Source organism: Grampus griseus (genome assembly GCF_964374135.1).
Source record: "Grampus griseus genome assembly, chromosome: 1".
Lineage (NCBI taxonomy): Eukaryota > Metazoa > Chordata > Mammalia > Artiodactyla > Delphinidae > Grampus > Grampus griseus.
This window is the reverse complement of record NC_139017.1, coordinates 44,708,279-44,780,367: the sequence shown is the minus strand read 5'-3', so window position 1 is coordinate 44,780,367 and position 72,089 is coordinate 44,708,279. Positions and strand designations below refer to the sequence as shown.

At 37.9% G+C, this 72,089-nt stretch overlaps 1 protein-coding gene across 1 annotated transcript; it reads left to right on the top strand.

Annotated features, from left to right (window-relative positions):
• Window positions 1–36,811: 36,811 nt before the first annotated feature.
• LOC309821795 (multifunctional methyltransferase subunit TRM112-like protein) lies at window positions 36,812–37,183 on the top strand (the record flags this gene model as incomplete). Its single annotated transcript, XM_082653288.1, has 1 exon — window positions 36,812–37,183. One exon carries the CDS (start codon window positions 36,812–36,814, stop codon window positions 37,181–37,183), a length of 372 nt encoding a protein of 123 aa, XP_082509414.1.
• Window positions 37,184–72,089: the final 34,906 nt, after the last annotated feature.

The window sequence follows — 72,089 nt, the reverse complement described above, 5'->3', positions numbered from 1 at the left end:
AGCAGACCTACAGGCTCTAACTATACAGAGGGTACACTGGTGACTAAATACAAAATTAACCTCTTTATAAAATGGGTTTACCTTAGAAAACCCTTGGACCCCCAGGGAGATTGTTACATACAGTCTTTAATTCAACCAACATTAATTGGACATCTCCTGGTACCTGACCAGACTGAGCTATGTGTTACAGTAACTTAGTTCAGCAATTAGTGTAAGGTAAACTTGAATCCCGTCATCCAGCTGAGTTTAACCAATCACCCTAAACCCCTTTTTAATTCACTATCTTTATCAAGCACTGGATTCCTTAAACCAGCTCTTCACTGCATGATACGTATCCCTTTGCTCTTCTTACCGAGAGATGAATAAATGTCCCCGAGTTCCTCGAGTACCATATTGTCCTATTTCCATACGGATCCTCTAGAAAAATGAACGTAAACTTCTCCAACATATATAGGACTGAGAGACCCCATCCATTTCCTCAATACCCACATGAGCCATGTTTTTCATGCTTCCACAGTGTCTGGGCCAGAAACTGAGGACATGCTTCCTTACTTCCATTTTTGTAGGACTGAATCGGCTGGGGAGAGAATAAGTGACAGACCTAAGAAGAAACAGAATGAATCCCAACTCTACCCCATCTTCCTTCTGAGAGTGGCATCTGCTGATACATCTTCCACCTTTGCTAGACCTAGCAGAAGGTGATTGGTGAGAGTTCCTACTTACTTTGGAGGGCTGGGAGAGCCAAAATTCCACTGGCTATTTTCTTTCCTCTGTTACACTTTGTTGTGCTGGATCCCAGAGTCAGCACTGATCTAAACCCCTAAGCTTAGCTGTCTGCTGCCTACATTTCTTAGGGAAGTAGCTCTGGGGTACAGGGGAGGAATGAGCATGGAGGGAGGTAACAAAGCTGTTTAAAACTGTGACTTTGAATATAGTAAGCCAATTTGTTCTGCATAGAGGAAATCTGAGAAGGATGGTGATGAGGTTATGGGGTGTGGAGGGGGGCTGAGTGGAGGGTGTTATGGAAGAAACCACACTGGCCGTGCAATCCAGAAGATCTGTACCCTAATTTAGCTAGAAGACTTAATGATTTTAATGATTTGTTATGATCTCAGAACAACAGTTAAGAGAGAAATCCACATCATTAAGACCATTATGGTGTTTTGCTTCATTTAGCAAATGGTGGTGGGTTGAGGGGCTAGGGTTGAATGTTTGAGGTTGTTTTGCTGTGAAGACACCCACATTTAAATAATAAAAATGGGCTCCTGGGGCTGAGGAACAATTGGCTCTGAAATCCTTTGCCGGCAGAAACAGAAAGGTGTCCTTGAAAACTTAACCCGAAAGTTTGCTAAATGTGTTTTCTGTGTATTCTGGGCAGAAAGCAAACAAGCACAGAAAATTGAAAGTTGATTGTTTTTCATCTTGGCTTGTGGGCCCAGTCTAGGGGGAAAGAAACGTGATTCCCAGAGCCTTGATGCTCTAAGGGAAAAGTCTGATCGTGCCTCTGGGTGAAAATTCAAAGACCATTCCCATCGTTATGTACAGAGAGAGGATCTGGTGATTACACTGTTCTTTCTGTGATGAGGACCTAGAACTGTCAAAACAATAAAACAGTAAACTTGGCTATTTGGAGTTCTCTGTTAACTGCCACTCAAGCATATCTACAGTACAAAGATCATCAAATTTAAATAAAGATTCCAAGGCACTAAATATATTCTGAAATGCTCTGGAGTCATCAGCAAAAGCTCCTGCATACTTACGTCTCTTCTTTGAACGTTTTTGCTTTTTACTAACTTTTGCCTCAAGATACTGCCTTCCCTACAGCTTTCTCAAATGGTTTAAGTCAGAAAATTCTAGAAAATTCCAGGCCTTCATATCACAGGTAACACTGCCTATAGGGAGGCTATCTGTCATCCATTCTTCTGCCACTTCCCGACCTTTAGCCCTCTTACCTACCCAACTCCCTCTTACCCCTCTCCAGCTCCAATACTAATGCCATCAAATTATATCATCCTCTACCCCTACTTTTCAACTGTAGATGCCCAGATGGATCAATCTTCCTCATTCCTTGATGACTTTAGCTCCTGGTGTACTGAGACTCTGCCCAATACCACTCCTGTCACAATTCTTCATTATTTCAACATGCCTGAAGATGATCCTTTCAATAACCTGGCCTCTCAGTTCCATGACTTACTTTTCTCCAATGTCTCAGCCATCCAATCCAATGGTATTTTCCTAGACCCATCATTACCCATAACTGTACCTCATTCTTAATATAAATTTTAACCATCCTATTGTCCTATCAGCACTTGTCTTTCCAACTAAGTGTCACAACTCCAATAATTTTTCCTTCCAAACTTGTCAAATTAAACCTAAAAAATCTATTGATCTCACAATCTCTTAAATGTCCTTCACCCTTCTCTTATCATCACTTCCTTCACATGGGCTTACATTGCATGTTGAATTTTTTTTTCAATTTTTATAAAATTTTTAATTTTGTAACTCTTAAATGTCCAATACTCATACCATATTCAATATGTACATTTACTTTTTATTTTTTATATTGAAGTATAGTTGATTTACAATATTATACTAGTTTTTGGTATACAACATTCAATACTTTTATATATTATACTTCATTTAAAGTTATTAAAAATATTGACTATGTTCCCTGTGCTGCATGATGTATCCTTGTAGTTTATTTATTTTATACATAGTCCTTTGTACCCCCTTAAACCCCTACCCCAATCTTTCCCTTCCTCTCCCCTTCCCTCTCCCCACTGGTAACCACTAGTTTGTTCTCTATGAGTCTGTTTCTGTTTTTGTTATATTAATTCATTTGATTACCTTTTGGATTCCACATATAAGTGATAACATATAGTATTTTTTTTCCTCTGTCTGACTTACCAAAGCATAGTACCTTCCAAGTCCATCCATCCATCCATGTTGTTGCAAATAGCAAAATTTCATTCTTTTTTATGGGTGAGTAGTATTCCATTACATATATATATAATTTCATTCTTTTTTATGGGTGAGTAGTATTCCATTACATATACATATATATAATGTTGTTGCACACTTAGGTTGCTTCCATATCTTGGCTATTGTAAATATTGGGGCAATGAACATGGGGTGCACATATATTTCCAAGTTAGTGTTTTCAGATAAATACCCAGCAGTGGAATTGGTAGTTCTATCCTTAGGGTTTTTTTTGAGGAAACTCTGTATTGTTTTTCATAGTGGCTACAACAATTTACATTTCCACCAACAGTGTACAAGTGTTCCCACATCCTTGCCAACATTTGTTACCTTTGGTATTTTTGATAATAGCCATTCTGACAGGTTTGAGGTGATATCTCATTGAGGTTTTGATTTACATTTCTCTGATGATTAGTGATGTTGAGCATCTTTTCATATGCTTGCTGGCCATCTGTGAGTCTTCTTTGGAAAAATGTCTATTCAGGTCTTCTCTCCATTTTAATTTATTTTTTTTCTTTCTTGATATTGAATTGTATGACCTGTTTATATATCTAGGATATTAACCCCTTACTGGTCATATCAGTCATATCATTTGTGAATATTTTCTCCCATTCAGTAGGTTGTCATTTCCTTTTGTCAATGGTTTCCTTTCCTTTAAGTTTAATTAGGTCCCATTTGTTTATTTTTACTTTTGTTTCTTTTGCCGTAAGAGACGGATCCAAAAAAATATTGCTACAGTTTATGTCAAAAGTGTTCTGCCTGTATTTTCTTCTAAGAGTTTTATGGATTCCAGTCATATATTTAGGTCTTTAATCCACTTTAAGTTTATTTTTATATGTGGTGTGAGAAATGTTTTAATTTCATTCTTTTACCTGTAACTGTCCAGTTTTCTCAGCACCACTTATTGAAGAGACTGTCTTTTCTATTGTCTATTCTTGCCTCTTTTGTCATAGACTGCAATTGTGTGGGCTTATTTCTGGGCTCTCTATTCTGTTCCATTGATCTATGTGTTTATGCCAGTACCATACTGCTTTGATTACTGCAGCTTTGTAGTAGAGTCAAAAGTCAAAGAGTGTGATACCTCCAGCTATTTTCTTTTTTCCCAAGATTGTGTTGGCTATTTGAGATCTTTTATAATTCCATATAAATTTTAGGATTATTTTTTCTAGTTCTGTGAAAACTGTCAAGGGCATTTTGATAGGGATTGTATTAAATCTATAGATTGCTTTGGGTAGTAATGGCCATTTTAACTATTAATTTTTTCAATCCATGACATTTCCATTTCTTTCATCATTATTTTATAGTTTTCAGAGTATAGGTCTTTCACCTCCTTGGTTAAATTTATTCCTAGGAATTTTATTCTTTTTGATGTGATTTTAAATGGGATTGTTCATGATGAACTATTACAATCATTCTCTTATCCACAATCTCAGCACACTTGACTTTCTCTTTTTTTCTCTCTTCAACACAATCATCTAGCAAAATTCCCATCTAAGCATTTAAATGTCTAGATAAAAACACGATTTTGCTAAATCAACAACAGCCTCAAGTAAACCCTTGGCTTTGCCAGACAATATTTCCCAAGACCTTTTATTCTTTCAGTTTTTTAGGTGACCACTTCGTACTTTTTCCTCTCTCCTTAAACTTCCATTTTCTGCTTCCTGCTTATTACCTTCAACTGATGGCTTTTCTTCTCATTTAACTAAGATAGTAGAGATAATTTTAAAAGCTTTCCCAATCACTTATCTACATCTGTCCCTAAATAATTGGCCTACATGTGGCTTACTTAGTATAATAAATATAATAAATAATTGGTTTACATTTTTATGGGTGAATTGTCTGTGTGCTTGCTAAGCTTTCACTCAGGCACTAGATCCCATCTCCTCTCACCTACTCAACAATGTGTCTCCAGCAATTTTCTAATCTTCCTCTTACATCACTAAATTTTCTCTCATTACTGAATGGTTCCTATAATTGCACAGTCATCCTACAATGGCCACTCATTTTTGGCTCAAGCCAAAATACTTGGAGTTATCTTTGACTCTACTTTTCTTATATATCCTACCTCTGGTCACTTGACAAATACAGTAACCTTCATTTTCATCATATACTTAAAATCCAATAATTTTTCACCACCTCCACATCTACTACCCTGGTCCAAGCTATTAACCACTTCTTACTGGGATTATTATAATAGCTTATTAACTAATTTCCCTGCCCCTGACCTATGCCTTCTAGTTTATGCTCAACACTGCATTGAGAATGATTCTTTCAAAATATGTTGGTCGAATCACTCTGTTTAAAACTCCCAATGACTTTCCACTTCCCCAAGATTAATATACAAAGTCCCTTCAAGGGTCTCATGTCTGTTCTCTTCAGTACCTCACTGATCTTATCTTCCAATACTCTCCACCTTGCCTCCTCCATTTGCTGGCCATAATGGCTTCTTGAATTTTCCTTGAACTCAAAAAGCATATTCCCTTTAAAAAAACCTGGGCATGTGTCACCCCATCTGCCTGCAATACTCTTTTTCCCAGAAATCCTTATAAACTCCCAGCAGACCGGGAGATATTTGGTGATGCTACATAGGAGAATCTTTTCTGTTACTATTGTTGTAATTTAACAACAAAAGAAAATGACTCTTCTAACTAAAGGGAGTAAAATAAAACTTTCATCTTCTATCTAGAGTACCAGAGAATACAGAAGTTGTGGCAGGAGACCACAGTATGCAGATAAAAATCTACACAGATGACAGAGAGAGAGAGAAAGAGAAAAAGAGAGAAGAGGGATAATACCCAGGGGATCCCACAAAGAAAGCAGCAAGTACTATGCAGAGCTTGCTGGGGAAATAATAAAGCTTCCATAAAAATTTATGTAAACCAACTATGTAAGTCAACACAGACAGGACTTTGTAATAAGTACCCTCAAAGGAAGGAAACAGCCATCACTATCTCAGATGTACCAGGACTATTCTCACTGGGACACATAAAGAGAAAATTTTTTGAAAGTAAAATAAAAACACATGCCCAAGACAGAGCAAGAAGAAGCATCCAATCTTTCCAAATTTGAGACTCTTTTCTTGGCCACAATAGTGAAAGATTCTTAAGTTAATTTTTCTTGATGAGAAGAGACTAGGAATTGCTATCAAAATTATACACTGTAGTTTTTATAGTCTTAAAAAAATGCATGTCTAAGTTAACTATGTAGAAAACTCTATATGATTTCATGCTAGAGGGGAGTATAATACAGGTTCAGCCATTCTCAAATGATGCTCAGTCTTATTCCTTTATTTATTCATTCATTCATTTAAGAACTGTTAATTGAATACCTGTTGTTCCCTAGACACTATTTCTGTCTTTATTCTCATGGAACTTACATTCTCATGGGATCACCCAGCAATGATATTGTATATCAGATAATGTTAAGTGCTATGGAGAAAATTAGGAGAAGTGGAAGTGCTAGGGAAAGCTGAATGGTTATCAGTAGAGATCGCTTGGTTTGGGAAGGTCTCACTGATACCGTGACATTAGAGCAAACTCCAGAGGAGCTGAGGAAGTGGTTATTTGGAAATCTGGTGGGAAACATTCCAAACAAAAGGACCATCAAAGACAAGTTCTCTGAGCTGGTAGCAGGTTTTCTTTATTTGAGACCCAGCAGAAATGGAAACATGGCTAAATCATCGAGCAGTGGGACAGTGGGAAATGACCATGCGTAAAATAGATAGCTAGTGGGAACATGCTATAAAGCACAAGAAGCTCAGCTTGGTACTCTGTGGCGACCTAGATGGGTGGGATGGGGGGTTGCGGGAGTGAAGTCCAAAAGGGAGGGGATACAGGTATACATATAGCTGATACATTTCATTGTACAGCAGAAAGTAACACAACATTGTAAAGCAGTTATACTCCAATAAAAATAAAAGATGAAATGAAATGAAATAAAATAAAATATTTTTATTTTATGTTCATGTTTCCATCTCTGAAGTTAGGCTTGGAATGAACAGATATGTCGGATCATGAAGACACTATGGGGAGAGGTGACATTGGAGATCTCTGCCCCATTCCCTGTTTTCCTTAAACTGCTCCAATAATAATGATCAGGATTACAGCCATTCTGTCATCTGGAAAGTGTGGTCATGGAGCTGCAGGCTGGGAGAGTTAGCTTTCTGAGGCCGCTTTCAATTCAAATGGACTGAATAAAATTATTTTTTCTTTGTATTCTGCCAGGTGGAGGCTTGAGAGAAACACTGCAGGTGTTATAGACAAGATAAAGATTAATTTTTCCAACTTGTCATGAGAGTTGATTTTATGGCTCTATCAACACAACCAAAGAGGGAGGTTTGCTCACATCACTTTCAAAAGTCATAACAAACAATCGCAGAAAGGATGGGGAAGTTATGGATCAGAGAGCATGCCTCTGTAAATGTTGTCCAACTCTTTAGTTCCCTCTGAGAGGGTGGTATCCCTAAAAGACGAGAGGAACACAGTTTGAGTCCTTAGAACTAGCAGCATGTGAAAAAAGAAATGGCACAGAAAGCTGCTCAGGGGCTTCTGGATACTGTAATGAACTAGACCAAGAGGTCATGTGGGACAGAAGAAAAATTACACTGAAAAGAGGAAAAGGGGTGCCCAGATGAGCAGGGGAACAATGATGTGGTTGGATTGGGAAAAGGCTGAAGTGGAGGAGTTGCAGAGATCCTTAAAGTTCAGGGAGAAGAAATTAGACTTGACATAGGAGGAAATAGGGAATGACCTGAATTTTTATATCAGAAGAGATCCAAGATAGAATGAGCATTAAGGAATATTCTGCTACTGTGAATTGGAGAGAAGAAAATGCAGACTGCAGGGTCTGTTACAGAAATACTGGGAAGGCCAATGAGACTTTGTGTAGGGTAGACACTGTGGGGGTGGAAAAGAGGCCACATATACATAGTGCAAGATGCTGGTAGGAGGATTGCTGTCAAGCAAAATGAGTATAAAATGGCTCCCGAGAAGTGCCTTCAACAGACAGGAAGTTGGAGAAGGAACAGATTTTTTTTTCCCATGGGAAAAGAGGCATAGAAAATGACGGTGCTGAGTTTGAAGTGGTGGTCAAACACCAAATTTTATTTGCAATATAAATGTGTATCTTATGCATGGATGGAGCCTAGGGCAGAGTATGGCACACACATGTAGACTACCCTGGTCCAAAGACATGCTGGATTACAGATTCAGGGGCATCATTCTCCCTCCAAGCTCACCAGGCTGCCTGCAGCAAATTTTTTTCTCTTTTCTTCCTTGTGGAATTATTTATGAATAGGAGTCTGGTAGAGTTATTAAAAACCGTTTAAAGACATGAAGACCCAGAGACTCAGAAAACTAGCTATTTGCTCCAAATCACACAGGGAGTCTGTGGGGGAGAAAGATCACAACCTGAGTTTCTCCACCTTTTATTGCACTATTGCCACAAGATTGCTTGATGATCAACAAAATATCTTAATTATCTGCACAGAGAAAGGGACTTGGAAAGTGTTCTTTTGGTTCATATCCATGTGACTGAAGTGCTTCTGACCAGACCTAGAGTCACATCTAAAAAAAGAAGAGGGCTTCCCTGGTGGCGCAGTGGTTGAGAGTCCGCCTGCCAATGCAGGGGACACGGGTTCGTGCCCCGGTCCGGGAAGATCCCACATGACGCGGAGCTGCTAGGCCCGTGAGCCATGGCCGCTGAGCCTGCGCGTCCGGAGCCTGTGGTCTGCAACGGGAGAGGCCACAACAGTGAGAGGCCCCCGTACTGCAAAAAAAACAAAAACAAAAACAAAAACAAAAAAAATAAAAAGAGAAGAAAGAGTCCCAGATGGGGGACAAAGCTAGGTCAATGAGGCCTGGGTTTTATTGTCTGTATTTTGTTAATTGCACATTTTGCCTCTGTAAATGCTGTTGTTTCCCCATTTTCAAAGTGTGAATTGCTCACTGGATTAAGGGATAGAGCCTCTGCATCTCTATTTCCTGGTATGTCAATCATCACCCACTGTTACACAATAGTCCTCAGAGGGTCAGGATTGTCTTCACTTGCCTTTTAGCTGCCAGTTAGCCATGAATAGAGATCCCAATTTTGTCACGAACACAAAGCCATCTGTGTGAGCTGGTCAATTGACTTGGTTGGCCCAGCATCAATGCTACACATGTCCCAGTTAACCTGGATGATGATAGGTGTTCAATAAATGTTTGCTGAACTGGAGGAGAGGGTCCTGTGTGACAGATATTGGATTGAGTGCATTACACACATTATCTCAACGAATCTTCATAAGAATCACATGAGGTAGATATTAATTTCCAAATTTTTTCAGATAAGGAGATCAAGATTCTGAAGGATTGCATAACTTACCCACAGTCTTGTTCCTAAATAAGCTGAAATTTGTCTACTTGTAAAGACGTCATCTTTCTGCCATCCCAAGTTTCTTTTCTTGCTGGTTTAGAAAAGGTGGTGTTCTGTGCTAAAAAGAAATGCCCTTGTGGACAAATGAAAGGAAATGCACTGGGGTTCTGTAGATGATCCAAACCACAGTTGGTTGTGTAATAATTGTCTTTGAAAACCTGATTCTTTATTTGAATAAACAGTTGTTTGGCAGCTGGAGGAGGAACTCCTAACAGTAGTGGGAATAACTAGAAGATGAATTTTGGAGCAAAATCATCCAGACATCCTGATACTGGATCTTTCTGATTTAATCTTGAGGTTTCCAAGTTGAGAAGAGAAAAATAAGACTTTACATCTATTAGCCAAGATTATCTGAAACACATCCTAGGTGGGTGCTATGAAGGAAGAACCTATTAGCCTTATAATTCAATTCTCAGTAGCTTCCTCAGAATGTTTCTTGAAAAGAATTATTTTAAATTCATGCATGTAGCATTATAGCACTAAAGAAGCTCTTCACAAAAGAAAGCTAAAAACACACAAAATCCTACCACTCCAGTAAATAACAGCTATTTTCATTTATTTCTGCTCAGAACTTGTCCATTCAAAAACGTAATTTCATATAATTTAAAATATGGTACAGATACAATTTCATTGTTTAATGTAAAATTATATAATAAATATTTTCTATGTTGAAAAATAAGCCTCATATTTATCATTTTAATCACTGCATAATGCTGTATCATACTACATTGATATTGTTATTATTTAACCATTCCTATACTGTTTAAATTGTTTCCAATTTCTCACTACTGTAAATAGTGCTACAATAGATTATCTTCATGTATGTAACATTTTCATTTTTTAAGATTATTTACATAGGTTATATTCCCAGAAGTAAGATTACAGAGTCAATTTGGAATATATATTTTGAAGTTATTGATTCATATTGAAGTATTACTTTCCAAAAATATCCTACTACAGTAGCATTGCTGTCATTTGAATGTATGCAACAATTTCACAAAAGTCTCATCATTATTGACACTCTGTTTCTTTATTTTGTTTGTTTTTAATTTATATTTTAAATTGAAGTATAGCTGATTTCCAGTATTATATTAGTTCCAGGTATACAATATAGTAATTCAATATTTTCATAGATTATACTCCATTTAAACCTATTGCAAAATAATGGCTATTTCTCTGTGCTGTACAATATATCCTGTTGCTTATTTATTTATACATAGTAGTTTGTAACTCTTAACTCCATACCCCTGCTTTGCCCCTTCCCCTCTCCCTGTGCCCACTGGTAACCACTAGTTTGTTCTCTATACCTGTGAGTCTGTTTCTGTTTTGTCAGATCCCACATATATGTGAAGTATTCATCTTTCTCTGTCTTATTTCACTAAACATGACAGCCTCTGGGTCCATCCCTGTTGTTGCAAATGGCGGAATTTTATTCTTTTTAATGGCTGAGTAATATTCCATGTATAAACATATCACATCTCCTTTATCTGTTCATCTGTTGATGGACACTTTTAGTTTGCTTCTGTATCTTGGCTTTTGTAAATAATGCTGCTCTGAACATTGGGGTGCATGTATATCTTTGAATTAATGTTTTTGTTTTCTTTGGATATGTACCTAGCGTTGGAATTGCTGGATCATATAGTAGTTTTATTTTTAGTTTTTTGAGGAACCTCCATACTGTTTTCTATAGTAGCTGCACCAGTTTACATTCCCACTAACAGTATACAAGGGTTCCCTTTTCTCCACATCTTCGCCAACATTTGTTATATGTGGTCTTTTTGATGATAGCCATTTTGACAGGTGTGAGATAATATCTCGTTGTGGTCTTGATTTGCATTTCTCTGATGATTAGTGATGTTGAGCATTTTTTCATGTGGTTATTGGCCATCTGTGTGTCTTCTTTGGAAAAATGTCTATTCATGTCTTCTGCACATTTTTTAATCTGGTTGTTTGTTTTTTTGGTATTGAGTTGTATGAGCTGTTTACGTATTTTGGATATTAACCACTTAGTCAAATCAATGGTGAATATTTTCTCCCATACAGTAAGCTGTCTTTTCCTTTGGTCAATGTTTTCTTTGCTGTGCAAAAGCTTTTAAATTTAATTAGGTCCCATTTGTTTCTTGTTTATTTGTTTGTTTTAGTTTTTTACTTTGTTTTCTTCCTTTACCTTAGGAGACAGATCCAAAAAATATATTTTTACAGTTTATGTAAAAGAATGTTCTGCCTATGTCCTCCACTGAGAGTTTTATGGTTTACAGTTTTACATTTACAGTTAACCACTGTGCCAGCAGGGAAGTCCTATACCAACTTTGATGAGAGATTTTATCATGAATGAATGTTGAATTTTGTCAAATGCTTTTTGTGTCTATTGAGATGACTGTATGAATTTCATCATTCCTTTTGTTAATGTGGCATATTACTTGATTGATATGTGAATATTGAACCATCCTTCCATCCCTGAAATAAACACCACTTGATCATGGTGTATGATCCTTTTTTATATATCGTTTAATTTGGTGTGTTAATACTTTGTTGAGTATTTTTGCATCTATATTCTTCAGAGATATTGGCTTGTAATTTTCCTCTTTTTATAGTGTCTGTCTGGTTTTGTTGTCAGCATAATGTTGCCCTCATAGAATGAATTTGGGGGTGTTCTATCCTTTTTAACTTTTTGGAAGAGTTTGAGAAAGATAGATATTAGCTCTTCTTTGTATGTTTGGTAGAATTCTCCTGTGATGCCATCTGGTCGTAGGCTTTCGTTTGCTAGGAGTTTTCTTATTAAAAACCCAATTTCACTACTAATGATCAGTTTGTTCAGATTGTCTATTTCTGCCTGATTCAGTCTTGGAAGGTTGTATGTTTCTAAAAATTTGTTCATTTCTTCTAGGTTGTCCATTTTGTTGGCATATAACTGTTCATAGTACTCTTTTATGAATTTTTGTATCTCTGTGATATCGGTTGTTAGTTCTTCTCTTTTATTTCTTATTTTGTTTATTTGTGTCCCTCTATTTTTTTTCTTGATGAGGCTGGCTAAAGGTTTACCATTTTGTTTATCTTTAAAAAAAAAAAAACTTTTGGTTTCATTGATCTTTTCTATTGTTTTTTTGGTCCCTATTTTATTTCCTCTTTGATCTTTATTATTTCCTTCCTTCGGTTAACTTTGGGCTTTGTTTGTTATTCTTTTCTCTAATTCCTTTAAATAGTAGGTTAGGTTGTTTTTTTGAAATTTTTCTCATTTCTAGAGGTAGGCCTGTATCACTATAAACTTCTCTCTTAGAACTGCTTTTGCTGCATCCCATAGATTTTGGAAAGTTATGTTTCCATTTTCATTTGTCTTAAGATATTTTCTGATTTCCTCTTTGATTTCTTCATTGACCCATTGGTTTTTAGTAGCATTTTGTTTAGTCTCCACATGTTTGTGCTTTCTCCATTTTTCTTCCTGTAATTGATTTCTAGTTTCATACCACTGTGGTTGGGAAAATGCTTGGTATATTTTCTATTCTCTTAAATTTGTTGAGACTTGTTTTGTGGCCTAGCATGTGCTCTATCCTGGAGAACATTCAATGTGCACATGAAAAGAATATGTGTTCTGCTGTTTGAGGATGGAATATCCTATAGATATCTATTAAGACCAACTGGTCTAATGTGTCACTTAAGACCACTGCTTCCTTATTGGTTTTCTGTCTGGATTATCTGCCCATTGATGTAAGTGGGGTGTTAAAGTCCCTTACTAGTATTGTATTATTGTCAATTTCTCCCTTTATGTCTGCTAATATTGTTTTGTATATTTAGGTGCTCCTGTATTGGGTGTGTATATGTTAATGAGTGTTATATCCTTTTCTTGTATTGATCCCTTTATAATCATATAACGCCCATCTTTGTCTCTTATTATAGACTTTGAAGTCTATTTTGTCTGATATGAATATCGCTATCCCCACATTTTTGTCATTTCCATTTGCAGGAAATATCTTTCTCCATTCTCATTTTCAGTTAGTGTGTGTTTAGTTCTAAAGAGAGTCTCTTGTAATAGCATATAGATGCATCTTGTCTTTTGGTCCAATCAGCCACTCCTTGCCTTTTGATTGGAACATTTAGTCCATTGACATTTAAAGTGATTATTGACAGGTATGTACTTCTTTCTCTTGTGCTTTGATGATTTTCTTCAGTGGTAGCTTATGTTTCTTTCTCTCTAGTTTTTGATTTGTGGTTATCATGGTGTTCACATATGTTGACCTATAAATATTTCTGCTTGTTTTAAACTCACAGTCATTTAATTTCAAACATATTTAAAAATCTACAGTTTTACTCCCCTCCTCCATGTTTTGTGTTTTCAATGTTATATTTTACATTTTCATGTGTATCCCTTTACTGTTTATTGTAGTTATAGTTGATTTTACAGATTCTTGCCTTTTAATCTTTGTACTAGCTTCTTTAAGTGGTTGATCCTCAGCTTTTACTATATATTTGCCTTTACTATTGGGATTTTTCCATTCCTATATACTTAATTCTTGTTATAGCCTTTTATTTTCCTTTTAGAGAAGATATTTTTAATGTTTCTTTTAAAGCAGGTTTAGCATTGATTAACTTTTTCAATTTTTGCTTGTCAGAAAAGTCTTTTATCTCTCATATTCTTGCTGGGTAGAGTATCCTAGATTGCAGGTTTTTCCCTTTCAGCACTTTGAATATATCATGTCATTCCTTTCTGGCCTACAAATTTTCTGCAGAAAAATCAGCTGACAGCCTTATGGGGGTTCCCTTGTATATGACTCTTTGTTTTTCTCTGGCTGCCTTTAGAATTCTCTCTTTATCTTTAAATTTTGCCATTTTAATTATGATATGTCTTAGTGTGGGTCTGTTTGGGTTCATCTTGTTTAGGACCCTCTGTGCTTTCTGTACCTGGACATCTGTTTCCTTCTTAAGTTTGGGAAGTTTTCAGCCATAGTTTTATTAAATACATTTTTTTTTTTTTTGCGGTACACGGGCCTCTCACCATTGCGGCCCCTCCTGCTGCAGAGCACAGGCTCCAGGCACGCAGGCTCAGTGGTCACGGCTCATGGGCCTAGATGCTCTGCAGCATGTGGGATCTTCCTGGACCGGGGCACGAACCCATGTCCCCTGCATCAGCAGGCAGACTCTCAACCACTGCGCCACCAGGGAAGCCCTATTAAATACATTTTTGAGCCCTTCTCTCCTCCTTCTGGGACTCTTATAATGCAAATGTTGTTACATTTGATGTTGTCCTAGAGGTCCCTTAAACTGCTCTCATTTTTTTATTTGTTTTTCTTTTCGCTGTTCTGATTGGGGGGTTTCTATCATTCTGTCTTCCAGATCACTTATGCATTCTTCTGTATCACCTAGTCTGCTATTAATTCCTTCCAATATGTTTTTTTTTTTTTTCATTTTGGTTATTGTATTCTTCACTTCTGACTGGTTCTTTTTTATATGCTCTAATTCCCTGTTAAAATTCTCACGGTGTTCATCTATTCTTTTCCCTCATTCAGTTAGCATTCTTATTACTAATGCTTTGAACTCTTTATCTGGTAAATTGTTTATCTCTGATTCATTAGTTGTGTTTTCAGGGGTTTTCTCTTGCTCTTTCAATTGAAACAAATTCCTATGTCTTCTCATTTTTCTTATCTTTCTCTGTCTCTATGAAATTATGTGAAACAGTTACATATTGTGGTCTTAAAGGGATGTCCTTATATGGGAGCATCCCAATACAGTCTGCATGTGCCCAGTGGCTTTGGTGAGAGAGCTCTATTTGACATAAACACAGGTCACATCTTTCCTCAGGGAGTGCTGGCAGCTATCACCTTGGTAGGAGGTGGGACTTGAGTTGGATGGGCCAGGGCCAGAGCCAGTGTGAGCTGGGACTTCTCCCCACTCAGTGGCTGTCACTTCCCTATATAGAGTAGGGTGAGGTCCCAAGACGCTGGAGTAGAAACCCTGAAGGTCAAGTTCGAGCTGGCTCTCTTTCCTCTAAGTGTATAATTCTTCCTGCTCCCAGTACCAGCACACTTGCCCCAGAGGTGAGCAGTGCTGCAGCAATGGGGCTGGTGCAGGTGCTCGATATGGGTTGGGGCACAGGCTGTGTCAGCCCCCGTCATAGTCAGCAACCCAGACCACTTCTCATGCATTGCCTGTATCAGCAAAAGTAGTGGCTGCCCTACCACTGCTCAGATGATGCTCCAGGCCTGAGCTGCCTTTGTACCTCACAGCTGAGCTATCCCCTCAGCCATAGAAGCCCTCATTACAGTGTGGTACTGTGTCACATAGCAAGCTGGGCTGGAGCGCTTACTCGGGCTCAGATCAGGGCACACACTAGGGTGGATGGGAGAAGTTGGTCAGTGACCCGTGCAGTTTCAGTCTACCCTCTCCACCTTATTTCAGGAATAAGCAAGTGTGTGTCCTCCTCATGAGCAGAATCCAGACTTCTCACAGCCCACCTATTAATCCTGCTCATCCTCCAACCAGCCAAAGGGACTCACCTTCCAGTGTCAGACACCAGTGTTGAGACACCCTATATGTGCTCCAACCCTCACCCCCAGGGTGGCTCTCTTCCTGTGTAATCTCCCTTTTCCTCTGAGTCCCTTCCCCAGGCACAGGTCCCTAACTGACCACTCCTCTGTCCTTCTATCTGATTCCGTATGGATCTTTCTTACAGCCTTGCTTATAGATGAGTCTTTCTGCCAGTCTCCAGTTAGTCTTTGGTGAGAACTGTTCCATGTGTATATGTATTTTTGATGTGCTCATGGGGGGAGGTAAATTCCGTGTCCTCCTACTCTACCATCTTGATCTCTTCCCTTGACACTCTTTTCTTTTTTTCTAATCTGGTTGATGTAAAATCTCAGGTCATTTTTCATCTTTCCACCCACCCATGTGGACTTTAACTCTGACCACATACTTCTCTGTAACTTCTGGCTTATATCTCTTTACCTTACTAATGTATAATTTTGTTTGAGTTCCTACAATATAGTTGGCATTTTATTACATGTATTGAGATACAACAGCAGAAAATATAGGTTTTCTGCTCTCAAGTACCTTTCAGTCTAGGGTATCAAATAAGGCAAAAAAGGAAAAGAAAATAATGGTACCACATGAGAAAACTTTATTGGAAATAAGTTCAGGGACTAAGGGAGGAGAGTGAGGGAGAGGCCAAACCACATATTGAAAAGGAAGAGAAGGCTTTCTGTAAGGAGTAACATCAAAATTGAAACGTGAAGGACAAGTTGGAGTTAGAAACGTGAAGAACAAGTGTGGAGGGAGATGGAGTATCCCCCATTGGGGCACTGAAGAAAGTGTTTGCAATACAGGCAAATAACATGGACACAGGCTCAGAAGCAAACAAGAGCAAGCCTAAGTGCACAAACACATAGCTTAATATCACTAACCATAACTCCCAGGCATGAGATATTGGTGAGATGAGTCCCAGGTCCATTCCTCATCTCCCACCCCACCCTCATGGATGTCATCTCTCTCTTTCATGGCCATTATGCACAACGGTTCGTTTTCTCCCCTCACAGCAACCTCTGCCAACTTTTAATTGCACTCACAAATGGAGAAATTGAAAACCTGTCTTGTTCCTGGGTTGATATGGAGTGATAAGCTGGGAAGCGTCTGCCTGGGCATGTTTTCCTTTATATGTTGGAACAGAAAAGAATATGCATAGATAAGCAGTGCAAGCAAATTGCAAACCCAGCAGTGACTATAAAAGCATGGTCTGTCTTGTGTCTCCACCCCAGGCAAGTCCTTCAATTCATTCCTTCAGACATCACTCAGAAATTGCCAGTGTGGTTTCCCACTGTCAGACTGTACTGCAGTCCTGTACATCTCTTCACTACAAAGTGGGAGATGAGACAGAGACAAAGAGAGAAATGGTTTTACTGTGCTGGGGAAGTTAAGCACACACTGGGTTAGAATTTCATTTCTACTGAATTAAAAGCTCTGGCTCAGCATGGATGGCACAGTGATGTTCCTTTAATAACACAAAGTAAATAAAACACGAAGGTTTTCCCGTTTGCTTTGGAGGACATTCATGCACACATGCTCTGCCTCTCTCCTGTCTAGGAATATTAGCCCCTCTCTTATTGCCTTTGTACTACCCTAAAGCTGCAAGGGTTGACCTCATCCTCAAATAAAGTCATAAAATGGTTGAATTCCTTGGGGACCAGCCCCTGAAACCTCCACAAATCCACAGTTCCATCAAGTCCCAATACCTGGGGAGAACAGACAACACCCCCAGCTTATGGCAGCTTGGATTCGGTGACCACTGGGGTAACATCTGCTAAGTGGGAATAAAGCTATACCTTAGAATAGTATGATTCCTGGCTGGCTGGCATTCTCCTGTTGGCCCTTCACAACTTCTGGATCTTCTACACAGGTAAAGTTTGTCATGACTGTGTGATAACTTGCCCGGCACATTGAAACTTCTCATCATGCCCAATGTTTGCTGCAGTCCCAGAACAGTTACTATACCCCTTCTCAAGCTCATCCTCTAACTAGCAAAGGGATTTTGAAAGGCACTATAGAGTACAAGGGCTTTCTAGTTTGTTTTTTAACCTAAGCTATGTTTTAAATGTATGTGTTACCAGTATTTTATGTAAGTTATGCCTCAAAAACCCAAAATTCAACAACTTCCACTAAAATGTATTGATATATCACTCTATGTCTAACCTAGCCACCTAAGACTCACCTCCTTTTGGAAACTTTTCCTGCCCTCCACAGTTTCTCCAGATATGCAGGGGTTTTACTGCACTCAAGACAGTCTTCTGTTACAGTGCTATGACCCTTTCTTGCATTGACTTGTTTACATGTCTAACTTTCCTACTGCACTACAAGCTACCTGTGGCAGGTTGCATTTTCTAAGATGGCCTCAGAAAATATCTTCCATCATACATGTTCTTGTACAATGTGATCTCGACACACCTTTCATCAAGAGATGGAATTTATGTTCACTTCCCCAGAATCTATTTGGGCTGTGATTTTCTTGTAACCAATAGAATGCAGTAGGAGTGATACAACCTGACTTCTAAGAAAAGGTCAGAAAAGGCAACACAACTTTTGCTTATAGTTAGGACATTCTCCTTTGGAGTCATATTAGAAACCCAATACATGAAAAGGCCACATGAACACTGGCCAATAGCCCTAGCTGAGGTCTCAGACAACCAACAGAATCTACTGCCAGACATGTGAGGCTAAATACAACTTCAGATGATTTCAGCCCTCAGCCATCTGGTCACCCTCAGCCTGGAGTTTGTCAGCTGAGACCACAGACATTGTGGAGTAGAGTCAAGTCATCCCCACCATGCCCTCTGAATTCCTGATTCATGGAAACTGTGAGAAAAATAGAGAAACTCACAAAGCTTTGGAGTGGCTTATTATGAAGCAATGGTTTACTGGAATACTGCTAAGGATAGGAATAATACCATGCATGATTATATTCTCAAAGTAAGTTTTCAATATATATTGATTGTATCAATGAATGCATATAGGTGTTTTAAAGAGTGTGTTCAGTCATGAACTAAGACGTGAGATGTGCCAAGAGTGCACCCCCCACCGCAGAATATCTCCTAAGACTGAGCCCAGGGAAAATGGGAGTAAAAGCTAAAATATTATCAGAATTTATCAAGTAAATCTACATTTTTCCAGTCACAAATTGGCCTTGCTTTAGGATGATATGGATTTGCAAGCTGGATAAGAATGTTAATTGTTGATATCTAATAATTCATGGAGTCCTTACTTTGCAGCTTATTTTATGATTTCTTTAATTTGGGTTGGAATTGCAAAGGAACAGAGTAAAGATTAGGTATGGTACATTTCCCATCTCTCTTGGATAGTTTCCCAGAGGTTCAGACTGAAATGGCTCGAGGCCTTTTCCTATGAAAAAAATTTGAAACAGATGGTTAAATGTTTGGTATCTCTGATTAAACAACAAAAATATACGTTTTCTTTTTAAAAGAAAGAGAGAGAGAGAGAGAAAAAAGAAGAGATGAAGACAGGTATCAAGGAAGTGAATAAAAAAGAAATCCAGTTAATTATATCAATTTCTGAGTACATCCCTGTGAAGTGATGGAGATTCAGGACAAAGGGGAAAAAAGGAAACGAAAAAAAAAATCAACAACCACAATCATTTTTAGGACTAGAGTTTTGTTTTTGTTTATATTTTTTCCATTATTCCCCCCTGGGCTAATTAGACACTGGAGTATATCTTGTGGCAATACACCAGCAGACACTTTTGTACTTGAGATTCTGATTTGGACCACTGCTTCTACGTAAACCTTTGTAATGGGGCCTGCCAGCTCTGTGATGCTGGGAAATTATCCCTCTAGGTAGAATAAATGTTGTTTAATTTGCTGCATGGAGGTTTCTTTAAATAAATCATACATTCATGGAGGCAGAGGAAATTAACAAGAAACTTTGCCTAGAAGGCTAGACATATTGTACAAGACTTCAAATAGCCTGGAATGCACTTTGCAATTCAGAAGATATATATATTACTGGATGTGCAAAGGCAACACTGTATATATATATATATATATATATATATATATATATATATATACACACACACACACACACACAGTGGTAGCTATTTACAGATATTTGTGTACATATATGTATGAATACAAATTTGATCTTTATGCCTATATACACTTTTTCCTTCTCTAGAATGAAAAACCAAAACAAAAGTCTGTCTTTCAGTGAAATCTCATTACACTCATAACTCTGAATCATGTTTATTCATTTAAACAATCATCTGAGTGACTGATGGGAATTGTGCTTGATGCTAGGAGAGCAAGAAAAATAAAACATGATTCCTGTTCTCAAGCAACTCAATTCAATTTGGAAAATGGAGAAAACTCAAGCTGTCCTCAAGACAAACTTTACCTGTGCAATTCATCCAGTGGTCTCAGAGTTGCACTCAACTCAAAAATTATCTGTTTAGCACTTATTATGTGCCAGTCCCTGTGCTTACTGTTTCAGTTATAAAAAGAAGTAAGGCACTGTCCATCCAAGAGACTGTAATATAAAAGAGGGAGAGAGAAATGCAGACCAATAATTATAATCCAGTGAGAAATGTGCAAGAATAGAAGTGTATATAAAGCGGGGAAACAGCGTGCAAGAGAGAGAGATTAACTTAGACTGGAGTGTGAAAGAGCAAAAGAGAAGGATTAAAGGCATAGAAAAGTCTCACAGGGACAGTAACATTAAAGCTGGGTTTTGAAGAATAAATAGGAGTTCCAAAAAGAAATCATTGATGAAACATTCCTTGTTGAGATAACAAGATATGAATGACGTGGTGATATAAAATAGCATGGTTGATTTAGGGAACTCCAAATAGTTTATTGTTGTTGGAGTGAAGACAATGTGTGACTAGGGCAAAAGGTGAAAAGAAAAGATGAGAAAAAAATGGAGAAAGTGTAGAAAAGTCTGGAGAAGTAAGCAGAAATGAAGTCATGTTACTCTTCTGGTTGTAAATAGCTGGATGGTTTAAACAGTAGATGAAGATTATTGATGGTAATCACCATGAACATTCACTCTTGATTGCCTTCCAGTAGTGGGGAGCTGGACCACATTCAACGTGGCAGCTCCAGAGGCAAACCAAGTTAGCAAAGAATAAGAAAACCAAGCAACTCTAGAAGAGTTGGACAAATCTACAGTGTTTATCCTGAAGAAATGATTTAGTTTAACAGTAAAAGCTGTCTTCAAATATTTCTACAAGAGCAGTTAGATTTATTTCATGAAACTTTGTAGAGGGCTGGGCTAGGGATAATGAGTAGGATGTTACAAGAAGTACATTTTGACCCCAGATAAGGCAGAACTTTCTAACATTCAGAGCTGTTCAGAAATTAGCTGGGCTGTTGAGAGCTGGTAAGCTCCCCGTAGCTAAAGTGTGCAAGCAGAGGTGCAACACACTTGTCAGGGACGCTGTTGAGGGAATTACAATGAGGGCTGGGTGGATACAGGTGACCTTCTCCAAGTCAAAGATTCTATTATGAGGATCAGAAATGCAAATATATTAAAGGGCCAGGTAAGGTAACATCAATAAATAAAGTATCCACATGAGAAAATAGGGATTGGCGGGGTTATGGCTAACTCTACACACAGTTTGTAATAATGTTCACATTTCTTTTTTTTAAAATTAAATGACATATGGGTCAAACAAAACCTGTCTGTGGGCCTAATTTGGCCTGCTGACCTCCTTTCTGTGCCTTCCTTATTTGTCATGAGATCTGGATTCTGCTCTAAACTCTACCACTCAATTGCTACATATAATGTCTGATCTTAGGCCATTTATAGCTCTCAGTTTCTTCATCTGTTCTATGAGAAGCATAGATGACCACTGAGTCCTGCTTCAGGTCTAATTTATCTCCTAACTCAGATAAAAGCAGAAAGTCAGAAGGATGGAACAAAGCTAAGTAGACAGGAAGCATTATTCTTGTTGTGCCTTTATTACTTAAAATAGTAGTGTTTGCTTACAGAACTCTGTACCGGGATGAATAGAGATGAGTTCCTTGAGAGTAAGGACTATGTGTTAATCAACTTTCTCTTGGTTTTTTTTTTTTTTGTGTGTGCGGTACGCGGGCCTCTCGCTGTTGTGGCCTCTCCCGTTGCGGAGCACAGGCTCCGGATGCGCAGGCTCAGCGTCCATGGCTCACGGGCCCAGCCGCTGCGTGGCATGTGGGATCTTCCCGGACCAGGGCACGAACCCGTGTCCCCTGCATCGGCAGGCGGACTCTCAACCACTGCACCACCAGGGAAGCCCTTTTCTCTGTTTTTAATATTAAAAATATACAGAAAAACATGGAGAGAAATCAACCTGTGCACCCAACAAGAGAATTAATACATTTTATATGTGCATTGATATATCATTTTTATAATAAAATATTACAGTTGTGACTAAATCTGCTGTGTATGACTCTGCAGTCTCATTCACTCCCTTTCTCTGCCCTCCGTGTATTTATACTTGGACCATATAAGTAAGGACCATAAACAATTTATAGAATTTTTATGTCCTAAAAGCTAACTTAAATGGTATCGTATTCTACATACCTATATGTACTACATAATGCTTCTTTCACTCAATGGTGCAATCTTAGACTCATCCACATTGATACATATAAATGTAATTCACTAATTTTAATTGCTAAATGGCATTACATCCTATTACAATACCACAATTTTTTCCCTTAAAACTCTTCCAATTATCTGCTTATTTTAAAAAATGCATTAAATATCATTACACACATTTTTCTTTATATGTAAGTTTACCTGGAAGTGAAATTGCTGGGTCACCAGGTACTTATAGGTCTGTTTTACTAAATATTTCCATCTTGCTCCAACGTTTGTGTGCCAGTTTACACTCTATTCTGCAGGATATATGAATTCTTATCTTGTCAAATCTGGTCACCATTTGGTATTCTCAGACATAAATTTTGCCATTCTGATGGGTGAGAAACATCATTAAAATTTTAAATTAACATTTTTCTGATTAATGAAGTTGGGCATATTTTCATCTTTATTGGCAATTCCAGCAACTCTTCTATGCATAACCTGTTCATATCTTTGCTTGCTGTTCAACAGAATTATTTTTCTTTTGCGGGGAGAGGGGCACAATTCTACATAGTGGTTAGCAGCAGACACTCTGAACTGCTTTAGTTTTGATTCCAAATGTGTCATTAACAGTTGCTTGTGCTTGGATATGTTACTTAAATTCTCTATGGCTCAGTTTCTTCATCTGTAAGATAAAGATAAAAATAGTATCTCATAGGATTATTATAGTGGTTAAGGGAGTTAATACATACTAACCACTTAGAACAGATCCTGCCATAGAGTAAATACTTAATAAATGTTAGCTATTATCATTATCTTATTGTTGGTGAAGTGTTCTTTACATATTTTGGAGAGATTCTTTGTTATGTATATTGCAAAAAATCTTTGTGGTTTGTTAACTGTGGTCATGCAGACATTTTAAATTTTAATGTAAATGAATCAATTTTCTTTACAACTTGGGCTTTTTTCCCATGTATCTAAACATATTCTTCTTCACAGGATCATAAAATTGTCCTTTTTTATTTTAAAACTATTTTTTAACAAATCTAAGCCTTTACTCTACCTGGAATTTATTTTTTTTATATAGAGGTAATGATCTAATTCTCTTTCTTGCTATACAGATAGTCAATTATTCCAATAAGTTTCAACTTTTGAGGCCAACTCTCTCATAAACCAAATATACATATAAGCCAGAGTTTACTTCTAAGCTATCGAGTTTGTCTAATTAATCTATTTTAACCCTACAAAATGCCATACTGTTTTAATCACTATAGATTTAAAATAATTCTTGATATCTACAAGAGCAAATTCTCCGAGTTCTTCTCATAGCTGCCCTGCCTATTTCTGAACATCTGCTCATACACAGGGATTTTAAATAAGTTCACCAAATTTCATGAAAAAAATCTATTGCGATTTTTATTAGAATTACAGTAACTTTGTAGGTCAATTTGGGTAATAATTTATAGTACATGTCCCTGATATTGAGCTTGTATATGCATTAACAAAATGTTTTTATCTTGTTTGATTTTATAATTTTCTTCCATAAAAGTATTAAGTACTATTTTCTATATTTTTTCCTTGGGTACCATGTAAATTTGAATGTAATTGTGAATGGAATTTTTAATAACATTTTCTATTTTCCAGTAACTGTTAAATATAATCTTACATTTTAATCATTTTTGTATGTTGATCCTATTTCCAACAAACTTCCTGAACTTTTTTAATCTAAGTGGTTTGTCTGTGGATTCTTTTCTATTTTGTATGCAATCATCTGCAAATAACAATTGTGCCTCTTTCTTTCCAATAATTATAAACTGCAATTCTTTTTGCTGTGTTTTTGAATTGCCTAGAGCTTCCAGTAATTGCTATATAGAAGTGGTTTTAGTGAATAGCTTCTTGTCTTGAATTTAATGTGAATGTTTCTAAAATCTGAAAATCTAAAATACAGCAATTGCTATGGGTTTGGGGTAGATGTGCTTTATCAGGTTAAGGAAGTTTGTTTCTATTGTTAATGTACTATTTTTTTCACCTTAATTTATGGACAGGTACTGATTTTTATAGAATATTTTTCTAGATCCATTGAGATGCCCACCTTTTCTCCCTTTTTTCTGTTACTGTGTTGAATTATATAAATAGATTTTCTATTTATTTACCTGTTTTACTTATTTTTAATGTTGATGCATCTTCTCATTATTGGGATGAACCCTGTTTTATCATGATGTACTCTAAGTACAAGTCTGGATTTGCTAACATGTTATCACAATTTGTTCATCTACATGGTAGTGAAACTGAACAATTAATATCATTTCTTATATTTTCTGTGCCTAATTTTGATATCACATATAGGTAGTTTGCCCTTTTTTTTCATTCACTAAAACAGATTGTGTAAGATAGGGACTATGACTTACAGTTTTTGGTAAAATTTCTCCATAAAATTGTGTGGGCTTGATGTATTTTATAGGAAGAATTTTTTACTGATTCAATTACTTTTTTACCATAGATTATTATTTTTCCAACGAATTTTTGGGAAAGTCCACTTGTATTTATTTTAATATACTAATAAGATAAAATGTCTTCTATGATATCAATTATTAGAAATTTCTGAGAACTTTTGTAATCTCATGTATAATCAACTTTCTAAAATAATACATGTATGCTTAAAAATCATATGTGCTCCCTATGCCTTGGACATAAGAATAAACCTATGTTATGTTGTGTTATGTGTGTTACATTACATTATATTGCATATGTATATGAGAGAGAACAACTTTGTTAAAATCTTCTGCATTGTTACAAATATTGAGTCCTTGATCTATCAGTTTCTAAAATACATGTTAAAATATTTACACAAGTATTATATATTTCTAGATTTCTTCTTGTAATACTATCAACATTTATTTTATAGATTTATATATATGTATAAATCTATGATAGTAGTAGTTTCAGTTATATTATCAGTGTGTTTTATCAGATGCAGCTTGGGTTCTCTGGGAGGCAGACACTCAGCAATTAGCATGCAAGATGTTTATTAGGGAGGACTCTTGCAATCAAAGCCTGTAGAAGGGCAGGGAAGGAAATGGCATTAGACAGAAGGAGATGAGCTGTGATGCAGTCTCAATAAAGATCTAAGATGACCGCATGAAGAGTTACGGAGCTATGGTAGTCTTTTGGAGTTGCCTCCAGTTAAAACAAGGGTGCTGGGTCTTTATTCCTTCTGTCTGACCAGTCATTGGATTCAGGCTTCCCTGGAAAGAAGTGTGCTTTGGGGTGAAGCAGGTTTTTCCATAGATGTAATCCCCCAGTAGAAGTTTAGAGCTGAGGGCCATCTTCCAACAGGACTCCCAGAAGTAAGGAGGAGTAAGTCCTCCATTACTAAGAGAGATCTGGACAGAACATTATATATTCCCCACGGTCCATAACCTTACACTGCTCAGATCCACTTTTTTTTGTATAGATTTTTGGGACTAACTCTTCTACCATTCCAGTGGGCCTCTATCCCTGGGGAAAACTTAGAAAAAAAAATAGTGGAATAAACTACAGTCCCCACCATTGGAGCTGATCCCAGGGCCATAACCAATCCTCATTATCTCCTTTCTCCACCGTCTATTATAAATTCCCCTCATCCTCAGCTAGCACCTCTGGTGGTCTGGAGATTTACCTGGTGTTGTGAACTAGACTTTCATTCCTGTGGGGTAGAATTCCTTTCCTGGTGACCATGACCTTCTCAGGCCAGAATTATTACACTTGTCCATTTGCTGTGAAAATTTGGTATTGGAGGACTAAAAGATATCCAAACCTATCACCTGATCGCTAAATACAGTCCTCCTTCTCCCAAAAGGTAACAGCATCCTTATCTACACTTGCCAAGATGGCAATTCATTTCCTTAAAGGCTGGTACCTTGGCATGAGCTGTCCAAAGTGCATAGGCAGCAGCCAAAGCTAGAGCACTTTCAAAGCTGGCAGGTTTTCATGTCATTTTACCAGACTAGCCTTTCCACCTGTTGTTCCCGGGTGTGGAATATGCTGCCCCTAGCACCCAAAAAATCATGCCAGGAATTTCACTTCCTTCTTCATGCTGAGAAATACAAGTTTCAATAATTTATTCTTTATTGGGGGGTGGGGGGATGATTCTTAGAATGTCATAAACAACAGACACCTAAAATTTTACTGAAGTTGCAGGCCCTGAATGTTCATAGGGGTTATCTCCAACTTTCTGGAACACCTGCTTCTTAACAAAGCCCCCGACTAGTATCTGCTTTGAGCCCATATGTTTCCATTAGCGTGACGTCATCAATATCATGAACAAATGTGATATTCTGTGTGAATAGCCAGATAATCTACATCTCTTCAAACTATATTTTGACAGGGGGCAGAAGTGTTAACACAGCCTTGGAGCAAACCTGTAATGTATTCTGTTTTCATTTTTAAGTAAATGAAATCTCTATCTTTTCTTCTTTTCCTAAGGATAGAAAAGAATGTGTTTGCCAGATCACTGGCTGCATACAATATATCTGATGCCATGTTAGTCTGTTCTAGTAAAGATACTACATCTGCTCTTGGACATAATGCCTGGCTGTGTTTGCAGTAATCCACTATCATGCTTCAGGATACGTCTTGTTTTTGTAGTGTGCGATTGCTGAATAAAATGGTGACTGCCGGGAATCATCCCTGCATTCTTTAATGGATTTTAAAGGTGGTACTAATTTCAGCCATTCGTATTGGACTATGTTTTATTTTCTAATTTACTATCTTTAAATAGGGATGGCAGATGAGGTAGTTTCATTGGCTTCCACTTGGCTTTTTTCACTAGAAATCTCTTATCCTACGGACCAAGGACCCAATGTAGAGTTTGTGCTGACTCCCAAGTGTATCTATTACAACTATAAATTAGGGTTTGGGGAAATGAGCACTAGCTAGGTTCCCAGACACAGCGGACCCACTGTGAGCTTACCTTCGCTATCACATGTTTCCACTATAACAGAGGGGACATAACAACACTTTGGCATCAATATTAACTTGAACCCTGAATCCAACAATCCTCAAAATGCTTGAATATTCTTCTTTCCCTAGTTACCCAATAAATGGCAGCAGATCCCCTTGGGAAAGGTCTGAGAAAGCCATTGTCATGTATATTTGTCATGATATTGCAGGGGCCTTCCTCTGAACCAGTCTCTTCTTTAGTCAGTGGGTCTGTGTCTGAAAACTGGATATTGGAATGAGGATTCTAATTTTTATTAGAATGATTGCTCTCAGTCTTATGATTATCACCCTCAATTTTTTTTTTTACTTTACAGATAGAATCATACTCATGTTGGTGCCCATATATTTTGCCCCTAGGGATGCCACACTCTTTTAACGATGTCTGTAACTTTCTAAACATCAGGATCCCTGGCTGTTCTTCCAACCATGTCACTTATTGTAATAATTGTAGAAAATTATTTCTACAATTAAGTAGAAATAGTAGAGTAGAAAATTTTGCCACCTGGCCTCTATTGTTTGCAGTCAGAGTGTTTGAGGGACCCCCTTTGCTATGTGTTAATGAGCCTACATCTGTAGTGGTTTTTCCTACCATCAGCCCTGAGTTATAGCAGAGAACTATGTCTGAACTTCCTACTGATGCTAGTGCTTTTCTCACTAGTATGTTCCTTATTGCTCTGGTAAATGATGTATCCTCTCAGCCCTCTTATGAGGTATAGTCGTCTAATAGGTTTTCTGGTCTTACATGGTACATCCACTGTAACTCATCCACTTTTCTGAGCCTTTTAATTTCCTTTTTCCACTGCCTTGTGTGACTGTTCTGGCTTTTATTCTTTACTTAATGTAGAACATCATGTTTCCCATGTTCCTAGGTGCTTGTTCACAGTGCTTCCTGAGGTCCTGGCCAGAGTGTTAATGCCTTAATGCTTTCATTTCTATAACATGCTCCCATTTTGATAAAGTCTCTTTCATCCATATTTATGTTCCTTTTTCTCAGTCTAACAGCCTCAGAATGCAGTCCCAAGTATACCTTTCCAGCTCCTACTGGTATTCTAGTAGGTCCTAAAGTTCCATGGGGGGGTTAGTCCCTTTCTCCTCCCTAGTGGACTCAAGTACCCTTAGTATGGCTGGGTTATGTTTTGACTTAATCCTGGTTATTGGCCTACTGACCCGAAGAATGATGGGGACAGAACCTGGGGGCAGAGTAGAGGCTACGTATGTTTTCTCTACATCATCTTTAAGCAAGGGGGAGTGCTAGATCATTATAGGGAAGGGCCACTTCTGAAGGGTCCCCAAGTTCAGATGTATCTGGGAATTCAAGACTTTCAGAGGCATCAACCTGGATGCCCCCATGTCATATGTCCCAACAAGAGCCTTGACCTTGGCATAGCAGACATACCTGGGTTAGAAGTTAAACCTTCTTTAGAGCTTGGCTACACCTACAGTTTAAGTCCTGGGCCTGGTCCTGAAATTTCTCTGCCATCCCTCTGCAGGACAGGACAGTCTCCTTGTATACTAACAAGGAGGTCCGTTAGCTTTCACTCTTTTCACTCTTGCTATTAATTGCTAATTAATCACTCAGCTTTTAGGTATCTTTATCCAGAGCAGTCAATGGAGCATAGCAGTAGCCACTAAATTCTTCTCTCCTCATAGTTATGATTTCCCCCATATTTTTTCCAAACACCATACATCCCACCAACTAATGCATCTAAATTTATTAGTTCTTTTTTAGTATTTGCCTGGTATATCTTTTCCTGACTTTTAAGGTTTCTTATGTATTTTAGGGATTCCTGCATATAGCAAGAATTCTTATTTCCAATTTCCAATCTGTCTTTTAATAGGTGAATATAATTCATTCAGATTTATAATAATTTCTGATCTATGTGTGTATACCTGTGTATATCCTTTTATTTGACATTCTCTATTTACTAGGCTTTTTCTTATTGAATTGGCTGCATTTTCCTTATTTTCTCTGTTTCCTCCTCTACTGATTTCAAGGTTAAACAAACATTCTACTTCCTCTTTTCTTTTTTGAAGGGGGGGGATCTTTACCTTTATAGTTTTAATGCACAAAGTTACCCAAATATAAGACTAATCAATATCTCTATATGCTACTGAACACATGAGGAATGTAGAGTGTTTTAACTCTGAACCACCCCCTCCCAATATCATCCATGACTGTTGTATCACAGTTTGGTTCTACTTGGTTTTGATACCACCCCCCCCATTAGGTGCATATTTGGTTCATTTATCCCCACAGCAAATTTAATTCTACTATTCTGGCTTTGAGTTTCCTTTTCATTTCTAGGACTTGGTGATTTTTTTCCCCTTTGTGCTTTCAATTTCAGCTATGTATTTTTAAGGAAGATTTGTGTTCTATCTTATTCAGCATTTCTATGTGTTTGGGGCCAGATAAGAAGTTTTCCATTTCTGCTTAGCCCACCATATTAACTAGGAGTTTCTTTTTATTAATCTTAACTGCTTTTCAATCCTTGAAAGTTATCTTGCATGTAGCAGATCATCAAAGTTATTCATTCAATAGTTATTTATTGAGCACCTACTGAGAACTGATGTTAAACCGTGGAGTTAAGAAAACTTGCTCCAGTATGTCTGGAAAATGTTTACTCTGTGACTGAAAAGGTGAGGAGAGGGTATGCCTTTCACAGGGGGTTCTTGTAATCCTCTCTTTTAGTTAAACATTCCTGGGGACAAAAGCTCTCCTAAAAAGAGGTAAACTGACAATCTAAGAATTTCCACTCTGTTAGAAATGACGGCAGAGTTTTGATTCTCTGAAGTAACAGGCCTCAGGGAAAGTGTGTGTAACTGAGATTCACCAAGAAATTGAAAACTCATTTCAGCCAAGAAATCCCACCTCACTTTTTATCCACCCTTCCCCCTCCCTCCTCTCTAATGCACCAAGCCTTTCCACAGGGTTCTCTCTCTCTGGGAGAACTCCAGGGAACAGAGCAATGGTTAGAAGTGGCAGTGGTGAGAAGCTCAGGGCTCTGGATGGCCCACGTGAAGCCCAATGAGCAGCACAGTCTTTGAAAAGGCTCATCCTCTATGGCTTTGGTGCAGCCACTGTCCTCCTCAGGGATCTGTACGTGATCTGGTACAAAGTGAGCACAGGCATTGTTTTACTTTCATTGTATTTTTCTCATTGTTCACAGTGTGTGTTTGTCTCTCTCTCCTAGAGGCCTTCGCCCACTGAGTAAGAACATGCAGGAAATCAATGTGTCTTGAGTAGTATACTAAGCCTCTGGGAGGTGCAGGAAAGCAATAGAAAAACAAGAAACGTCAGTCTCCCAAGTTTTCCACACCTTCCTCCAGAAACACCTGACCTTAGACTCCTGGCTCTGGCTCTCTGGTTCTTTGGAGCATCCTGTCAGGCCCCAGGTGGTAAACATCACCCGGTTCTAGAGTCCTGATCCATCTGAGCAGGTTTTTGGAAACAGCCTCTGAGAGCTTGTTTTCCGTCAACCCTCTGACACTTCTGTCTCCTTCCCAGAGATCCAGTAATTGGGGCCTCCTGGGTCCTGAGCTACAGACACTTCCCCACTTTACAAAGATTTTCTTTTATAAAACACAGGTTTGTAACTGAAATGGTTCTTTCCCATACCCAAGCTTGTGTAAAAACTCATCTAATTTTCCTTCTGGTCTTTGGTTCAAAAATCACAGCCTTTATTTTTAAGTGTCCTTGGTTCAGGTGGCCTAAAGAGCTTTAGGTTTACCAAGTGAATTATTCCCTTGTGCCACCTTTTTTAAAACAAGATTATGCATTTAAGAATATGAAATGAAGTGTCATTGTAGCTCTCCTTCCACACTTCAGTTTTTTCATATTGTGATTGATGATGATGATATAATAACAATGGGATAATATTAGCTAAATATTGACTATATGTATACCCATCACTTTCAAGATGCTTCACATGTATTGTCTTCATTCAACTTCACAACAACCCTATGAAATCATTACTATCAACCTCATCTCTGTACAGATGTGGAAAATTAGGCTTAGAGAGGTGTTATCTTACATGTCATACAGCTACTAGATAGTAAAGCTGCAATTTGAAACCCATAACCTGGTTTTGTAGCCACCATATTGTGCTACCTTCTGAATATCCAACAAATGTTTCTTTAGGCCAGACTCAATACAAGAATCACCATAATTAGTAAAACAACTTCATTGCTGGCAAGGAGTTTACACAGAAACAGATCATTGAGGCTTAGGAGAAGTTAACCACACAAAAGTTGTCAAAGTATTGCTGCGGGAGAGGCTAAATGAGCAAAGGAAAGGATCGTAAATGAATAGAGGTGTGTGTCAGCAAGATAGAGGCCTAGGGAACCCCACTGCTCATTCCTTCCACAAAATCAATAAAAACAATAAATAAATAGCTACAAACCAATGAAGATAGCTCTGGGGAAGCTCTGGACTAAAATGAAGAAGCAGCAGAAATCCTGTGGAGCTCAAAACCTGAGGATGGTCACATAGCAAAGCATAGGAAATATTTTACCTGTGTCACCCAATCCACCAGTCCAGAGCAGCTCAGTGCCAAGAAGAATCCTTGGAGGGATTTCACCCCTTGGGGAAAAGGAGAGCAGGAGAACTCCAGAAAGACTTACCCACCATAGATGTTTGCAGCCTTTGTTACCGAGGACCCCCACATTTGTCACCAGTGCTGAACCTAGTTGACAGAACTGCCTAAAGTTCATACTGCTGCGTCTTCTCCTCAGGGATGAAGCTGTTCCAGTGGTGAGACTTGCCCCCAGGGTCCCTAGTCTCTGCTGCGCTCCACAATCTAGTATCAGGATGCCACAGCATGCAGAGCTTCTGTTGCTCTGCACCCTGCCCTCAGGTCCCAAGTCACAGCTTTGACCCATCATTACTGGGGCTGAGCTGCTGCTGCTCTGTGCCCTGCCCATGGGTCCTAAGTTGGGGCTTTGACCCACCATAACCAGGTCTGCACTACTTCTTCTCTATAGCCTGACCCCTGGGTCCCAACACACAGTTTTAATGATCCATCACTGGGGTCATGCTGCTATTGATCTGTGACTGCCCGGGGCTTTAAATCACAGCTTCATCCCATCATCACTGGGCTGCTCTACAACTGGGGCCAGAATTGGGACTTTGACCAATTATCCCCAGGGTGTGCTACTGCTCTCTGGCTCTAGTTCCAAGCCAGTATTGCACCCAGTCATCCCAAGGCTCATGCCAATCTTCTTCTCCACCCACTATCCCTAAGTCTGACTCACTGCAGTGACCCCGAGACACAGTCTCCAGCTCCACAGAAGATCTGCACAAGCCCTCACCTCATATGCTGGTGCCACCACCACAGCAACTACACCTGCATCCCAAAACCCAAGCACAGTGGTAGTTTTACGTGCACCTGATCCCAGCCCTTGGCTCTACTGCTGCCCTGAGCACCAGTGTGCTAGATCTGGCACCAAGAGATTCCCTCAGCTAGAACTTCTTCCCCCAGGCAAAAATGGAGAATAGGAAAACCTCAGAAGCCTTTGTCTCCAAAGATCCCTATAGCTCTAGCTGCCACCACCACCCATGGGGCTGCTTCAGCCTTGCTATTGAAGAACTCTGCATTGTTCACCAACATTAACTTCAGTTGTTGAATCTTCAAATAGATTATGCTGTTTTGCCCTCCCAAGAACTAGAGATACTACACCCCACCCAGCCAAACTTGCAGCCACCTTCAGGTGGAAGTCTTTCCCCAGGGATGCCAGTCTGAAAAGGTGAGGAGGTAACTGCCTCCTCAAATGTACAGACATCAATGCAAAGCTGTTAGAAACACAAAACACAAGAAAACATTACATCACCAAAGGAATACTTAGATTTTCAGTACCTGACCCCAAAGAAATGGAAATCTGCACATTACCTGAAAAACAATTAAAAATAATTATTTTAAGAAAGCTCAGTGAGATTCAAGAGAACACAGATAGATGACTCAATGAACCCAGGAAAACAATACACCAACAGAACAAGAAATTCAACAAAAAGTATAAATCATAAAAAAGAACCAAACAGAAATTATGGTGCTGAAGCATATAATAAATAAAATTTAAAAATGCAGTACATAGCTGCTACATCATGTTCAATTGGGCAGAAAAAAAAATTGTGAACTGGAAGACAGATCTCTTGATATTATCTGGTCAGAGGATAAAAAAGAAATAAGAGTTTAAAAAAAGTGAAGAAAGCCTACATGAATTATGGGATACTGTCAATTGAAACACTATTCAGATTCTGGAAGTCTCAGAAAACAAAAATTTATTTAAAGAAATAATGGCTGAAAACTTCCCAAATCAGGGCAGAGATATGGCAAACGTGAAGCTTAAAGACCCCCAAACATATCCAATCCAAAGAGATTTTCATGGAGAGACATTATAATCTATCTATCTCTCAAAAGTCAAAGTCAAACAGAAAATTTTGAAAGCAACAAGAGAAAAGAAGACTCATCACTTTCAAGGGAACCCTAATAAGGCTATAGGTAGATTCCTCAGCAGAAACCCTGCAGCCTGAGAAAGAATGAGATAATATAGTCAAAGTGTCAAAGGGAAAAACTACCATCCAAGCACACTTTACCCAGCAAGGTTGTCCTTCAAGCAAAGAGATAAAGACTTTCTCAGACAAACAAAAGCTAGAGGAATTTATCACTATTTTACCTGCCTTATAAGAAACACTAAAGTGAGTTCTTTAAGCTGAAATGTAAGGACACTAGTTAGTAACATGAAAACAGATGAAAATATAAAGTTCCCTGGTAAAGGTAAATATATGGTCAAATTCAAAATATTCTAATACTACCATGGTGGTGAGTAAATCACTTAGAACTCTAGCATATAGTTTAAAGACAAATGTGTTAAATAAATATAGCTACAATATTTTGTTAATGGATGCAAATATAAAAAGATGTAAATTGTGACAGCACCAACATAAAATGTCAAGGGGGCAAGTAAATGTGTGGAAGTTTTTTATGCAGTTGAAGTTGTTATCAGCTTAAAATTGACTGTTATAACTATAAGCTGTATTTTGAAAGCCTCATAGTAATCACAGCAAAAATCTATAATAGGTTCACAGATGATAAAGAGAAAAGAATTAAAACAAACCATAACCAAAAAATTATCAATTTGAAAAGAAAGACAGCAAGAGAGGAAGAAAGGAGCAAGAACCTACAAAGCAATCAGAAAACAATTAACAAAATGATGATAGTAAGTTCTCACCTGTCAATAATTACTCTAAACGGAAATGGCTTGAATTCTTCAACTAAAAGACAAAAAATGGCTGAATATGTTAAGAAAACAAAATCTCAAACTCTTCCAAAACATTAAAGAAGAAGGAACAATTTCAAACTCATTTTATGAGGCTAACATTACCCTGATACCAAGCCAGACAAGGATGCTAAAAGAAAATAAAATTGCAGGCCAATATCTCCGATAAACATAGATGCAAAATTCTCAACAATATACTAGCAACTGAATTCAATGGCACATTAAAAGGATCATACACCATGATCAAGTGGAATTTATGCCTGAGAAATAGGGATGGTTCAAAATTTGCAAATCAAACAACCACCCTTCAACACTGAGGCAACACCCTCCACCAGCAAAGAGATTATGACTTGCTGAAATTTCTTATGATGTTTAGCATTTTTTTAGCAATAAAATATTTTTTTAAATTAAGGTATTCTTCAAAGACCACAGGTGCAGTTCAGTCAATCAGAAAGACATCTGATGGCAGAAGGAATCTCTGTCCTGTTTAAAAAATAATTAAATCATGGATGGACCTAGAGACTCATACAGATTGAAGTAAGTCAGAAAGAGAAAAACGAATATCATATATTAATACATGTATGTGGAATCTGGAAAAACTGGTATAGATGATCTTATTTACAAAGTAGAAATAGAGACACAGACGTAGAGAACAAACATATGGATACCAAGAGGGAAAGGGTGGGGGGATGATTTGGGAGATTGGGATTGACATATGTACACTATTGATACTATGTATAAAATAGATAACTAATGAGAACCTACTGTATAGCACAGGGAACTCTACTCAGTGCACTGTGGTGACCTAAATGAGAAGGGAATCCAAAAAATAGGGGATATATGTATACATATAGCTGATTCACTTTGCTGTACAGTATAAACTAAGACAATATTGTAAAGCAACTATACTCTAATTTAAAAAAAAGAGGTGCCAATTAATTATCTTTTATTGCCAATAAAACCAAGATCCCTTAGAAATAATAAAAAGAATCACTTGCCACTAAAAAAACAAAAAAATTACAAATCAATAAATGTGATATAACACATCAACAGAATGAAGGATAAAAATCACATGACCATATTAATAGATACAGAAAAAAAGCATTTGACAAAATTCAACATCCTTTCATGATTAAAAAAAAAAACTCACAACAAGTTAAGTATAGAAGGAATATATAATCTCAACATAATAAAACCCAAATATGAAGAGTCCACAACTAACATCATACTCAATGGTGAAAAGTTAAAAGATTTTTCTGTAAAATCAAGAACAAGACAAAGAAGCACATTCTTGCTACTTCTATTCAACAAAGTCCGGAAGTCCTAGCCACAGCAGTTAGGCAAGAAAAAGAAATAAAACATCATCTAAATCAAAAAGAAAAAAGTAAAATTGTTTGCAGGTGATGTGATCTTATATATAGAAAACCTTAAAGGTGCCACCAAAAACATGTCAGAACTAATAAATGAATTCAGTAAAGTTGCAGGGTACAAAATCAACATACAAAAATCAGTTGCATTTCTACACATTAGCGATGAAGTATCTGAAAGAGAAAGTAAGAAAACCATCTCATTTACGATAGTATCAAAAATAAAATACATAGGAATAAATTAATCAGTGAGGTGAAAGAGCTGTACACTGAAACTATAAGACATTGATGAAAGGAATTGAAGAAAATACAAACAAATGGAAAGATAGCCTGTGTTCTTAGATTGGAAGAATTAATATAGTGAAAATGTTAATACCATCCAAAGCAATCTGCAGATTCAGTGCAATCCCTAACAGGATCCCAATGGTAATATACACAGAAATAGAAAAATCTATCCTGAATTTTGTATGGAATCACAAAAGACCCAAATAGGCAAAGCAATCTTGAGAAAGAAAAACAAAGCGGAAGGACGTCACAATTCCTGATTTCAAACTGTTATAAACCTATATTAATCAAAACAGTATGGTCCTGGCATAAAAACAGACACATAGACCAATGGAACAGAATAGGCATCTCAGAAATAAAACCACGCATGTGTGGTCAACTAACTTTTGACAAGAGTGCCAAGAGCCCACCATGGGGAAAGAATAGTCTGTTCAATCAATGGTGTTAGGAGGCATTGAGTTGACATGAAGCTGCTCACCCACAACCTGCTGAGTTTGCCTGTGCAGGGAATTGGGGCCTGTGGCTTCGCCCTGTGCCTCCAGACCACTGAAGTCCGCATTAACCCTGTGGAGTCCAACCCCGACTTTGTGGCGGGAATGATACCTAAAGTGGAGTGGGCAGTGCTTCTGGAGGCTTCAGACACCTTGCATCTCTTCACGGTGCCCAAAAAGCCAATTCAAGGACATAAACATAAGGAGAATTTTCTGAGAAATATGCACCATGTGCTGCTAGAGGTGGATGTGTTGGAGGGCATCCTGCAATGCCCAGAGTCTGGATTTCTATTCTCCATCAGACGTGGGATCCCCAAAATGTTGCTGAGTGATGAGGTAGCCTAGACTTAAAACAGTGCTAAGCACAAGTTTCTCATTCTGTGACCTTGTGTATCTTTGTTTACGTATATCCTGTTTGTTAGTTCTGTTCTCTGTATCCCCAACCCTTGGCCCAGTGACACATGAAACACAAAGTGTTCTTGAGCTCGATATCATATACATATTTTTCTCATTAAAGGTTCAAAACCAAAAAAAAAAATTAAATAAAAATAAATGGTGTTAGGAAAACTCTATACTCACATGCAAAAGAGTGAAACTATACCCCCCTATCTTACACCACTCACAAAAATTAACTCAAAATGGATTAAAGACTTAAAGGTAAGACCTGAAACCATAAAACTCCTAGAAGAAAATGTATAGATATAGACATAAAATTCACCCATATAAAAGGAAATCCGATCATTTGTGATAACATGGATGAACCTGGAGTGCATTATGCTGTGTGAAATAAGCCAGACAGAAAAAGAAGAATACTGTGTGGTATCACTTATACTTGAAATCTGAAAAAAAAATTCTGATTTTTTCACTGTGTGAAGTGATGGATGTGCTAATTATCTTGCTCTTGGTAATTATTCTATAATTCATGCATATGTTAAATCATCACATTGTACACTATAAATATATACAATTATATTAGTCAATTATTCCTCAATAAAGTTAAAAAAATAAACCAGTAGGGAGCATTCTAGGAACAAGAAGTAACTAAGGGTTGTGTGGCTGGAGATTTGGCTAAGGGGTAGATAGGAGTAACACTGTGAAGGGCCTCACATGCCATGTTGGTCCTCTGGGAGTCTTTGCTTATAATCAAGATATAAGAGTCATCCTGGTTTGCATTTTATAGAAGAAAAGAGCTATAGATTATTCAGGAGTGAGTGCAACAAAATTCTGATATTCTTCTGCTTTTCCTGAAATAGTTCTAATTTCTGTGAAAGAGAAATTCAAAGTCTCATCCTGAGACTGAGTAACACCCTTCTGGAGGCTGGAAGACTAGTGATGGTTCCTTGTCTTTCACGGCATATCAAATGATGCTAAGAGCAGAGTTCTTGACTACAACCAAAATAGGACTTTTCATTCAACAAACTTTAAAAAAAAATGTGTTTACAATGTGTCATGCTGTATGACAGTTGCTCAGGATACTTAGTCAAATAAAAATGACCATTCAAACAATTTAAATACTGGTAGAGGATGCAAATATATAAAAGAACAAGTAGACTATAGTGTAACATGTTCAATGATTAGAAGTAAGCATAAATAGTATAGGAGCACAGAGGAGGGATATGGTAAATTTCTGGGGCAGAGGCTTGAAAATGGGTTCAAGTTCTGACTCTGTCACAAATTATTAGCTCTATGATTTTAGATAAGAAATGTAATTTCTTGGGGCTTCATTGCCCCTATCAAAACAATGAGAACATTAGATGATATCTGAGTAAGCTCTCAGTTTTAAAATTAAGGGATTAAAAATGCAATCATAGGGCTTCCCTGGTGGCACAGTGGTTGAGAGTCCGCCTGCCAATGCAGGGGGCACGGGTTCGTGCCCCAGTCCGGGAAGATCCCACATGCGGCAGAGCGGCTGGGCCCGTGAGCCATGGCCGCCGAGCCTGCGCGTCCGGAGCCTGTGCTCCGCAACGGAAGAGGCCACAACAGTGAGAAGCCCGCGTACTGCAAAAAAAAAAAAAAAAAAAAAAAAAATCATAAAAATTGCAATCATTTTATGATTCCAATAACTTAAACGTACTTGATTTATAAAATTCAGCACATAGAAATATAAGCTAAGCATCAATTTCTTCTCAACCCCCACTACCTCTAAAAGTCAACTTCCTTTTGTGTATTTGGAGGAAATACTCTCAAAAGATATTTTGTAAGTTGATGGTTTTGGTCTCAAAATTTAAGTTGCAGTGTCCTAGTCTAGCCCATAGAAATATAACATAATGCTTTTAAGCATAAGCTTGGGAGACCAACTATGCTTGTAACCATGGGAAAATGACTTAACCTTTTGTGCTTCAATTTTTTTATCTGTGAAATGGGATAACAGTTGGTTATACTTTTTTTAATGTTGTTAAGAGGAATAAATTAGTTAATACATGCAAGGGTTTAGAATAATACCTGGCACATGATAAACATTCAATAAATATGAATTATATCACCTATAATGAAGCTCAGTGGTTTTATATATATTTTTTAGTTGTGGGCTACTTTCTACCAAAAAGTTTTATGCAATTAAAGTTGTATATTGTAAACCCTAAGGCAACCACTAAAAACACTTTAAAAGTGGTAGAAATAATGTCAACTTAGGAAACAAAATTGAATCATAATAATGCTCAATTAACCCAAGAGACGGCAGATAAAGAAAAAAGAAATAAAGAACAGATGGAAGAAATAGAAAACAACTGGCAAGATGGTAGATTTTAATCCAACCATATCAATAATTGCATTAAATATGAATGTCTGAATGCACCAGTTAAAAATGACTGTTAGATTAGATCAAAAGGCAAGCACCAACTATATGTTTTCCTCAAGAAACTAACTTTAAATATAAATATAAGTGTAGTATAACTATACATATAAGTTAAAAGTAAAAGAGAAGATATATCATGCAAACACTAACCAAAAAGCAAGTCTGAAATAGCTATTTTAATATCAAACAAAATAGATGTCAGGGCTAAAGAGAGATATTACTTGATAATAAACGAATCAATTTTCCCAAGAAAAAATAACAATCCTAAACATTTATGCCCATAACATCAGAGTTTCAAAATACATGAAGCAAAAACAAATAGAATGAAAGGAAATATAGATAGATCCAAAATTGCTGAAGATTTTATCACTACTCTTTCAATAACTGATAGATAAAACATGCAGAGAGAAAACTAGTAAGAATACAGGAGCCCTGAACATTATCGACCAAATAGACTTAATTGGCATTTATGAAACACTCCATTCAACAACAGCAAAATACACTTTCTTTTTCAAGTACACATGAAACATTCACCAAGATAGACCATATGACTCACAAAATACACCTCAATAAATTGAAATGAATAGAAAGTCATACAAAGATGTTCTCAAACCATAAAAGAATTAAACCAGATATAAATAACAGAAAGCTATTTAGAAAATCTCCAAATATTTGGTAAATAAACAACACAATCCTAAATAACCCATGGGTGGAAAAGAAAATCTCAAATTTTAAAAATATTTTGAGGTAAAAGAAAGTGAACATACAACAGCACAAAATGTGTGAGATGTAACTAAAAAAATGATTATATGGAAATGTATAGCATAAAATGGCTATAACATAAAATAGTTAAAATGTAACATATAGCATAAAATGGTTAAACAAAAAGAAGAACGATCTCAAATCAACAATCTAAGCTTTTACCTTAAGAAACTAAAAAAAAGGGGCAAACTAAACCCAAATCAAGAGTAAATTAAGTAATAAAAATAATACCAGAAAGCAATGAAATTGAAAAGAAAAAATATATGATCCTCAATAGATGCAGAAAAATCATTTGACAAAATTCAATCTCTATTCATGCTAAAAAAAAAAAAAAAAAACTATCAGCAAACTAGAAATAAATGAGAACTTTCCTAACCTGACAAAGTATACATGGAATATCCAGCAGCTACAGCTATATTACACTAAATGATGAAAGACTGAATTGTTTTACCCTATTATAAAACACAAAGTAAGGCTGTTCTCTCTCTCAACATCATACTGAAAGTCCTAACTAGTGCAATAAAGCAAGGAAAAGATATAAAAGGCTTGCACATCAAGAAAGGAAGAAATAAAACTGTATTTAAGGGACTTCCCTAGGGGTCCAGTGGTTAAGACTCAGTGCTCCCACTGCTGGGAAGTAGAAGCTTCCCTGGCTGGGGAACTAAGATCCCACATGCCTCATGGTGTGGCCAAAAAAACCCCCAAAAAACAAAAGCTGTATTTAAAAAATGGCATGACTGTCTATGTAGAAAATCCCCAAAGAAGTCTACAGAAATCCTTCTCGAACTAATGAAAGGGGTTAGCAAAGTCACAAGATAGAAAATGGACAACTGGAATTCAAAATTTTAAAAATAATGCTATTTATCATAACATCCAAAAAAACTTAGATATGAGTCTAAAAATTTATGTGTAGGTCCTGTATGCTAAAATCTGCAAAATACTGGTGAAAAATATTAAAGAAATCCTAAATAAATTTAGGGTCACACCATGTTAATGGCTTTAAGACTCAGTATTGTTGTCAATTATCCCCAGTTCAATTGAAAACCCCAAATAAAATCCCAGTAGGTTCTTTTGTAAATATTAACAAGGCGATTCTAAAATTTATAGGGAAAGACAAAGGAACTAATATAGCCAAAACAATTTTAAAAGAGAAGAACAAAGCCAAAGGACTCACGTTCCTCTATCACAAGATATACTCTAAAGTTGTAATCAAGACAATGTGGTATTGGTAAAAGGATAAACACATAAATCAATAGAACAGATAAAGAGAGACCAGAATTAGATCCACATGAATAAAAACAGTCAACTGACTTTGGTAAAGGTGCAAATACAATTCAATGGAGAAAGTATAGTGTCTTCAACAAACAGTGCTGGAACAGTTGGATGTCTATATGTCCCTGTCCCAGAAAAAGAAAGAAGGAATCTGAGCCATACTTCAAACATTAACTCTAAATAGATTATAGATATAAAACATTTAGGAGAAATAATGTGTGAACAAAGAATTTTAGTTATGTCACCAAAAGCATGATCTATAAATTTAAAAACTTGATAAATTGTACTTCATCAAAATGAAAATATTTGCTTTACAAAAGACAGCCATAGCTTAGAGAAAATATTTGCAAATTACATTTCTGGTGAATAATTTCTAACCAGAATATATAAAGAACTCTCAAAACTAAACAATAAGAAATTAAGCAAACCAATTTTAAAAATGGATAAAAGATCTGAACAGACACATCACCAAAGAAGGGACGAGGGTGGCAAATAAGCCTACAAAAAGATGTTCAATGTCATTAGCATAGGGAAATGCAAGTTAAAATTACCATGAGACACCACTACACTCCTACTAAAATGGTTATTATTATTTTTTTAATGGCAGCACCAAGTACCTAGAAGGATGCCAAGCAACTGGAACTTATTACATAGTTGGTGAGAATGCAAAATATTACAGCCTCTTTGGAAAACAGTTTGGCAATTCTTTTAAAGTTAAAGATATTTCAAGCCACCCAAAAGAAATGAAAATTTATGTACCTGCAAAAACATGTATATGAAAATGTGTAGCAGCTTTATTCAAATTCACCAAATATTGGAAACAATCCAGATGCCCATCAACCAGAAAATGGATAAACAAGCAGTGGCACATTTGTGCAATAGAACACTCTACAGCAATGAGTAGGAACAGACTAGTGATTCACAAACAACATGGACAAATCTTAAATGCATTTTGCTAAGTGAAAAAAGCTAAACTCAAAATGTTACATGTTATATGATTCCATTTATATGGGAATAGGAAAACCTTAAGGGAGGAAAACAGAACAGTGGTTTCCAGAGGTTATATGGTGGGAGGAGCAGTTGTCTGTTAAAAAGCAATACAAGGAAATTTGGGAGCCAATGGTATTCTGTATGCAAATATGGTGGTGGATACATGGATCTATACATTTGTCAAAACCCATACAGCTCTTCACCAAAAAGAAGGACTTTTACCATATTAGTTTTCTTCTTTGTTTTTCTAAACTGTCAAATTGTTGGGAAGGGAGGATGGATTCCAGGTCATGACAGATTGAAGGATGAATTTAAATTATTTCAAATGAATCACATGACCTCACTAAGGGGAAGGGGGAAGAAAGTAGATGACCTAAGTAACTTAGGAAAGTAACATTTTCACTGGATACTTAAAGACAAAAGAACTATTCAGAAACATTATACTCTAATGGGTAATTTGTTTCTCAGAGGGGTATGGGTTAATACAGAAAATATTAATACACTGAGTTGAAAAAATAAGTAAATATATTTTATCTAATTAGAGCTAGGTTTCTCATTGTCAAGAAGGAAGTTACAAATAAGGAAAGGGGAAAAACTAAAATGAACCCTGTGGTCCTGGATTGGAGTCAAAGCTATCCATATAAACTCATGCATTATTTTTTCTTTTTTAAATAACACAGCATTGGGGAAGGATAATTGTGTACTATATGAACTAACAATCCCATTTCTTTTTTTTCTTTCTTTTTTTTTTTTTTTGGCCACACCACGCGGCATGTGGGATCTTAGTTCCCCGACCAGGATGGAACTCACGGCCCCTGAAGTGGAAGCGAGGAGTCCCAACCACCGGACCACCAGGGAATTCCCCAACTCATGCATTTTTTTTTTTTAATTAGATAGATTAGCTAGCTGGCTAGGTAAAAATAGATGTATGCATGCATTAGTTAGCTTTCATACATTTATTTCCTAGCTCTATCCACTAGACCAGAAGCAGTGATTCTTCTTGTATGTATGTTCTGCTGGCTCTGCTTTTCTGGCCAAAGTCTGACTGATACAACAAGTAACAGTAGAGCTGCTCCCGAGTGGTCCATCTGACAGGTGCTTTTCTATACCACCTGACCCTCCCTCCCTCCTCACTTAGTTTTACTGAGCATCGCTCTGACTTACTTCCCTGCTACGGTATCTCTCAAAATGATGTTCCTGCTCCACACAGCTCTCAACAGAAAGTTGGATGTGGGGAAGATCACTTCTGTGTGTTTCTCCCTATTCCCCATAATGCTGTAAATAAGACCATGGTACTGTATCCAACTTGAGAAACAATTTGAGGTGGGGAGTAACTAAAGTGAGTTGCAGTGTAAGAGAGAGAAAGGAAAAAAATCTGTTTTCATATCCAAGGGAAAAGCTCAGAAGCATTTAATAGAAGTTCTACATTTGTTCCCACCCTGTTTATAGGCTTGTTTCTCTTCTCCTCAAGTCTGCCTTACTTTCAAAAATGCCTCCTTCAATTATCTACAATATAAATCCCTCATTATTCTTCAAGGATCAACACCACAGGAATTGATCTGATGTAAGGATCCATTTCATTACCGCCTTAGGCCCAGGTCATTCATCATAATACAATTCCTAAATCTAGATTAACTCTATGAAAAGGGAATGTTAGTTCTCTCTACCTGGGTATTATTTCCCTAAATACAACATAATTTACAGACACCCTTGCCTAAACGGGATTGTGTTTTAAATTACGTTAAAGCAGAATAGTGTTATTTGTCCCTTGAACCGCCCTGACCCACAAGTACCCCCCAGTCACCACCACTTCTACACAATTTATTTTCCGCTTCTAAAGTTTACCCCCTTGTCTTTGGGAACATAAGAAAAAGGTCCCATGAGTGTGTATTTTTTCAAGTTACCCAGCCATCTATCCCCTGGAAACTGCCCAGTAAAAGCTTCAAAATCACCTTTCCCAATACCTTGACCTGTGGTTCATTCCTAGTAGAAGGAAGGAAGTACTAGAGTTTATTTCCTCACATAAGACATTCCAAGGGGTGGGAATTGGGGATTAGGAGGTAGCCAGTGTTTATTCTTCTTGATATAATAGCTGAAATCCCTGATATCACTCTCCTGGAAATTTGAAGGGTGGAAATTGGGTTAAAGCACAATGTCTTAGATAATCTCCAGATTCAGAATTTAAGTTCCAATAATAGCAACTTAAAGAAAATGATCCTCTTACAAACTTCACATATAGTCTTAAATCTACCAAAAATTTTTCTCAACAACCTGAAAAACCTTACTTCCATTCGTTGCACTAACTGGATTTCCATAAATTAGACATCCATTTATAAAACACATAGAATGGCATTCAATCCGTCATCCCTCTCTTAATGTAACTTTGATTAGTAAGGTGCTCTGCCCCATCCTATACCAGTGATTCCCTTGTGTTCAAACAATGGAGTGATATTTGAAGGGTGGGTTGAAAATGGGGGAGGGTAGCATTGAACTGGAAAAGTAAAGTAAATCTTGAGCTTCAAGCTTCAAGATGTCAAGCATATAGCTGAGACTGAGATAAAGCAGCATGAACACAGGACTTGTCTAGAGCCAAAGCAGTAGGAACTGGAAAAAAAAAATGTCCACCAAGACAATGCCAAAATTAATGGTACCTTTCTCAAAGTTGTAACTTGGACCAACTCTGAGTTCCAACAAACATTGAATGGATTCCGTCTTTCTTAGTAAGACCCCTTATTCCCCTCTTATTTTCAGGGGAGCGCTAGTAGTTCAAATGTTTAGGAATTTTTAGATTGTATCTTCAGATCCTTACAGGCCAGGCCTCCACCTCCACTTCTCCTGCCCCATCACTGCAGCAAAACCTGTGTCTACTTTGGACAATGGGTTTCGGCAAAACCATTCATTAAAAAAATTATTCTACTGGAAACAGACATCATAGCTATACTATCTATATAGATACATATCTAGAGAGAGAGCTAGAGAGATATGTAAATGTACATAGATAGACATCTAGAGAGAAGGAGAGAGATAGATAGAGAGAGAGAAGGTTGTTTCTAACATTCATGCCCTTAGGTAATTCCCTCCCCTGTATGTGGACTGAATATAGCCTTCCTTCTAAAAAATATATATCTATAACATAGAAAAATTGATGAAATGTCACTTTTTAGATTCCATCTTGCCTGTACCCTCTCTATTGCTCTTCTCACTTGCTCACTCTGATGAAACCAGCTGCCAAGTTGTGAGATACCCAGTGGAGAGGTCCACATGGCAAGGGACAGAGGGAGGCCTCCAGCCAACAGCCATCAAGGGACTGAGGCCCTCAGTGCAACAACCCATGAAGAACTGAATCTTGCCAACAACCATGTGAATGAGCTTGGAAGCAAATTCCTCCCCAGTCAAGCCCATGGGTGAGACTGTAGCCCAGCTGACACCTTGATAGCAAACTTACAGAAAACTTTGAGCTAAGCTGTGCACAGATTCCTGACCTACAGAAACTGTGAAACAATAAATGCTTTGTAACAAATGGGGTAATTTGTTACAAGCAAGGTAATTAATACCATAACCTGTAAATTATATGAAATTTACATGTAAATATAAATTATATAAATTTATATTTATATTCTATGTAATATAATATAATATGTATATATTTAAACCAACTACTACAGGTTGGCCTGGGAATTTGGACTCCTGTGATAATGTTGTTCCTGTGGGAAAGTATGCGGGTATGCTTTGAATTTTACAAAATTCTTTACAAACTATTGAAATACAATGCACTGGTGAGTTGAGGACTTAAAGGGCACTCTTTTAAAAATTTTAATTGATATTTTCATTAAACTTCCTAGGATCTAAATTGAAGAATTATGTATGATTTGATGTCTTTTTTGTATTTTTTTCTGCATTTTCCTCAATAAATATATCCCACTTTTTTCTTCCTGATAAATTCACATTAATTGTTCAAGGACCAACCCAGCTATTACATGAAGCTTTCCCTCTTCCAAGGCAGGACTTAGTACCTTTCAGTTATCCCATCCTCTATCGGTGGTCCCTCTCTCTTAGCTCTTATCACACTTTATCATAATTTATCTTTCTAACCTGACTTCCCCACTTGACAGTGTATATTTAATCAATTTCATAAGTCCTCTAATAAAATATTCTCATACAGAGTAGGTGTTCAATAATAGCTAATGAAAGAATGAGTAAACAAACAAAGGAAGTTGGGAAAGAACTTCAGGCACTGGGAGAATATCCCTTTTTTAACTGGCTATTTAAATGCCTGTCTATTGATGTTATGGATACTGGATTAAAAGAGGCAGAATGATTTCTTAAAAAGAAAATCTTAAGTGCTATCCTTACTTCAAACCTTGCTCACAAGAAAAGGCTTGAAATCTTTGTGGACTGGCCTCTACCTATATCTAGAGTGTCTCATCTTTTCCAAGTTCTCCCCCTCACTTTCAGCCTGCATTCAATCACACTGGGCATGTTCCACTGATTTGCTACATTCCCTCCCATCATTCTGCACATGCTGCTTTTTTTTTTGCCAGGAACAGCATTTCTCCCAACTTCTGTAATGTTATCTTGTAATATTCATCACAGTTGTAACTTTGCCCTTATTTGTGTGATCATCATGTATTAGTCTGTCAGCCATTAGACAAAAAACTCTATAAGAGAAGAAAGTGGTTTGTTTTGCTCACCAGCACTCATGAGTCAGTGGGTGCCTTTCAATCGCAGGAGTTTGCCTCTTCAATATATTCTCCAGTTGTATGATAAAAGGCTCAGTTCCTTATTATAGGAGTTAACCTGTAAGTAAGCTGGCAGGAAGAGGATTTAAGGTTTGATATGAAGGTAAATTTGATTAAGTCCATTTCAAGTCACCAAGAAGAAATGAAGCCCTAAAAGCCGTATTGTCATGCCCCACCATCACTCCAAGGTTCTTGCTTCTCTAATTTTGGGGAACACAAAAGAAGACATATTGACTGGTAGATGAACCTACTCTAGGGGTCTTTGTGAAATAATTATGAATCATATTAGCTAAAACTTACTGAGTATTAAGCACTGTTCTAGCAGGTTACACGCATCATCTCAACCTTCACCATAATCTTTTGAGACAGTGACTGTTACCTGCATTTTAAAGATGGGATGGAGGCAAAAAGAAGTCAAGTTTACACAACTAGAAAGTGGCAGACCAGGAATTCATTCCCACTTAGCACCTATGCTCTTAAGTATTTCAAGACACTGGCTCTTTTCTGTTGGAGGTGAGGGAATTTGAAGGTCCAGCAAAGATTTCTTCCAAGAACTGGAGCCACTTTGTGTCTAAGATTAAGAAAGATCCCTCATCTACTTTCCATCTGAACTCCATCTGAACCCACTTCCCTCTCCCACCTTATGTATCCCTGGATGCATTTTTCATGCTCACTGTTATGTTAGAAAACACTCAGCATGAATTCTGGGGCGAAACTACCTAAATTAGAATCCCAGCTCTACCGTTTACAGTCTGTGTGAACTTGAAAAACTTACTTGCACTCTCTGAGCTTCAATTACCTGTCTGGAAAATGGGATCAATATCTGTGTTATTTGTTGGGAGTGCTAAGCTTATTTAATGCATATAAAGGTTTCAGAACAGTACCTGCCCCATAATAGGCACTGAATTAGCTGCAGTTATTACTGTTGGACACAGATTTAGTTGGCATTCAATGGTATTATTTTCATCCTATAAACCCACTTTTGTAATTTGTAAAACAAGATTTTGGCAACATTGCATTGTTGGGAACATATTTCTTTCATGAACATAAGAATCACCGTGAAGGAATACCATGTGTGTTTAATAACAGAAATAATTTTCATTCTAAGTCGTTGTGTTCACATGCCCTTTGGTCAACTAGATTGCTGAAGAACTGAAAGAGTTAAAAGCATGGCACCCCAAAATATGCCACTATGGTTTAAGGATTATTTTGAGATGAAAGCCATTGAGAACAAAAGACACAGGACAAACTCTCTACTAGGAAGGACAGGATGATTCTTAATCACTGGAGATAACTTTAGATTCTTAACAGCCCAGAGAAGGCACCAGAGCCAGCCATGTAACAAACCTTCCTAAAGCAACACTTATCTTCCATTAGTTTCCCCCATCTGCTTTCCCTTCCACCCCTAAAAGCCTAAAACTGTTTCCTTTGTTTTGTCACTTCTTCATTAATTGATTGCTCTTTGTTAAGATGCTATTAAGCCCCAAGTGCTAACCACTCCTTTGAGTTACTCATCACTAATTTTCTGCCACATGTATGCGTGCTGCAAGTGTTAATAAACCCCTCCTTGTTTTTATCTTGTTAAGCTGTCTTTTGTCAGTCTAGTTTCAGGGCCCTAGTCAGAAAACCTAGAAAGGTAGAGGAAAAGTTTTTGTTTTGTTTTGTTTTGGTTTGTTTTTTTTTTTCCTTTCCTACAGAACAAATCACAATCTTGGTCTCACTGCAATTTTTTTAATTTTTATTTTTAGAAGTACATTTGCAGTTTAGAAGTATGATGATTTTCCTGATCGTCAGTACTGCAGTCCAGATGCCTGAGTTCTCATTTCTCCACCACTACCAGCTGGGGAGGTTGTCTGGGCCAGTCCCTTTCTGTCCATCACTCCTGTTTTCTGATGCATGAACCCTTCCTAAAGCTGGGGAGCAGCATCAAAGAAAGATTGTGGAGCTTATTACTGTGTGTAAAGTACCTTGCAATCCCTGTCTGAAAGAAGCTATAGCAATGCAAAGAATTCTATGTGATTTTATCTGCAGAGTAAGCTCCGGTTAGAACATCAGTCTGGATTTAAGTCATATCTTTGCTTCCACTGCTATTGTGGATTAAAGTCAGTCCGTTTTAATGTTACTAAAATGTAATTTCTTTTCTGAGGATAGCTAGACATGCAATGCTGAAAAGGATTTAATTCACTGTGTCGTCACAGGGATGATGATGTTGGCTCAATTTTGAATGTCAGGAGAAAGCCATAGGATGCTAAACTCTCCCACTGTTGCAATTCTTACAATACAATATAATTAAGAGGAAGCAGAAGGGCACCTAAACAAAATGTTAGGATCCTAGTAGTTTGAGAGTAGGGTCAGAGAAGGTTGAATTTGGTAGTATGGCTCCCTGGTATGGGGCGTTATCAGGCCAGAATGGATGAGGGGAGAAAAAGAGACCCAGTCAGCCAGAGGATAACAGAGTGCAGTTAACTTCTGGAGGGCAATTCTGAATAAACCACAGAGTATTTAAAAAAAGAAGACACCCTGGGATTAATTGTCTTCCACTGGCCTGTGAGGCAACTGATACCAAATATAATTGAATTACTTTGTAATTATTTCTTTTGGAGTATTTAACCTAAGCTAGGCTTTGGAGATGGATTTTTTTTCTCTCTCTTGCTTTGCACTGCAAATGGTTTTGCACTACGGATATTTTTCTGCTTTACTGTATTATCTTGTGCAAACTACTCTGGTTTGTTTTCCCCCCTCTTCCTTGCCAATGGGGTTGTTTACTTATTGGAATTAAAGTCAGAAGTGAGCGTCTCTTGCCAGTAGGACAGAATTTCTAATAAATATGTAAATAACGCCTCTCTCTTCTGCGGCTGCGGGCTCTGCTCTCACGTGGCCCACCTGGGCCACAGTCTGGGGCTCAGGCAGGCTTGGAGAAGATGAGAGATTTTCATCAATCTGTAGATCAGAAAGAAATTAAATTAAATCCAATCTGAGAGGGCAAAGGTAAGGTGGTAAGAAAGGGTATTTGTCCTTGTGGTTGTAGAAATGGGCCATTTTCTTTGGCCTATGGGTGAAAGTTGTCTGAAGGTTGACACAGCCTGTCATAAGAAAGGGACTTGGAGCATTCAGGGATGGCTCAGGGTGGAGAGAAATAAATGTCTCCTCTGCAGGCAGGCCATGATCATTTCAATAATAGTAATAACAATGCCATCATCAATCAACACGTACACCTGTCTCATGCCCCAATTCTATGCCGGTGGTAATTAACACCCCGTGTCTACATTGCACCTTGAACTCAAAAATATTTTGGGGACTTTTGATACATTTACCATTCTGCAAAGAAGAAAATAATATCAAACTTCCGCAGAGGTCAAGGATATACCACTGAGTGATGCTTAACAGTATGAGCTCTGGAACAAGAATGCAAGGAATTGAATTTTACTTTGCCACTTACTATCTCTGTGCCTCAGTTTTCTGATGTGTAAAATGGGTATTCACGCATTCAACAAATATTGATTACCTAGCATATGCCAGGCAAGTTCAAGCTTAGGGAGATACAGTAGGGAACAAAACAAAGGCCCTCTGGTTAACAATAGTGGTACCTACCTCAATGAGTTGCCATGAGCATTAACTGAATGAGTATATCCCCGGTATATAGTAAGTTCTCAATAAACGTGAACAAGTAGGGTTTAAAGTCGCATAAAAAGGCATTACAGAGTAGCAGGCTCCTCAGCCCAGGATCTAGTCACTGAGCGATGTTCAGTCTGCCATTACACAGGGCTACAGTCTGGTGATGGAAAGAGCCGTGGTGAAGTTCTGTAAGACCGGGATATGCTTGGATGTGCTCAACAGGCTCCAAGAGAGAGTGGCTGTTGGGGTTTCATGTAGCCAACCACGTGATGAGCTAGGAAAGTGTATAATATCCAGAGATGTGCTATGAGGAGCCACTTGATTTTCTGACATGCGCCCCCGCCGCCCCCCCCCCAACCCCTGCCGGGGACCTGTCTCAAAGCTTTTGGAATACAGAGTATCTGCTCTTGGTGAATGTGCCCTGGTTGCAGTTACACCTTATTTACTCTCTGGCAGACACTGGGTCCTCTTAAAGGAGATGTGGCCTCAGTTAAATGGCACAGTCAGATTTGTTCTCTGTTAGTCTGTTCCTTCATGATATAAAGCAGAATGGGGGAGGGATGCCACCTCTCCAGTGCTCTGGATCTTTTGCCAGCCTAATGGGCTTTGCAAAATGAGTTCCCAGCAAGGAAATCCAGGGGTTGAGTGGAGCAGTGTATGGAAGCTTTGTCAGAGTGACATGCTTGGATGAGCCTCTCTCCATGATAAAGGGAAGAACTAATTAGAGCCATAAATTATGGATTATTAATTACTGTGCCTTGTAAAGAAAAATATGCAGCTAGGTTTGGGTTTTGGGGGGGCCACATGTGTGTTTGCATGCTTTAACACAGCCTCCTCTGGGCCTTCTTGCCTTTCTACTCTTCCCTTCACTTAGGGTGTCTGACCTAAATGACATCCTAGAGGCATTATTGGCTTATCCACTAGAAAACCAAGAGTGTATTAGCTTTAAAAGCCTCAAGGAGTAAATAGTGTTAGGAAGTACTAGAATCGCCAAGCAGATTGGCTGCTACATTTTGGATTGAGGCCATAGCTAAAGAGATAAATGCAATTTTGTTACATATTTAAACAGCAACCTCAAACTGTCATCAAGCCATGGAGACAGATCCCTACCACTACCACCATTTACCCTCCCCAAAAGTAAAATAATTAGTTTTAATATTGGGCAAGAAGACAAATTTCAAAATTAAATTTCCAATATCATAGAATGTTAAGCAGCTATTAAAATGATATTTACATAGAGTTTTTAATGATATGGAAAGAATCTTATAACCTTAAGCACAAAAATGGAATAGAAAATTACATTAATACACAGAATGTTCTTAATAAGATTTTAAAAGCATGGGGGAGACGTTTAAAAAAAATAAGCCAAAATTTCAGGATGGTAGAATTAAACATGATTCTTCCAGCTTTTAAAAAATGTATGCGTTTTCCAAATTTTTAAAACATGAGCATGTAGTATTACATTTAAAAGTAATGTGATTGGCCTTACATTTAGGTCTTTAATCCATTTTGGGTTTATTTTTGTGTATGGTGTTAAGGAGTGTTTTAATTTCATTCTTTTACATGTAGCTGTCCAGTTTTCCCAGCACCACTTATTGAAGAGGCTGTGTTTTCTCTATTGTATATTCTTGCCTCTTTTATCAAAAATAAGGTGACCATATGTGCATGGGTTTATCTCTGGGCTGGCAGAACACTCTATGACATAAATCACAGCAAGATCCTTTTTGACCCACCTCCTAGAGAAATGGAAATAAAGACAAAAATAAACAAATGGGACCTAATGAAACTTAAAAGCTTTTGCTTAGCAAAGGAAACCATAAACAAGACGAAAAGACAACCCTCAGAATGGGAGAAAATATTTGCAAATGAAGCAACTGACAAAGGATTAATCTCCAAAATTTATAAGCAGCTCATGCAGCTCAATATCAAAAAGACAAACAACCCAATCCAAAAATGGATGGAAGACCTAAATAGACATTTCTTCAAAGAAGATATACAGATTGCCAACAAACACATGAAAGGATGCTCAACATCACTAATCATTAGAGAAATGCAAATCAAAGCTACAATGAGGTATCACCTCACACAGGTCAGAATGGCCATCATCAGAAAGTCTACAAACAATAAATGCTGGAGAGGGTGTGGAGAAAAGGGAACCCTCTTGCACATTGGTGGGAATGTAAATTGATACAGTCACTATGGAGAACAGTATGGAGGTTCCTTAAAAAACTAAAACTAGAATTACCATATGACCCAGCAATCCTACTACTAGGCATATACCTGGAGGAAACCATAATTCAAAAAGAGTCATGTACCATAATGTTCATTGCAGCTCTATTTACAATAACCAGGATATGGAAGCAACCTAAGTTTCCATCAACAGATGAATGGATAAAGAAGATGTGGCACATATGTACAATGGAATATTACTCAGCCATATAAAGAAACAAAATTGATTTATTTGTAGTGAGGTGGATGGATCTAGAGTCTGTCATACAGAGTGAAGTAAGTCAGAAAGAAAAAATCACATACCATATGCTAACACATATATATGGAATCTTAAAAAAAAATGTTTCTGAAGAACTAGGGGCAGGACAGGAATAAAGATGCAGATGTAGAGAATGGACCTGAGGGCACGGGGAGGGGGAAGGGTAAGTTGGGACGAAATGAGGGAGTAGCATGGACATATATACACTACCAAATGTAAAATAGATAGCTAGTGGGAAGCAGCTGCATAGCACAGGGAGATCATTTCAGTGCTTTGCGACCACCTAGAGGGGTGGGATAGGGAGGGTGAGAGGGAGACGCAAGAGGGAGGATATATGGGGTATATGTATATGTATAGCTGGTTCACTTTGTAATATAGCAGAAACTAACACACCATTGTAAAGCAATTATACTCCAATAAACATGTTAAAAATAAAGAAATAAATAAAACTAATGTGAAAGTATGAAAATTTAAAAACCAAAACAAAGCCCTCCAATCAGCAATAACATTCAAGTTGATCAAAAACCAGTTTCCCAGCCCCAAATATTAGCCTTTCAAATTGTTCAGGAAGTAAAACAATGGGCAGTTTAGGGAAAGACACTGTTGTATCAGTGCATTTTCTTTGTTGTTCCTGATTTTGGGAGAGTTCTGGCTGTCTAGGGATCCATGCCAGTGTTTCTAGCTTAGAATTGGTGATTAGTGAGTGTTTTTGAAAAGAGCATCCTGACAACAATGTGAAGAGTGTATCAGAGGGGTGCCAGAGTCAGGAGATTACAAGGCTACACAGGTAAGAAACAATGGTTGTTTGGACAAGTGTGGAGGCAATGAAAATGAGACAGAAGTGGACACATTTGATACTTATTCAGGAGCTTAAATCCATAGGCCTTAATAATGGATTTCAAATTGGGGAAATGAGTAATAGAGTTAGTTGTCAAGAGTGATGCCTCTTTTTCTGTGTAATGGATGGATAGTGAGTTTTTCACCAAAAGAAGCACTGTGATATGATATGTTTGTTTATTAGGAGGTCAGCAGTGTGGAATATGTTAACTATTTTTGCACAATAGATTGTCTCAAACTTAGTGGTTTAAATTAATAAATATTTATTATCTAAGTTCCTAAGTATCAGGAATTCAGAAGTGTCTATGTGGTTTTGGCTCAGTGTCTTGGAATCAAGATGTTGGTCAAAACCACATTCGTCTGAATCCTTGACTGGGGCTGGAGAATCTGTTTCCAAACTTTCTCATGTGACTGTTGGCTGGAGGCCTCACTTTCTTACCACATGGGCTTTTCCATGAGGACATTGCAGTTGGCTTCCCTAGAATAAGTGACCCAAGAAAGGGAAAGGAAGTAGGCAGCTGAAGTGCTTTATACAATCTGTTCTCTGAGGTCACACACTGTCATTTCTGGTTTTATTCTATTCATTATAATTGAGTCACTAAGTTCAAGCCACACTGGAGGTAGAATTAAGCCCCAGTTTTGAAGGGTATGTCAGATAATTTCTGGACATATTTTAAACCACCATGGGAGAAGGTGCTAGATCATGAGCTTATTTTTTGACATACTAAGTTTAAGGAACAAGTAAGAAATTCATATCTCAAGTATAGGTAGATATGGAGGTCTAATAAGAAACTGCAGCTAGAAATATAAAATTGTGAGTCTTCTAGCTTTACATCTTTGAGCATGGAGGAGATTGCTTAAGAAAGAATTGTAGAGTGAGATAAAAAAGAATCAAAGGGTAAGGAATTCTAACCTTGGGATATCCATTTTACATCTGAATAGAGGAGGATGAATTTGCAAAGGAGACAAAAGAAAAGACCAAGTGAATAAAGAGAAACAAAACATTAGAGTGATGTATCATTCATGAAAGCCACTGACTTGGTATCAATCATTTCTAAGAGAATGGTGTTTAGAAACCAAGGTCTGGAAACTAGGTGTGCTCATCATAGTTGGACTGCCATTGCTTCTACACCCTCTCAGAAGACAGAACTGGAAAATAGATATATATGTATACTAACTGACACACACAGAGACATAACATTGCTCTATCTATCTTTATGTGTGTGTGTGCATGTGTATGTGGGTTGGTGTATATATTTGTTTGCAGTTGACCCTTGAACAAAGTGGGGGTTAATCTGCATATAACTTATAGTCAGCCCTCCACACCCGCAGAGTCAACCAACCTCAGATCATCTAGTACTGTAGTATTTACTGCTGAAAAATATCCATGTATAAGTGGACCCATATAGTTCAAACACATATTGTTCAGTGGTCAACTATATATATATATATATATATATATATATATATATATATATTTGTTTATATATGTATATATATAGATAGATGTATTTTGTGTATATACACATACAAATCATGAGTTTATACTAACTGATTCCAATTAACCTCCACAGAGTTTATTTTAACCTTCCCCCTTTCTTTATTTCTAACTTCTCCAATAACAAGAAAGCTGACCCTCATTTATAAAATATACTTACTAACTTGATTGTTCTGGTATACACAAAAGTTATTTTACAACTGTCAACCCATATCCCTATGAGAAACAAATTAACTGAGTAAATTCAGCATTCGTACACAGTTCTTTTTGCCTGTAGTCTTATAGTATCCAGTCAAGATACTGTATACCAAAGTTAGTTCTTTTCTTCTCTCTCTAGTGTGGTTATGCTATTCATTCACTATAGAGTTTATAGAGTTAAGTTCATTTGTCACTTTTTGCATTTCATTTTAGGTCCCCCACTCTTATTTGCATTTCATTTTAGGTCCCCCACCCTTATCCTGGTTGGTTTGTTTATTTTGTTGGAGTTTGAAGGATATGTGAAACATTAGTTTGATGTCAAGAGCCAGAAGTTACACTCAGAAGTAACCTCCTTTCTCACTCCTACTACCCCATTCCCACTTTCTTTGAGTTCCCCTTCTTTTTACACATTTCCCATTGCCTGTTCCCTCCAGTGGGTAACAAGTTTCCTTAATCTGTGTTTTATCCTTCCATTATTTCTTTTGTACAAATGAGTGGGTACCTGTGCATTTTCTTATATCCTCTTTTTTCACACAGGAAAGTAGCATACTATACATACATTTTTGCACTTTGCTTTCTCACTTACCAGCATGTCCTGGAAATCATTCCTTACCACTTCATAGATATCTTCCTCATTCTTTTTATTTTTATGGCTGTGTAGCTCTTCTTTATGTGGTTTTAGTATAGTTTATACAACCACTCTTCTATGAATGGACACGGGTTGTTTTCAATATTTCGTAATTGTAAACAATGCTGCAGTGAATAGCCTTGTATATATATTTCCCTGTTATTGGAGGTATATTCCTAGCTGTGGGATTGTGGGCCAAACGGCAAGTGTATATGTAGCTTTGTTAGATAGTGACAGATTTACCTCCAGAGGAAATGAGAGATTCTGCTTTCTTGCAGCTTTACTAGCAGAATGTGTTGTCATATTTTTTTTTATTTTTGCCAGTCTGTCAGATGAGAAATAGCATCTCAGAGTTCTTTATATATATATATATATATATATATATATATATATATATATATATATATATATATATATACCACTTATTATGAGTAAGCTCAAACATTTTTTTCATTATCAGAGGGCTTGTTTGTAAATGTCTTTTTGTGTCTTTTTACATTTCTCTATCAAGGTTTTGGTCCTTTTCTCTTCAATTTTAAAAGGTTTTTTTTTTATTTATTAGGGATATGAGCTCTTTGTCTATGTTATAGTTTGTGAATATTTTTGCCCAATCTGTCAGTTTATTTATGGTATATTTTTGATGCCAACATTTTTTTAAATGTACCAGTCTTTCCTTTTGTTATATCAGGAATTTTAGTCACTCATTACATATTTATTGGCTTAATTCATGCCCCTGTTCCCAATCCAAGCTAAATTTTCACACTAAACACTCTTAACCACCCAAGGACAAAATAGTCTATATTTAGTTCTTGGAATCCTTCTCTCACCTTGTCTAGAAATAAACTAGAATTTTCCTGGTCTCTAAGCAGATGGTTCATTCATTTGCTAACTTCTATGCAACAATTTCTCATTTGCTAACCAAGCTTTAATTTCAGCTCAGATAGATTTCTCAGTACTGTTTAATATGTGGTTTTACCTGTGACTCAGAGATTCTGTCTCCTGGAAGAACAGAAATCTCTTAACAGTTAGCCACCTCCTATCTACCTAAGAGTTGGCAAAACAAATGTTTAACACAGATTATAGGCAATAGATTCCATATATATATATATATATATATATATATATATATATATATGGAGCTGTTTTATGGAAGGTTATAGTGTCAGCAGCAATAAATGAATTTCAGCGTGACTGATTGCCTGCTTAAAAAATGAGGTCTGTGCCAAGTGCTGTAGGTTCTATGAGAGAATTATAACACACAACCCCTGCCCTTACAGATCTCACAGTTTTAACAAAACGCTAAGGTGAATTTACATGAAAGAAGTAAATCACAACAGAACATTGTCTATAAATAAGACCCCGTCTCTAGGTTTCAAAGCACTGACTTTAGATACAGTAAACATTAATTCAAAGAAGGGAGGAATCACTGAGGGCTGAAGTTATTGGGTGAATCTTGAGCTAGAGGAATGGGTAGGATTTGGATGGATAATGAAAAAAGAGAGCAAGCAGGAAAAGGAGCAGTCACTCATTTCACAAAATTGGATTGAATTGAGCACCTACTATGGGTAATGTAGTAAATATCAGTTTCATATAAAATGCAAAACACTACAACACCTGACTTCTTCTTAGAAAGTGCACACGCATATACACACCACAGAATTTCTTCATTATTTTATTATTTTCAAAGTACTTTTTACTGAGAAATTTTAGGTGAGATTTACCCAAGTGTATCCTCTAAAATATTAGAGATAGTCTGATCTGGTATATTTGCAAAACTCATAGAAAATAATTCTTTTCAATTTTTTACCTTTTAAAGACCCTTTCACATTTGTCCCCTCTCTCACTTCCCTATTTTTAACCTTTAAAAATATCATTGACTAGTGAGTATTATAATCCCCTTTTCACTGGTGAGGGAACTAAGATCCATGAAGTTTAAAAGCGTCTAACAGAAGAGATGAAAGAGGATCCAGGGCCAGCACTATGAACCCTAGCTCATGTTACTTTACCTTCTCTCTACTGGAAGAGTTGTTTGTGGAACCGAGATGAGTCTAGAGTCTAGACAACAATTCCCAAGCACTAGCCATGATGTCTATAGAACTACTGGCTTGGTTATTAACCAAGTGCTGTGAACAAGTCTCTTTCTTTCCCTTTCCAGATCTCAGCTTCTTCATCTGAAAAATGACGGATATGGACTGGACATTCTCTAATGCCTCTTGTGTGCAATCAGTCTCTGCTTCTAAGTGCCCAGCCAGCTCATGCTGTGTTCTCCTGTGCTTGGTCATCAGACTCTTCAGTAAAGTCAAAGTGGGAAAGAATTGGGGCTAGTAGACATTTTGAGCCACGCTCCACCTCCACCTCTGTGACAGGGAGTCCCCATAAGAATGCTACATTCACTTCACTCCAGGGGCCTTTGATGTAGTAACCAGAGAGCTGTGAGCAGTGGAAGGAGATAGTTAGGAACACAGTGGAGGAAAGCATTTCAGGAAAGAATTTGCCTCTGATGTAGATATCTTAGGTTAAAGGATTTTGTACTCAAGTAGCAAGAAATGTTATAAAATAATCACTGGGGAAAGTGAGGTCTCCTATCCCCTGCTTTGAGCAGCACTGTGAAAAATGAAGTGGAAAAAGCCAAATTTACAGATCATCTAGGGAGGCTGAAATCCAGCAGTAGGATATTAAACACAAAAGAGCTGAAGTTAACATGAGGCGTTATTGGTGTGGGGAGATGGGTTATTTCCCCAAGGTCCATAATTAGAACCAGGAACCTTTTGCATGTAATTAAGAGTTAGAGATTGGTTTAACAACCACAGCTGAGCAAGTCTGAAACATTTTTTTTCCAACTAGCATTTGGGATTAGGGATTTTTTTTTTTCTCTCTCACTGTAAAATGTGAGAGTTTCCTATTTAGGAAATTGAGGCTAATTCTACTTCCACAGCACTTTTGTTGATAATAATAATAGGATACGTTTTGCATATGTGATGTGAAATCAACAAGGTGCCCTACAGAAGCAAGATGGCCTTTGAGGCACTTTTTCCCCCTCAAGGAAGCTGTCACTGAGCAGCTGATTAATTACTGTAATAATCATAATTTTAAAAAATTAAAAAAATTCCTCTTCCCATTCATTAAGTACACTGCAGATAGGCGCCAGAGGTAATTATTGTCTAGAAGTACTTCCGAATTATCTTTTCTAATCCAGCCATGCTGACATTTTTGAGAGAAAAAAAATGTGTTTGTCTTTCCTCTTATGTACGGGGTGACATTTGAATATGCAAACAGCGTCAAAGTCTGCCCTGTGGATGTTTTCTGGAGGTATGATTTATGAGGCCAGCCTATTGTATTTTCTATCACACTAAGAAAAAGGTCATTAGACAACGGAGCTCTACCTACTGGGGTCTACAGCTCATCTTGTGATATTTTAATTATTGCTCTTATGCTGATTTCCAGGAATGCCTCATGGGGTGAACTGTGTGGGCATCAGTTTGCCTGGGCTTTGTGTATATTATCTAATGTTTGTGGTGTGGTTTGTGCCAACTTTTAGCCACTCCTGGGATAGATCAGTGGTGTTGAGTATAAGGGAAGCCCATGAAAATCTAAAAATCTCATGTTACTCAATGAGTTCAATTTTCTCCCAAAGACAAATAATTGTTTCTGAAGTATACAGCATAGTCTAAACTTGAGATTATGAAGAAGGTGAGCTGTCTGTTGGCAGTTCATCTTTAGGGAGACTGACTAAGTGCAATGTCCTTTCATTGGCTCGATGGTAACTACAGCTGCAGTTAAATCATTCAATCTTAGAATTGGAAAGGACTCAGATGTCATCTTCTCTAACCCCTTCTCACAACATGACTCTCTTCTCTAACACCCCCAGAGTGGTCATTCAATCTCTGCTTAATTATCTACAATGATAAGGGATTCACTTTCTACTCTACAAGAAACCACATCCATTTCTAGGCAGGCCTGAATCAATAATTATAATTTTTGATGCACTGAAATTTGCCTCCTTTTCAGATTTGCCAATTTCTTTAGCTCAACAATCTTTAGCTCCAATCTGTAGAGCTATGTGGCAGAATCTTTCTCCTGTATCACAAAGAAGCTCAAAGAAAGCTATTCCACAAATCTGTCCATCCCTTGGTTAAACATCCTCTCAGCTGAGTGTGGTTTTGCATCCTCTTTTAATGTCCTAATAATTAGAATAATACTCACCATTTTTTTTTAACCACTGCAGTAGACATACTGGATCATAGTCATATAGGTGTGCCCGGTGTTACATACAATCCCTAATGTCCTAGATACAACTCCACCCCTTTATCTCCCACTAGGAAGAATACATTATTTGCCTGTTTCTGTCAGTGTCTCCAACAGAAGCATTACTAGATATGGATGTGTGTGCATTGCTGAGTGCAGGTAACACAATTTCTAACAGGAGTGGTGATAGGAAGCAACCAGTGATTCAATGCTCATAACATCACATTAGTCAGTGGACTTATGTTTGTCCTTCAGTGCATCCTGGATAAAGGCAATGAATGACTTACACACTACCTAATTTATTTATATCTGTTTTGTTACTTCATATTTAGTAGGATATCGCTTAGGGAAGATTTATTCATTACCAAACATAAGTCAAGATTCTTCCAATAAAGACCTTATTTACAAAAGAAAGATCTTCTCCACTTAAGTTAATAATCTATAAGTTCACACTTGTTGGTGTTAAACCTTATCGTTATTCTTTTTTGCTATTCTTTTTCTCTCAGGGCAGTGAATCTCCCATTGTGACGCTGAGCTGAGCCATAATCAAATGGGAGGTGTACAAGTCAGTATTCAGTCAAGAAAACAGAAACCAGCTTCTGTTTGAAAGAGGGAGTTTGATACAGGCCATCAGTCACACAATTATTAGAATGCTTTCATTCTTCAAGAAGATCTTGACTCAGGGACTTTTGGTCCCTTGTCTGAACTAGGTTGTTGGCATTGGGGTGTCAGGTGCTGATTGTTCTATTGAAAGGCATGTCATGAAGGGCAAGTTCTACAAACAGATTCTTAATACGAGTTAAGGTTATGTCCATGCTTTAGGGGTCCTGTGAAGTGGTGCCAGAGCAGCCTCAGCAGCCAGCGTGTCTGAGCTCTGAATAACACCATCTTCTATCCTGTTCTTTCAGCTCAAGGTGTGATAATGGTTCCCTACCATTATTCACCTTTAGGTAATCTCTTTTTCACACTTTTTCCTTCTTCAATTCTTCCAATAATTTTGTAACAAAGTCCCTAAACAAAATTTTATCTGTTAGAAATACCTAGACTGGTTTCTACTTTCCCACCTGTGTAGTACAACTTTCCTTGGATGGTATAACTCCAAACAAACCATGATTCAGTAAGCCACAATGAGATCCACTGCCCTAGAAATCACCATTTCCCTAGCACAAAGCATGCTTGAAATTTGGGGCCTAAATTTCCTGCTTTACAGGAGGTAACAACATATAACTTCTGCCCATATCACCTTTGTGTCATTTAGAGTTAGCTTTTGTTTTGTTTTGTTTTGTTTTGTTGTATGGCTGTATGGGACAGAAATTCATTCAAAACACCTTAAGATAATGGACTCAGCTGGACTCAGCTGGACTCAGCTGCTCTCTTTCTTCCTCAAGGGCCATATGACCACTCTCTCGTGATCTCTTTTTTTTCTGTGCATTTGCTCTATTCTCATCCTACCGACTTGCTCCTACTGACTTGGATCCCACAGTATTTCTTAACTTGAAATCTGGAGGAAGTGAATCTGATTAGCCCAGCACCCCTCTCTTTGTCAAGTAATGCTAGAGACCTTTGACTATTGTGGATATTGGCTGCCATTAGGTCAGATTCTACCTGTGGTCCAGGCAGCTGTGCCCTGGGATGAAAGATACTTGACCAGAATAAAGCCCATTGGCTTCTTTCACATCAAGGGGGCAGAAACAATGTTGGCATGTTCAAGATAAGCTTCAAAGTAGATGGTGCATTACTTTTCCTGCCACAGACTCACAATGATTCAATGCCCAAGTTAAAAGCTATGTCTTTTTTTCTTGTTAAGCTGGTGTGTTAACATGTATAAAATCCTTATAAAACTGGAGGCACATGGGAAATATTTTCTCTAAACCATTAAACAAGTTAGGAAATGTCCTGGACCTCATTCCTCAAAAAAAAAAAAGACTCTGACTGCAGATATTTAGATATTGATTAGGCAGTGTGAAATAATAAAACACAGCAAAAAAACAAAGTCCGGCAGATCTGGGTTCAAAATAATACTTTAAAAAATCTTCAACAACGTGGGTGGACTTCAAAATAATCAATGTGCATGAAAGAAGCCAGATTTTTTTGAAGTACATGCTGTATGATTCCATTTATACAAAACTATAGAAAATGCACACTAGTCTATAGTGATTAGCGGCTGCCTGAGATGGAGGTTGGGGGCAGGGAAGGAGTAACTTTTGGGAATGACAGGTAAGTTCACTATCTTGATCGTGGTTGTCTCAGTCTGTTCAGACTGCTATAACAAAATACCACAGGCTGGGTGGCTTATAAACTACAGAAATGCATTTCTCACAATTCTAGAGTCTGGAAGTCTGAGATCAGGGTGTCAGCACGGTTGGGTAAGGGCCCTCTTCCGAGTCTCAGACTTCTCCTTGTGTCCTCACATGGTGGAAGGGGCTAGGGAGCTCTATGGAGTCCTATAAAGGCACTAACTCCATTCACGAGGGCTCTCCCATCATGACTGAATCATGTCCCAAAGGTCCTACCTCCTAATAACTTCACCTTGGAGGTTAGTATTTCAACATATGAATTTGTGGGGGGGGCGGGGGACACAAACATTCAGATCACAGCAGTGGTGGTGCTTTCACAGGTGTATATTTATATAAAAACTTATCAAATCATACATTTGAAACATGTGCAGTTTATTGTATATCAATTAGATCTCAATAAAACATAAAAAAAAATTTTCTCTGTTCAAATAACTGGCAAGGTTTCTGTCCCCTGACTAGACCCTGATGGCACAGGTGGTTCTGGCTGGGGATCAGAGCTCCCTGTGGGATCTTTGAGTCTCTGTCAGTTTTGCTTTCTTGACATCACAAAATTTGACAAAGGAGTAAAGCAGAGGTGGTTTGGGCCTGGCATACATCCCAGGCAAGTGTCATGCGCAGCTCCCATGTCCGAGCCTAAGTAAAACAGCTTCTCATCCTTGCTTCTGATGTTCACCCTCTTGTAACTGAAGCACTTGGCTTCATTACTACGAAATATTTAGAAATAAAGTATATTTTGCAATGGTGTAAGAATTCGTTTCTCATTAAACCAAAGAAAACATTGATTGGAAAATGTCACAAACCACAGAAAAAGAAATCTTCTTATATGTTAAATCACTGAAATATACAATAAATGTCACCCTTTATGCTCACATCTTAATTTAAAGGGAGAGACATGTAACATAAGTCACATATTTCTATGTTGAGATAAGGGCCCCTCCCATGTTGGATCAGCTTTTAAAAACAAACTGCTTATGCATAAAAGTTATGTATGACATCCTTAAAACCTCTAAAAGAAGATCTAGCATGAAAAAAAAACTGAGTAAATGTATTCCATTGTTTACTTTCTAAAATTTCAAGGGATCAAAAGAAATCTGTATCAGCAGGATTGTACCTAGTAAATTCATCCACCTATACCTCACCTTCTCAAGTCTTTTATTCCTACCACCTTGTTATTTCTTGCAGGTTCTTTCCCTTGATCTTCATCCTTGTCTATAACTGCCTTCTTTCCTGATACTCATTAGTTAAGTCTGGTGTTATTCTCTCATATCTATCCTTGCTTTCTGGACTGCCTTAGACTTTCCCTCCACTTCCTTTGATTTCCATGTTTCTGCAGTTTATCCCACCCAGTGGCTGGTTTGTGACACAAAAGTATCGGTGGATGCTTGAGGGACTAAAAGTTGTTCCAATGGTTTTGGAGATAATTAATCTGACACCAGTTCACTTTTTAAATACAGCTTCTGGGCAAGATAAGAGGGGATCTGTTTACAGATGCTTATTGACACAGTAAACTTAAAAGCCAAAATACCATTCAGGTCCTGGACTTCATTTCTTGTGTTGATTTAGGGGATCGTTGTTTTTTCCCTCTTCTCCATTCTCTAATTTATGATTCCACTTACACAAATAAATATTTCAAAATCCAAAATAAGGATGTCTAGGTTATTTTTCAATTCCACCAGGCCTCTTTTCCTCCAACTCAAGGCTGCCACACATTTTTTAAAAATTCTGATTTCTTACCCTGACCAGATGAATAAAAGATCTTTGTCTATTTTCAATATTTTTTTTAATTTTAATCAATATTTGACTTTTTTTCTTCTCATTTGTCTTCATCCCTCTCCCTGAACATGACATGTCCTATTCATTATCTCTCTCTCTTTTTTTTTTATCGAAGAGAAAAGGTGGCTGTTTCTGCAAGCAATGTAAATCCAACTTCCTGGTCATTCAGCTGTGATCAATTTCACCTGGGAGACTGAACATATTACATCTATGAGTTGTGCAACATTTGCCGATAAGAATGAGATGGGTGGGCAATCTGCAAAGCAGCAAACATCCAGAGCAAGAGCGTGGACTGATGCCACAGTCACACCTGTTGGGAAGCCAGCCCTTACCTACTGTTTCCTCAGTCTTCCTTCCACAGGTGTATGCTGTTTACATGTTCTGCAGGCCCCAGAAATTATTCCCATAGTCCAAACATGAAAATCCATTAAGTAAATAAAACACCATGGCCTCACCCAGAAAAGGACTTCCACAGGAGTGGAAGTATTGTATTGTATTTTCTCAATCCGCAGTAAGCTGTGTCATTCTCAGAGTGGCGGGTTGGGGCCAAAGGGAAGAAGGCAAGAAGACTGACTGGTGAGAGTACAAGATTTGGATGAAAAGCCTCTTAAAGGAGAGCAAAATGCCTGGGACGTACCATTGAAACAGTAAAACTGGGTGGTCAGGAAGACTTGCTTTCTGGTATATGCCTCTCAGGAAACTCTCACTTCAGGCTCTTGGACAAGTCACTGACATAGGAAGCAAAGATCAACCACTTAGAAACATGTTTGTGTACAAAGAACTCACACTCATTTATCTCTTCATTTATTCAAATATTATTTATTGAGCACTTACTACGTGGCAGACACTGTCCTAAACACTAGAAATAAAACAGTGGACAATATAATCACTGCCCTCATGGCAATTATAATCTAACAGAGGATATAGACAAATAAAAAAATATAAAAATAGTTTCACATCTGACCCACAACAGGGGAAAAAGCAGAGTAAGTAGAGAATCACAAGGTGGGTGTGGTTACTTGAGATAAGATTGTCAGGAAAATCCTTCCTGGGGGTGACCCTTGAGTAGTGAATGGAGTGTGGAGGGAACCATGCACCTATCTGTAAACGAGGATTTCATAAGTACTACTAGAAAGGGCACAAAGTAGAAGTGTGCTTGTTGTGTAAGAGCTGCAAGAAATAAATGTGGATGAGCATGAGGAAGAGTGAAAAAAATGGTAAAGAAGCTAGAGAACAGATGAGGGAGGGCCTTATAGGCCCTGGCAAAGAGTGTAGATTTTATTCTGATGGTATTGGGAAACCATAAGATGTCAGCTTGGAGGTATTGAGATGATGATGACGATGATGATGGTGGTCATGGTGATGTGTGTGTGTTCTATACAACATGTGCCAGACTTGGCTCCATTTCTGTAAAATGGAGTCATGTAACCTCCCTACCTCCTGGACTTTTTGATTATTAAACGATATTGCATGCAAAGCATTTGAAATAATGCTCAATCAGAGTTATTACAGTATTATTGTAATCATCAGGCACCAGTCTACTTGTGCTCACCATTTCAATCCCATTTTGGCCCCCAAGTACATTTCAGGTACAAACATTTTAATCACAATTGTGCTAACTTCAAAAAATGTTTGTGGAGGGAGTACTTTCCCAGTGAACCCCATTAAGCCAATTTAATTCTTTGATCAATGTCCCATATTACACAGTTTAATCATTTGTAATTTTTCCCATTTTCATTAGCACTATTTTTGTTTCCATTTTAAATTTACTGCAAGATTAAACTATCTCTTAAGTTTAAATGATGAAGTCAAATGGCAGTTTCAAATCGGTATGGTTAAAATATCCTGCTGCTTAAGAATCCTGAGGCTCAGGGAGGTTAACTGATTTTCCCAAAGATGTTCAACTAGTAATTGACAGAGGTGAGATCCAATCTAAGTTTATTTAATTCTGATACCATGATCTTTCACTATGGTACTTTTCTAGGAAAGAAAGAGAGAGAAAGAGAAAAGAAGAAGGAAGAGGAGAAGAAAAGGAAGAAGACCTACCTACCAGGGTTAATGTGAGGCTTAACTGACATAATATATGAGAAAGTGCTTTTGTAAACTGTGAGGCGCTATGTTATTGTTAGTAATAACAATAAAGATGAGACCCATTTCCGAGTCTAGAAGAGCACAGTCAATGCGTTCATTCCCAGCTGAGTGGGCTCACCTAGATTGGTGAGCTTCATTTCCTAAAGGTCTTGATTTGTCAAATGCATCACAGACCTACTTTAGCATATCTTAAGAGCCTCCAGAAAGGAGAAAGATAGATTTGGGGACCTGTTTGGATTGACCCAAGATGGGTCTAAGAACAAAAATTGACTACAGTGGCAGAGGTGGTGTTTAAGAGGATCCTGGAGATCTAAAACAACTTTAATTCAAGCTCTAAAGTACAACTGGAGGCTGTTTTCTGTTAAAGAGGGTCTAATTCAAAGAGTTCGGCATCAAGACTTCAGGGAGATGATAGTTCTTGGCATAAGTGGCATTCGATAGTCCTTCTTTGAGTACTTAATATCTTGAGGCACTGAGCTAGAGGCCAATGGTATGAAACGATACTATCTCAGCTTCAAGAAGCACACTGCTTCTTAGGGGAGATAAGCTTGCTAAAAAGAATAAGATGATACAATATCAAAGCCATGGTGGAGGCACAGGGGTGATACATCTACCCCACTAAGAGAAGAGTTCCTAATTTTCAAGGACAAATATTAGTAACGAGATAGAAAAGGTGGAGAGTGCATTCCAAGAAAATAGGATTGTGCAAGCAAAGGGATAGTAATGAAAGAGAATGGAGCTGCCAAGAGAACATAGGCCATGGCATCAGTGCAGAGGGAATGAGGCAAGTGAGTCATGCAATGACTCAGGTTCAGAAGGAGAAAAGCAGGTGGAGTAGGAATGGACAGGTGAGCCAGAGAGTGTCTCAAATGGAGAGAGAGTAGGCAAAAAAGGCTGGGAAAGAGGCTGAGTGCATATCCGTGCAAGCCAGGGTGGAGGCCACAGAGAAACAGTCTCATGTCTCAGGAAAGAGACTGGCAGAGACTGGCAGCTCTGGTCACAACCCACTGCAGACACTGACGCTTAAGATAGTGACCAAGGCCAAAGGTCATTTATCAATAGATAAGAAGGGGTTAGTTAGATAAAAGAGATCTTGCAATTGCTACTAGACTAACCAAAAAACTAAATACATCCCAAAAAACTAGGAAAATGAGCCTAGAGGTGCCAGTGGTTCCTGAAGGCCAGTGTCTTGGGCACAGCTTCTAAATATATGGCCCAGGACTGAGTGAGACTGGGGCTGCAGGTGGCAGATTTTGAAATACAACTGGATTGGGGTGGGAGGGCTGCTGGAGACAGACACAGTTTATATCCCAGCAGTATCTGTGGGCTCTTGGAGATAAAGTTTTTCCTGATTCATTAATAATTGTTGATTATATTACATTAATAATAATTCATTAATAATTCAGTTACCATTTACTGAGTCTTTTTATTAAATTCTTACTTCCAGTCTGTGAGGTAGTTGTTATCACTCCTGTTCTGTGTATGAGGAAAGTGAGGCACTCTAACTTGCTTGAAATGAATTAAGTGGTGGCTCCCAGAAAGATAGATCTATGTCCTAAATTCCTGGATCTGTGAACATTTCCTTAAACGGCAAAAGAGTGAATTATCTTATATGGGAAAAGTTGACTTTAAGCTAAGGATCTTGAGAGGAGGAACTTATCCTGGATTATCCTGGTGGGCCTTAAATGCAATTCCATGAATCCTTATAAAATAATTCTACAGAGGAGAAGACACATAGAGAATGGGAAAAGGCATTATGACCACAGAGCCAGAGACTGGAGTGATGCGTTTGTAAGCTAAGGAATGCTGGGTGGCCAGAGCCTCTGTCAGGTGTACAGCTCTGCCAACACATTGACTTTAACATTTTGGCCTCCAGAACTGTGAGAGAATAAGTTTCTTTTGTTTTAAGCCACACAGGTTGTAGTAACTTGTTACAGCAGCCACAGGACACTAATGCATTCCTCAAGGTCACGGCGCTGAAGGTAGAACCAGCATTCACACCCAGGTCTGTCAAATTCCAAATCTCTTGACTTCTCTCATACCATACCATCCTACAATGGTGCTAAACTGGTTCAAAGTTGCTACAGAACAAAATGCAAAAAGGTGATGTAGAAGCAAATCTCATGGTGAATGACTAGAAAAGCTGGTGCCCATCACCATGGACTTTGCCATCAAGTGATGGAGCTGCAACTTGGCAGCAAACTAGAAAAAAGAGCCAGAACTGGAGACAGGAAGCAGGAGGTCTGGAGGTCAACCCAGATGATGGGCTCAAGGTGAGAAAGAGGTCAAGGAAGCAGGTCAAGTATTCCAGACCGGGAAGACTACGGACTGCTAGGGGTCCTCTTATTACACATCTTATCACTAGACAGACAGAATACATATGGGCTCAGGATACCAGCAGTGCCAAGAAACAATAAAATAGATTGGCGGTGACATGAAGAGCAGGAAGAATTTGCTTTTTTTTTTTTTTTTAAGGCATCAAAACAATCACCGTGGGAAAAGTCAGAACTTTGTACAACCTCCTAACAAAGTCATAATGTTTTTATTTTAAAGTATAGATGACTGGGGACTGATCATAATTTTTTCTGTATTAATCCATTCCTGTATTACTACAACTATGGAAGGACAGAAGGAAGAATCATAAAATGCTGTCTCACCCCAGGAAGCCTGGGAGGAAGGAAGAAGGCCTATCTGTCCTGGGACCAAGCAAGGGAAGGACCATAGAGAGACAGAGAGGTAGGGGAGGAACCTCTACTCATACTTCTGTTGTCCATCTGACATCTGAACATGGTTTGAACCAGACTGAGATTGAGCAGTTGTGGCAGAGGGGGGCGTGGCTTAAATGGGGCACATGAGGTCCCAGGGATGCTGCAGCAAACACATAAAGCCAAGTAGATTCATTTGCTGAGGTTGCCATAACAATATCACAGACTGCTGCCTTAAACAACAGAAATTAATTTTCCCACAGTTCTGGAGACTAGAATTCCAAGATCAGGGTGCTGGCAGGGGGGTTTCCTCTGAGGCCTCTCTCCTTGGCTTGCAGATGGCTGCTCTCTTGATGCTTTGTGCTCACCTGGTCATCCTTTTGTGCCTGAGTATCCCTGGTGTCTCTCCTTCTTCTTATAAGGACAGTAGTCATGTTGGATTAGGGCCCAACCTAAAAACCTCATTTTAACTTCACTACCTTCTTAAAAAATTTTTAACAGCTTTATTGAGGTTTAATTTACATGCCATAAAATTCATTACTTTCAAGTATGAAACAATCAATACTTTGTAGTAAATTTAGAACGTTGTGCAACCATCCCATGATACAGTTTTAGAGCATTCCCATCACCCCAAGAATCTCTCTCACGGTCACTGTACTCACTCCCCATCCCCACTCCCAGACTCAGGCAACCACCATTCTGTCTCTATAGATTTACCTTCTCTGGACATCTCATATAAGTGGAATCATGCAAGTCCACATCTTTAATTTTTTTTTCTTTTTCAAATTATTTTCCCATTTACATTATTACAGAATATGGAGCAGAGTTCCCTGTGCTATCCAGTATCTTAACTTACCTTTTTATTAGTTATTTATTTTTGGCTGTGTTGGGTCGTCGCTTCTGTGCAAGGGCCTTCTCCAGTTGCAGCAAGCGGGGGCCACTCTTCATCGCGGTGCGTGGGCCTCTCACTGTCGCGGCCTCTCTTGTTGCAGAGCACAAGCTCCAGATGCGCAGGCTCAGTAGTTGTGGCTCACGGGCCTAGTCGCTCCGCGGCATGTGGGATCTTCCCAGACCAGGGCTCGAACCCGTGTCCCCTGCATTGGCAGGCAGATTCTCAACCACTGTGCCACCAGGGAAGCCCTTAACTTACCTTTTTAAAGGCTCTGTCTCCAAATGCAGACACATTCTGAGGTACTGGGGGTTAGGGCTTCAATCTATGAATTTCAGGGAGACAAAATTCAACCTAAAGTGCCAGTAATAGACCTTGATGTGGACTGACAAATTGGACAGAAAGAGAAGCGGGTCACAACACGCAAAATGGGAGGAAATCTGGGTATATTCTGAGAGAGAGAAAGCTAAGGTGACAGAGGATATCTAAACCCAGATTTTATACACTCTGAACAAACTTCTACTAGTGTAAATGTGTTTATTTAAAGGATACAGGGTAAACAAAAGGTACAAGAGTTAGTACCCTGCACACAAAGAGCTCCCAATATACAAATGGCTTTGGAGATGAAAGTGAAAATAACATTTATTTGAGTACTTTCTATGTGTGAGGCACTGTGCAAGGTACTCTATGTATATTGACTATGTAACCATCTGAGATAGGGACTACTCTTATTCTCATTTTATAGATGAAATAACTAAGTCACAGGATGGGAAATTAACTCACCCAAGGTCACACAGCTAAAAACAGATGGAGCTGTTATTTGAAATCAGTCTAACCCCAGAGCTGCTGCATTCAAGAACTACACAACAGTGACAGAAGACAGTGTCAAAGAGGCATCAGTACCAGCCAGACCTGGGTTCAAATTCTGGCTCTGTCACTTATTAACAATTTGATTTTGAACAAATTGTTTAACTTCATGAGCCTTAGTTTCTTAACCATGTAATGGGAATTACATATCCCTTTCAGTGTTATTATGAGGAATATATAAAATAATTACACAGGCATATTACATGCCAGGAACACTCTATATGTGCTACCTCAGTTAGTCCTTGTATCAATCTTATGAAGTACTGTGCTATTATTCTCCACTTTAAAGAAACTGAGGTACATTGAGGTTAAATAATTGGACTAGGTTTACAGCCAGTAAATGACAGAGTTGGGATTTAAACTCAGGCATTTTGAATCCAGAATCCTCATTCCAAATCTCCTCATATGAGACAAAGGAGGAGGTCCATGAATATTATTATTATTATTAAGATCAAACCCATGTGATTTGAGGACACTGAAGTACTAATTTGTCCAAGTATCCAATGTATGGTTAGGGACAGATTGAAACTTGTGGACTAATATTTTAAAATATTTGTCAACAT